The sequence below is a fragment of the Adiantum capillus-veneris genome, chromosome 23, assembly GCF_014529385.1.
Source record: "Adiantum capillus-veneris isolate H3 chromosome 23, ASM1452938v2, whole genome shotgun sequence".
Taxonomy (NCBI): Eukaryota; Viridiplantae; Streptophyta; class Polypodiopsida; order Polypodiales; family Pteridaceae; genus Adiantum; species Adiantum capillus-veneris.
The window spans coordinates 37381394-37453482 of NC_140953.1; the positions used below are offsets into that span (position 1 = coordinate 37381394).

General features: G+C 41.5%; 2 protein-coding genes and 1 pseudogene across 2 annotated transcripts; all 3 read left to right on the forward strand.

Moving 5' to 3' along the window:
* The first annotated feature begins 6760 nt into the window (after positions 1 to 6760).
* On the forward strand, positions 6761 to 9882 carry LOC147427653 (conserved oligomeric Golgi complex subunit 4). The gene is made up of 2 exons (XM_086497207.1): positions 6761 to 8532; positions 8972 to 9882. The coding sequence occupies exons 1-2, from the start codon at positions 6820 to 6822 to the stop codon at positions 9599 to 9601; spliced, it is 2343 nt and encodes a 780-aa protein (XP_086353333.1). The 5' UTR covers positions 6761 to 6819; the 3' UTR covers positions 9602 to 9882.
* Positions 9883 to 12843: 2961 nt separating this feature from the next.
* Positions 12844 to 22175, forward strand: LOC147427654 (uncharacterized). The gene is made up of 3 exons (XM_086496744.1): positions 12844 to 12879; positions 21156 to 21299; positions 21426 to 22175. The coding sequence occupies exons 1-3, from the start codon at positions 12844 to 12846 to the stop codon at positions 22125 to 22127; spliced, it is 882 nt and encodes a 293-aa protein (XP_086352870.1). The 3' UTR covers positions 22128 to 22175.
* A 23290-nt stretch (positions 22176 to 45465) lies between these two features.
* On the forward strand, positions 45466 to 49018 carry LOC147427655 (uncharacterized; annotated as a pseudogene).
* Positions 49019 to 72089: the final 23071 nt, after the last annotated feature.

Sequence of the window (72089 nt, forward strand, 5' to 3'; positions counted from 1 at the left end):
TCTTTCTCCTTGAATCATTAAATTATCCTCCAATTGGATTGCATTGGTGGTGACTGCTTCCCAAGTGGTGATACCCCTAATAACTAGGCCATTGTAGATATCCTCACATCGTAATCCCCTGATGAATCTATCAAGAAATTGGTTATTATTGAAGCGCTCATTTGGATAACAATGAGAATTTAAATGCTTCAAGTGACTAATAAAGTCTCTCACCGACTCTCCTTACTCTCGTTGGGCTTTCTGGAGCTGAGATGCTACACCCCAAAGCACTCCCTCTTGTATGTATTCTTTCAAGAAAAGTCTCCTAAGAGTAGGGTAAATCGTTTTTTCTTTCACCCTTAGGGTCCCCAGCCTTCCCACTTAAGGTTAGGCTTAAAGCATTACTCTTATGCAGGTCATCGTGTACTCCTAGAGAATCACATATTTGTTCAAACACTTCGATATGCTTCCTCATATCGTCATCTCCACTAAATTTTTGTTTGAGCTTGGCTATTTGTACTACATTACTTCTAGGCTCCCTATCAGGTGTGTTACGCATATTCTCAGCAATAGATCGACCGATAGCTTGAGCAAATGTTGCCAAGTCACCTAAGTGAGCAGGCACCGTGGGTGAAGGCGCCCCAAAGACTACATGTGGAGTAGGTATCTGCATTGTGCTTGGTGCATAGGAAGCCTTTGGGTTCCAAGTTTGGTACGATGTTGTGCCATGTGGTGGCCCAAAGTTCATATGTGTGGCCCTAGGCATAGCAGATGTCGAATGTGACATGCTAATGCTAGCCGGTATGGTCCCATTGAAATAAGAGCTTGGATGTTGTGGTTGTAGAGCATAGGTTGTTGAAACAATGGGAGGGGTAGGAGCTACATGAGTACGAGGACCCATAGGTTTATATGATTGGTACACACTTGTAGGTACTATTGCAGGCATTGAACTACCATATAGCGGTGCTTTACTAACAAAAGAGGTCCATGGCGTGTTTCTTGGCATGCCCTCACTGGGGTAGACATGGTAGCCGTGGTGTCATCAAGAGAAAGATGAGCTAGACTTGGAAAGGTAAAGCTATCACTTGTGGGCTCAGATTGCACTCAGACCCCTGGCGAAACAACATATGGAGGATCCATCAGACTTACTGAGAGAGTCTCCATTTGCGATAAAGTTGGTTGTTTAGCCTTCCTTGTATCCAAGAATCTCATGAGACCCATTGAAGGCATGTGGATCCCCTTGTTCTGTCTCTCTAGCTCAATAACCCTATGGATGACCTCACAAAATCTTTGTTGTTGATCCTCTACAATAGTAGCACCCATTGTAAATTATAGGACATCTAACCAACCCACGTGATAGGTGTGACATGTGTATAGGTCGGTTAAAGTCTCCGTTTGTAGTTCATACTCCCAGTTTTTGTTTAGAAACGCTCCATCTAGGATTGAGGTGCTAGGGGTGTCCTTTGAACTAGATGCAATGTGGCTCTCTATGGGTTGACCCTTAGTGGTCGCTAATTCAAGAGCACTCGATTGCTCGCCTGGCATGGATGTTGACATAGGGGCTTTCACTTTTAACTCTCTCCTTTATTCTATCCTACGTAAGCTCTTAATTTCCTTTTCCCTAGCCGCAATGATATACCGCTCAACCTCTTGCACTTTGGCAAGGCTTCTACCATCAGGGAATATAACCTCGGAGGGGGATAGCTCTAAAGAGTCAGGGGGTGCAATGAATGGAGTATTCCCATGCACACTCTCCAGGAGCATGGGGTCTACGTTGGTCATGAATGGCGAATTTACTTCCCCACCCCCCTTATTTACATCGTTAGCTCCATGTTCGGATCGAGTGGCTCTACTAAAGATTTCCTTCAAGCGGCTAAGCACGCTTGGCCCGGACCGTGGGCCCATGGCATACATGTCTTGGCTTGAGCTATCAGGATTAGGCATCGGGTAACCCTCCATGACGTCGTAGTCAGAGGAAGAGTCACTAGATGCAATGTGTGGGTCCTGAGTGGTACTACCTTGGGTTCCCGCCGAGGGTAGAGGAATAATGAGTGTCCGCGTAAATGGAGATACTCTCAATGTGCTCGTCCTCTAGCACACGACCAAAGCGTACGTGCATATGACCTCAACACTATAGAGGTGTTGGTGAGTGCCCTTGAAGGCTGCTCACCTAGTTTTTTAGGTGTTTACAAGCCAAAATTTTTGTATTTTTGGTCCAATTTTTTTAACCGAGCCACGAAATATGGCGTTTGATAGCTCAAACGAGCGTCTTGGCTAGGGAGACGTGTCGTGCTTTACAGTCCCCAATTCGGTTACGTACAGCTGTCGGAATCCTAAAACTAGTCTTTTCCTAGGTGGAGAGAGGGCTAGAATTAAGAAGTCCAAAGCGTGAGTGTGAAGGGGATGGTGGAGGACTTGAGAAACTTGTCCCACATGCCCTCCCTTCACTTGAGGTCCAAGTCTATATATAAAGTGGTGTGTATAGTATATCATAGGACTGAGGCCTGGGCTTGGGCTTGGGCTTGGGCAAAGATCTCGATCCCTTCCTTCTAAAATAGGGTTTTTTATTATTTTTGTTTTGAGTTTTCTTTTTAGTCCCAAATATGTGAGCATTTTTTTAAAAAAAAAAACAATTTTTTGTTTACATTTTTTTTTTTTTTGAGGATAATGTGGCCACTTTAACACTGAGCTTCCACAAGCGCAGCAGCTCCTAAGAGCTCTGTATAATCTCCTTGCAGCTAATTAATAACTAATTAACTATCTAACACAGAATTGCACGCTCACAGACAGTCAAGTCTACTGCTCACTGTCTACTCTACTTCTCACTGTCTACACCTGTACATTACAGATCTTGCAAAACTAACAAAAACCAGTAAAATGCAGCACTAACATAGCTTAGAACCACTAACAATATCTGACAAAAACATGCTAAAACCGCACATTACAGTCACTTAACAGAATCTAACAGAAACCTTCTAAGTCTGCCTATTGTAGACACTTAACAATTCTCACAGAACTCAACAAGAAACAGAAAATGAATGGAAGAAAAGCTTCCAGAGGTAGCACTGAGTGCTCCTCAAGCTTAATGCAAGGCATTCCCCAGCAGTGGCACCAAAAATGTACGCTTTGCCGTATGTGTCGAAGTTGGGAACTTGCCTGTGCGCTGTGTGTGAGCCTCGAAACGCTGCAAACACACAACTAGAAGAGCCTAGAAAGCTTAAAGGGGCAGGGGTGTGTCACTCATCGCTCAATGCTTCCATCGTGAAGGATCCTGTGCTGCAAAGAAGCCATCGTCGATGCCGCGCTCAACCGCCTCGCCGCCGCCGTCGCCGTCGATGCCGCCGCAATGCTCGATCACACACACTCTGTCTCTCTCTCTCTCTCTCTCTCTCTCTCTCTCTCTCAAGCATACACACACGCACACCTGTGAGCACACGAAGGAGAAGGAGATAAACATCGAGCAAGAGCACTTCTTAGCTTACACCTCAGAGAATGAGGATTTTTAGGTCAAATGGACCTTTTATAAGAGTTTGGCCCATTCACACATGGGTGCCCATAGTGGCCGGTCGTTGCAAAGCTACTGTCAAAATAAGATAAGTGGTGCGCCTCTCATCGGCAATCACCTACACAACTATTGGACCGATGGACCGGCCACTATGGGCACCCATTAAGCTTTGATGAGGTCTGAAAAGCCTTTCCATCATCCAATTAAAGGTAGCCGATGCATTGGTAAATCCAAAAGAGAGTATTAAGAATTCATACAGGCCAAAAGTTGTTTGAAAGGTCGTCTTATGAATATCTTCAGGCACTATCCTTATCTGGTGAGAGCCACTTCTGAGATCTATTCTACTAAAGTAGGTAGACCCTTGTAGCTTATTAAATAGATCTTCTATCTTGGGAACATGAGATCTATTCTTTATAGTTATCCGATTAAGTGCCCGATAGTACATACACATTCTATAAGTACCATCTTTCTTTTGTACAAGTAGAACAATGAGATAACTAGTTAGCAATTACCCTTGCTCTTTTATGGGCTTTTTCCCTTTTGGTCCCAAGCCTTGACCGGTTGGTCCATTAGCACTTAATCAATTTCACTTGTTCTCTTTTCATTTTCCCTGGACTTAAGTAGCCAATTTAAGTTAGAAAATACATTTAAAAGATTAGAAATTAATATTCATAACATATGACATCACATATAGAACCAAATCAGCCAAAGCAACTTGCCAAAATCGTATCCACACTTTTATGGGGGGTTTGGGTGGGCTATATGATCTCTAGGGTAATGCAGAAATGCCTCTCATGGGTCCACATATCGCTAGGGTAAATTTTTCATGCTCTCGCATGGTTTTAGCCACCTAAACTGCTCAGGAACCACCTAAACTTCCTAGTAGACAAGAGGTACATCATATGGGTGAAAACCATTGTGTTCCTAAGGAGAGGTTCACAAAGAAGGTCAGGATCATAGGACGAAGCCCATTCCCAACAGGTGTGGGTAACAGGAGAGAGGGCAGTTGTGCGCAACACGAGAGGGAGTGAGCACTGCGCAGGCCAACGCTACATGAACCTATCCTCGCCTACAAGTAGTGCCCTCTGCTTGGCTACTGTAGAGCTTTGCATGGTTGTTGTAGTGCTCACTAGTGCCTCCTACTGTGCTTCCACGAAACACTATTACCTCCTACAATGCTACCATGAAAATTCCATGCAAAGCACTAATACTGTAGAGCTCTGCATGGATATTGTAGTGCTCACTAGTACCTACTACTGTGCTACCACGAAACATTAATACCTCCTACAATGCTTCCACAAAAATTCCATGCAAACCACTTTCCAAAAAACAACTCCACTTCGTTGCACGCAATCTTATTCTCAACTTTCAACCAACCCTCGTATTCCCACCCTTCCACTAATGCTCGAGCTGGTTCCCTCTACAACCTTAAACACAAATCTATGAAGTAGGTGTGATTGGCCCCTTGCCACCATCCATGTTTCTGTTGCATCCAATTTATCACTCTTGGGGGAGAGTATACATTTGATCTATCAGTGCTGGTTTCTAGGCCCTTCTCTTCAATTTTGGGAGGAAACTTGCTATTACTCTACATACTGGCTCAAGAGATGTAGCGTTTGCCTAGACACACATGCGCATGCGCACACACACACACACAGATGCGCTTTTGTGGGCCTGCGGCCTTCCTCTTCCCTAGGCCCCACCTCATGCACGCAAGGCAGTGGGCACTTGCCAACAACCCTTGACTAAACTCTTCGCCAATGCCTACAATCTTCTACAAGACCATAATTGGCTTGTTTAGAGAGACAAAGGGCCACTGGATTGGCTACAACATCCTAACATTTTCTCTCTATTTTTTTTTTGGTTATTGTGGCACACATATTGGTTCTTTCACATACATAATACTTTCAAAGCCCTCCAGATTCTTTGATTCATCGTTATATAGGTATCTTATCTTATACTCACAATGTCACACTCCACATCAATCAACGACTATCTAAAAGCAATAGTAGGAATCGAACTCAAAACCAACGCTCACTTTGTTTTCAATCGTCCCCTGTAAACCAAGCAGTCAATTCAGTCACATGCATGCCACCACCAACCTTTAGTAACACCCCCCCCCCCCCCCCCCCCCCCCCCCCCCCCCCCCCCCCCCCCCCCCTTCCCCCGCACCCTCCATCTATGTGCAATGGCTTCCCTTGCAGGTCTTCGACATAGGCTACGGATTTCACGTGCTTCTGCGTCAAATTGCCACCTCCTTTGCTTCAATCTAGCCTCCTTGCGCCTCTACCCCTAGTGGCAGCGCCCTCATTCACACCTCATCCCTCCTTCCTCCTGCTCTAGCGCCTGCATGTCACACAAGTGGTGGACAATTGAGATAGTATCATAGTACTCTATTTGAAGAGAGATCAACGAATCACGCTAGCGCAACTGTAAAGGCATGAGCGAGTTGCGACCATGTCGAGGGTTCAAAGCCTACCAAATATTTTCGTGAGACATTTAATTCTGATGTCCGGACGAGGGGGTAACCATGACTGCGTTTTTGCTCTAGCGGACAACTTGCCGCACCAATAGAATGTTGCCAACTCAACGTCACACACGTCTGAGCAAGAAAGAAGAAGAAGAAGAGAATTTTAACGTCGTAGGAAACTATCCCAAGAGACTTTAAAGATCTATTTAACGAAGAGAGTTGAACTCAAGACCTGTTATTCAAGAGGGAAATGACATAACCAATCTAGGGTAGAGGGGCAAGTAAGAAGATGGGGCCCTCTTTTGAGACGGGCTTCCCCCCAGTAAAATATGCATTATGAATACCAAAAGAGAGGCATTTGAGCATGAGCGGCTGGCAGTGCACTGTTTATGTGTCGCTCTTTGATTGTTGGGGTGAAGGGCTTGATCCTTGCTGTCACCCTTGACTCAGTACTCGCCTCGGGTACCTTTCCCTACACGCCCACCATTTTGATACTTATGAATCTCAAGATGGCTACGACCTTTTGCCTGCAGACCATAAATTCCGCAACCGTCTTTTGCGCTCGATAGCCCAAGGCAATAGCTTCCATCTACGGCCTTTCGTGCTGAAAACAGTAAATCGATGTGCTAACTTGGCCCGTCCCAAGTTAGGTGTCTCTGTACTGCCCCTCTACCATTAGAAAGGTTATACCATTTTCCTCCTTACTAGCGCGCACACACACCCGAGAGAGAAGAGCTGCGCACTACTTAATTAAAGAGTTTATCTTTTTGAAGGGCGATTAAACGACAAGCCGATTAGGAAGAGCTTTAAGAAGAAGAAGAATTTTAACGTCGTAAGAAGAGAGAGAGAGAGCGCGAGCGGGGCAATGGCGAGCTTAGCAACGCGGACAGTGACCACCATCGCAGGCTCTCCTCGTCACCATCTTCAGCAACAGCAGCAGCAGCAGCAACAAGAGGTAATCGGCGTTTCACCCTCGCCAGCCGTTGATCAAGCTTCTCTGCATTTCGCCCCTGGCATGCTCGACCAGATTCGTGCACTCACAGATGCAGGAGCCATGACTCGGCTGCTGCATGAGACAGTTGCATTCCAGCGTGCCATCGAATCAGACCTAGAAACTCTCTTCACGCAGCGTCATGATTTGGAAAGAAAGCTTGCTGCTCTCCTCCTCAGATCTGGAGAGGTGCTTGAAATTGTGAAAGCTGACTCAGACCAGATGCTTTCCAGCGTTGCCTCCACTTGTGCACTCGCTGATCATGTCAGCGGCAAGGTACGAGAGCTTGATCATGCACAGTCTCGTGTACAAAGTACCCTTGCTCGCATAGATGCTATTGTGGAAAGGGCGAATTGTATTGATGGTGCCAAGCAGGCTCTTGATTCTCTTGATTTTGAGTCTGCTGCCAAGTTCATTGAAACGTTCTTGCATCTTGATGCCCAATACAGTGATTCCACCACAACAGATGATGGAAGACAGCAGACAAGTTCCGAACAGAGAACCCAGCTTCTTGAATACAAAGAGCAGCTTGAGAAACTGATAAGGCAGAACTTGGCTTCTGCTGTTGATGAAGGTGACCATCAAAGAGTGGTGCGCTTTGTGAAACTTTTCACTCCACTTGCTCTAGAGGAGGAGGGTTTACGTACATTCGTAGCTTATCTTAGGAAGGTGATTGTCTCTCGAGCCAGAGAGGAATTTGACTCCCTTGTAGATGCAGTAGAGCAGGCCATGTCAGGAGGGAAATCCCGTCCCACTCCTGAGTTTGTAGGGGCCCTCCGGTCCTTGTTTGCAGATATTGCAGTAGCAGTGCAAGAGAATGAAGAGATACTTCGCTTTCTTTGCAATGAAGATGGCATTGTGCATGCAGTCAAAGAGCTTCAAGAAGAGTGTGACTCTAGAGGTACTCTGATTTTGAAGAGGTATATGGATTTCCGTAAGCTTGGCAGGCTAGCTAAAGAGTGTAGCACTCAAACTAATAAAAATATAATTACAGTGGGAGCTGCTGAAGGTGCTGATCCTCGAGAAATTGGTATCTATCTTGAAGAAATTGTTTATCTTAGCCAGATTAGTGAAGACTATAGCCTGTTTATGATAACTAAAGTGAGAGAAGCAGAGTCTGCAGGTGCTCAAATGAGCCCACGTATAACAAATTTTCTACGCATGGGAACATTTAACAGGACAGTGCAAGAGTTGACTATGCATTACATTGTTTTGGAGGAGTATTTTATGGCGGAGAATGTGAGAAAGGCGATCAAAATTGATGAGTTTGTGACTGATGCACTGACGACATCCATGGTAGACGATGTGTTTTATGTTCTACAGGAATGTACAAGAAGAGCAATATCCACACTCAATTTGCAGTCTGTTCTTGCAACAGTCAATAGTGCAGTGAATTTGCTGAATAATGAATATAATGAATCCCTACGAGCAAAGCTGCGTGAACCAAATCTTGCAGCAAAATTGTTCTCTGCAGGTGTAGGTGTAGTCAAGGTGGGCACAGAGGTTGCCACGGCTTTGAATAATGTGGACATTAGTGCAGAGTATGTCATCAAATTGCGCCATGATCTAGAGGAACACTGCACCGAGGTAAGCTTAAAAATTTTCATTTTGCAATTTTTTTAACCAGGATGGATGCTGTCCATAGGTTTCATACATTTTCTTCATGCGTTTAATTGACAGCATCATTGCTGTTTTCAAAAGGCTTAGTTTGCTCGAGCATTAACTTGCCTGTGCCCCTTTTTCCTGTCCTTGGTGGCATCGTAGATGTTTTTGGTGGCCTGGTTTCCTCTGTGAAATTTTCCAAGTCTGGTAGGCTTATAGCTCAATGGCTATTGGAAATATAAAGGGCTTTATCATGGGGCAACCATGACTTACATGGCAGTATGAGTGCCATGATTTGATGTTTTTTAATGCATTTTGTGCTGTTTATAATCATATACATAACTATCAGCATTTTAAAGTGAAAAGTACTTGTATACATTTGCTTGCCGGTGTATTCTCTAAGGTTGCTTTTGCATTTGGACAGACTTTTGCAGCACCAGCAGACCGAGATAAGGCAAAATCTTGCTTGACAGACCTTGGTGAGACTGGTAATACTTTCAGACAGCTGCTCAGTCTAGGCCTTGAGCAACTGGCAAACAGTGTGACTCCAAAGTTGCGGCCAATTTTAGACTCGGTTGGAACAATCAGCTATGAGCTGACGGAGGCACAATATGCAGAGAATGAAGTGAATAACCCTTGGGTGCAGAAATTGCTTTATGCAGTCGACACAAATGTGACTTGGTTGCAGCCCATGATGACCACCAATACTTATGATTCTTTGGTGCACCTTATTATCGATTTCATTGTGAAGAGGCTTGAAGTTATAATTACCCAAAAGCGCTTCAATCAGCTGGGAGGCTTGCAACTTGACAGAGATGCAAGGAATTTAGTATCTCATTTTTCTAGCATGACACAGAGGACTGTGAGAGACAAGTTTGCGCGCCTTTCTCAGATGGCAACTATTCTCAATCTGGAAAAAGTTTCAGAAATACTGGACTACTGGGGTGAGAACTCTGGACCAATGACTTGGAGGCTTACACCAGCGGAAGCCCGTAGAATATTGGGCTTGAGAATAGACTTCAAGCCAGAAGCCATCCAAGCGTTGAGACTATAAAACTGGTAGAACTTTACTGAAAGTTTAATTAATGGTATATGTTCTCACCAAATTTGCATCATTGTTCACATGTGGGTGCCTAAGCATAAAAAGCAAAAGGTTACTTCCACAAATGAAAGACCTCAGTGAGATAGCATGCCATGATTTATGGGTTGCCATGTGGGAGACTGCATGTCTTGGATTTACACTGCGCTGGGTTTTGATTATACATTTTGAGATTACATGTATGACAAAACTTGATTTTTCCTATGTCGTGCATTTTGTCTCATTTTTTGTTGCTATCTTACAATTGTACATGTTTATATCTGTATCCTGCTTCTAGTGGATGGCAACGCAAGATCCCACACCAACCCCTATTAGTGAAAAATAAACATTTGAGTGTACACAATTGTCATTAATGTGTACTCTGAACAAGAGACTACTAAATGTGCTCGTTTTTGAAGTCATTTTTGAAAAGGCAAGTCTCACAGAGAGAGAGAGAGAGAGAGAGAGAGAGAGAGAGAGAGAGAGCTCTCTCGCGTGGTTCGGCCTTAGCCCAGTGGCTTACCATCTCCTGGCATTGTGCTATGGCTGGCCTACGTGCCGGGGCTCCACGCCCAGGTAGCTGTTTCTCTGGCATACTGCACTGTCAGGCTTGGCCCCTTCTTGGAGGCTTGTTCTGCACCATCGCTGCTAGCTTCTTCCAACGCAGCCCTGCTTCTCCGTTCTCTCTGCTCTGTAGCCTGTTGGAATTACCCCCCCCCCCCTTCCGCGATGGGTCCTCTTCTGTCTTGTTTTCTGGTTTTGTTTTTCGTTTTCTCCTTGGTTGCTGTTTCTTTTTGTTTTGGCCTGTATGCTGATTGGATGGGTGAGTGGGTATGTGTGGGGGTTTGGGGGGGTGAGTTTGTCATCATGTAGCTTGTGTTTGTGTTTGTGTTTTGGTTTTCTTCTTCTTTGTTTTCTAAGTTTCTTGTTTTCTTTCGTGTGCGGGCTGGGTGAGTGTTGGTGTGTGAGCAAATTTGGTGGTGGTCTCTCTTTCCCAGTGGGGTGGGTGCAGTGGGTTCTTCAGTGTGGGATTTTCCTCCCAACGATGGCTGCTTGATGGGTTTGGTCAGGATGAGAGCCTCCGCTCTCGTCTTTGAACTTATTATCTTCTTCACATTGTTGCTGCTCTTCTTTCAGTCATCCCTGCTGTTCACCCTTCGCTTTGTCGTTGTAAGTTTTGTTGGCTTTTGACGCAGACTTTGCTGGCTCCCTCTTGCGGTCTTGCTTGCTAGCGGCTACGTGGTGGTTGAACCTCAGTCTCCTCGGTTTCTTTAATGGGCACTTCACTGGTGGTGGTTCTTCATCCTGGATGGGCACCTTACTGTGGTAGCAATTTTGTTCATCCTCTTCAGCCTCCTCTCTCATATTCTTCACCCTTGTGCATTGGTTGCCCTCTGTGTCCGTCTTTTGATGAGGTCTAGGGCTTCTGAGTTACGCCGTGTACCTTCTTGGGTGGTTTCCTCTTCACAACAGGTTGGAGGTGCCTATCTTTTAGAAGCTTTGGCGGATAGCCTTTCTCTCTTCCCCCTTCCTTCTGCAATATGCCATGGCATTGATCCTCACCAAGAGGGGTTTAATCCCATGTCGTATTTTTAGTTTTTTATCTTTTGGCCATTGACCTTCATAATTGCCTACGGACATCTTATGTAATAGATCTGAGAGAGAGAGAGAGAGAGAGAGAGAGAGAGAGAGAGAGAGAGAGAGAGAGAGAGAGAGAGAGAGAGAGAGAGAGAGAGAGAGAGAGAGAGAGAGAGAGAGAGAGAGAGAGAGAGAGAGAGAGAGAGAGAGAGAGAGAGAGAGAGAGAGAAGAAGAAGAAGAGTATTTTAACGTCGTGGGAAATTATCCCAAGAGACCTTAAAGATCTACACGAGAGAGAGAGAGAGAGAGAGAGAGAGAGAGAGAGAGAGAGAGAGAGAGAGAGAGAGAGAGAGAGAGAGAGAGAGAGAGAGAGAGAGAGAGAGAGAGAGAGAGAGAGAAGAAGAAGAAGAGTATTTTAACGTCGTGGGAAATTATCCCAAGAGACCTTAAAGATCTATCCGAGAGAGAGAGAGAGAGAGAGAGAGAGAGAGAGAGAGAGAGAGAGAGAGAGAGAGAGAGAGAGAGAGAGAGAGAGAGAGAGAGAGAGAGAGAGAGAGAGAGAGAGAGAGAGAGAGTTTTTAACGTCTATAAAAGGCCGAAGTCGGCTTATGAGACAAATCAAAGTACATGAGGTGGGTGTCCTCTGTGTATCCGTAAGGATAAAAGGTACAAAAGTAAAAGTGGCTATCCTGTATGATGACTGGGGGAGGAAAGTGATACAAGGGTGGGGATGGAGCTCCAAAACTAGGGAAAAGATGTAATCCTATATACTGGGGTAGAATGTACAATCATAAGATGAAATGCTATCCTATCTCTAGCTCCATCTAGTACCATAATCCGGGTGTAGTACAGGATGCATGGGCGGGTAGGGTGTGAGCAGTCCTCGTAAGATGGCTGCTAGATCTGCAAAAGCCCGGAGGCATCTCTCCTCCAAGGATCTATAGTAGTGCTCCTGGATCTCCTGGATCTTGCTCTGGTGTAGGCGAGGTGCCTTGCGTCCATGGGTACGTGGGCGTCTGCAAGTTTGGACCTCCTCAGCCTGCTGTAGAGTCACTCCTCTCTGGATGGTCGGAGGTGGTGGAGCTGCTATGGTCCTTAGAAAAAAGTCTGTGAGCTGCGTTTGGCGCTCATCTCTCCTTGCTGATGCTACCTGGAGAAGGGAGTCCCGATGCTGCTTTATCTCGAGGAGAAAGCGGCCGAACTGTTGCTGGTCTCTTGACTCAAAAATCTGATGTAGAGTGGGTTGATCTACAAACAAGGTCCGGTATCTACTATCTGCCTCTGATCTCCTCATGTGCTCTACATCTGCAAACATAGTGCTCCTCGCTCTCAATCTCTGTTGTGCAAAGTCTGCATATCCTCTCTGCTCTGGGAACATGTGTAGCTCGTCTGCCTCAATCTCTAACTGGTGTGACGACACTCTGAGCTGTTCGATGGCGACCCATGCTCTATGTGGCATGTAGATATCTATGTATCTCGGTCTTTGGATGAACCCATCTGCTAGGATAGTCAGGAAGTGATCTCTGTAGTACTGCCTCTTCGTGGGGAGAGGCTCTCTGGGTGTGATCCATGTCTTCCTAATGTAGAGCTGCAGAGGTCTTGTCTGAGAACACGATTCCTCTCAGTGTGTGAGGCGTATATGAGGAGAGTCAGGATCATACTGAAAAGGAGGCAGGTATGTGATGTCCAAACCATGGGATGTAAACCACTCTGTGACCTGTGAGTACCATGCTCTCGTGTCACCCTCTTGATGCAGCTGTATCGATGCCTCAAAAGCTCTACGGGTGAGTCTGTTTGGTGGGAGCTCTGGCATGCGCTAAATGAAACAGATCGTCTGAAAAAGGGCCTCTACTAGCATCGATGGTGTGGCTAGCGCTGCTATGATGATGTCGTGTGGTATTGAGGGTTTGCTATGGAGCAAACGAGAGATCAGATCATAATGATCTATGGGCGCTCTATCTATGTCCATAGAGGTGTTGAGAGTCCTGGTGCCCATATTGCCGCGGCATACATCATGGCAAGTGTGACTAGTGTCAAAGAGCCACCCTTTGGTGCGGGGCTCCTAGAAGTGGGCCTGATGGCATCTGCGCTCTAGGGTGGCCAACGCTGCATATCCCCGTGTAATCCGGTCTCGGGCTGCCTGGGCCATGGTAAATTTGCCAGTGGTGCCAGTAAAAGTCACCCCCAAGTAAACATATGAGTCAACCCCCAAGTAAACACTAACTGACGACGTTAGTGGGGATGTCGTGGTATTTAGTCAATACTATGTATGATGGAGCTGATGGTTATATTGTCTTGTGGGTGACTACCATGGGTCTATACCTTGCACTTTCCTTCAAGGGTGAATCTGGGCTTATCCTGGATTCATCTAGGTATATATATATGAGTCAACCACCTTGACCTGTCTGCCTGCTGTTGTAAGTACTGCTCTACTACGAATTGTCCTGGAGGTATGGAAGATCATGACCTTGGTCTTGCCAAGGTTCACCGTGAGCCCTCTGTTTGTGCAGAAATCATCTTAAGGCTCATAGGTGGCTATGTAATCCCTCCTGTGTCTCAGAAACAAGGATGATATCATCAGCATAGAGCATAATGTGGAGCGGTATACCTGCCAAGTTTGAGCCCGCCGCCTGCTCGTAGGATGTAATCTGAAATCTCGTTGATGTAGAGACCAAATAGAGTCGGGGAGAGAGGGCATCCTTGCTTCACACCGATGGTGCTAGCAATGGGATCCGATAGTCCACCAAGGCATCGCACTCTACCAGTGACCTGTGCATATAAAGAATGAATGGCCCATATCATGTCAGAGGGTATCTGTAGCTCCTGAAGGCGCTGAAAGAGTTTGGGGATGGTGTCAAATGCCTTGCGGAAGTCCACAAAGCAGCAGTAGAGTCTCCTGCTCCGCGCCTTCGCTCCGTCTATGAGACACCGAAGCACGAAAATGTGATCGATAGTCAAGAAAGTGCGTCTGAAACCTGCCTGTCCTGGTGCTCGTATCCCTGATGCCTCTGCATGTGTGCTAAGCTCTGCCTCAAGAACTGCCCCGTATAGTTTGGTCAGTGTGGCCAATCATGATAGTCCTGTAGTTCCCTGGATCTAGGGTGTCGCCAGATTTGTGGATAGGCACAATGGTGTAGGGTAATCCAAGATGTGGGGACAGCCAGACTCAACTGTCTGTGCTGTGAAGGTCCTCTGAGAAGAGGAAAGGCCATACCAATCTGTCTTCGCCATCTTGCCTGTATCTCCTGCCTCCAATCCTTCGGTGTCAACCAAAACAGAATCCGCGCCAACGCCGCCACCAAACCGCTTCTTGGAGTGGCATGCTGGGATTTCCTACCAACTATATCAAAGGTTCTTGCAAAAGCACACGGCTTGGAATCAACTAGTCCTTCTCTTGTAATCTCTTACAAGTAATCTAAGTTATCTTGCTTAATATATCGACAACGATTCTTGCTTTTGTAAGTCTTCCTATTGTTTACATGGCATTGCATCTACAGTCCAGTACCAGTTCAAGATATCAACCAGTTCAAGATATCAACCATGTAAAAGGAAAACATAAAAGGAAAACTTGACGACACGAAAGACAATCAATGGAGATTCAAGATGAAGATTATCTTAAGTGCTTATTGTTGGGTTAAAGGCCCAAATGACCCCTTTTATGTACATTTTTAAAGTTACTAACCTTTGGCCAAGTTCACATTGAACTTGGCCACTAACTTAAAAATGGTCCTATACTTTAATAAAGGGAATGTGAGCCCAATTTGCTCACTTACTTATTCCCCTTCACAAAACGTGTAGCGCTCTCTCTCTCTCTCTCTCTCTCTCTCTCTCTCTCTCTCTCTCTCTCTCTCTCTCCCTCCTCCTTCGTTTTCTAACGTCCCCTTCTCTGCAGGCCATCGCCACCTCTCCAAGCCTCAAGCCCTGCACTTCTCCTCGTGCTCTATCACTTGCACACACTGCTGCGCACTCATCAACTGGTATCAGAGCCAAATTAGGGTTTTCTTCCAAACCTGCAAGCACTGATTTTCAGCCAAGGAGGTCAACTTTCACGCGAGATTTTGCAATTTTATCGCCAAAGGATTCGTCCCTGGACACTAGAGGGCTCCCGGCTAATCAAATTGACCTAAAACAGGCTGAAATTATGTCAAAATCAGCAAATTACAGGTTATGATGTTAGGTGCAGTGGAATGAATGTTGTATTTTCTCAAGATTAGTGATCTTTATTGCTCAAGGTTCCTTTTAGTTCTTAGGGAAAGAGAGAGCTTTCCGTCTTGTAGAGTGCTGTGGTCACCAACAAAGTGAGTGGATATTGTGCGTGCAAGTGAATGAGACTGAGATGAGAGAAGAGATACGACACCGAGAGGTTGTAAAACCCTCCTCCGAAGGCCCCACTCTTGTCGGCGAGAGTGGTCTACTTGATTGCACAAAGGTGTACAATGCGAATGCAATGGATTGATGCAATGGGACTATGCCGATGGCGACGACGGTGATGACAACGACGACTTGATGGCTGAAATCTGGGATCTTCTAATCGCTGAATTCGGGAACTGTTTTGGTGGCTGAAAATGACTGTTTTGGCTGCGTTTTTATGGTTGAAAATGAGGGAACATTTGCAACCAACTTGGGATGAAATCTGCTAGGCTGAAAACTGCGTGGATCTGATGTGGTTTAGGCTGAGAATCAAAAACGCTGGCTGGATTTGTGTTTGCCAAAAACACTAATGGCTGAAATATCAAAACGCTAATGCTGATCTGCAGCAGTCCCTAGCGTTAGTGAAAACGCTGATTGGGGCTGATGTTTGGTGAGCAAAAACGCCATATAAGGGAGCTTGATGGCGAGGATCTACTGTGAGTGGAAACGCCAGAGCTGCTAACTTGGGTTTGCTTATATATTAACTTAGCAAAATTGCCCTACCTACTTTTGTTGGAAAGTCACTTAAAAATACTAAGTGAAAATAACCAATAAATAGGAAAATAGGCTAAATGCACTGGAAAATTCCCCTAACTGATGCTAATGGATTCTGATGGGAATTCCGATGATCATGCTGTGTGCAACTAGAGGATATGCATCTATGCTAAGTGACTGGGCATGCACGGTCTACGAATAGACTCACAAAAGTGTCAGATCACTGTTAATATAAACCGACTTGACTGACTAGAACCCTGCTATGGTGTAGCTTGTCCACGGACACACAGGGTTGGGATGTGTCACGTGACATCCTCTCCTTTTCAAAGTGAGGTACTGGTACGGAACTGTATGGCGTCGAGGGAGATCGCCAACAGCATCTGGAATCCTGGAAGGGACTCTTCGCCGGCCCACTCTGCTGTGTGGGTCGTGCGGTACTTGAACTTCATAAAGGTCTGCAACGCTTGCTTCTTTGGGCCACGTCGAAAGCGACACAAAGTCGTTTGAATCTCCTTTCTTGCTTAATTTCGTTTAGAGTCCTGCTTCTTTCGTCTTCAAGAATCTCCATGGCTGAAAATTCCTGAAACCATCTCCAACACAAAACCATGAACATACCCATTCCATGTAAAGTGAAGGAAAAAAATATTGTCTTCTCTAAAGACTGTGTATGCAATGTCGATGAACATAGAGACGGAATGACAAACCGTTCATCAAACACATGCAAACAATGAGGTCGAATCTTTTCTGTTTGATCGAAATCAATCAACCGTGGCAAATCACAATGGAAATGCCCATGCTTGGTGCTCATACAGTATACTATCATGTGCTCGTTCGGAAACTGTGTCCTGCCAAGGAAGAGACATAAGAATGTGACTTCTTGACATACAAACTTTTCAACTTTTCATGAACAATCCGCATACATTCGTGCTCTCATGGAAAAGGGATCACATAACGATGCTGACTAAAATACAGGAAACCTTCACGAATGAAATACTTGAACAATGGTGCGTATCAATCATACGAACACATAATACTTCCTGTGATGGTTCCTTGGACCAAGGCTCGAGAGCCAAGATCGCTTCTTCGGGATCTATCGAATCGTCTTGTGGGGGATCTGTGGACCTCGACTCGAAAGCCAAGATCTATTCTTGGTGATTGATCGAATCTGCAACGAGGTTAGCTTCGCTAGAAAAAGCATCCACTAACACCTCATCCTGGTGAACAATCACATCTTCTTCATGCAATGCATCATGCTTGTCTATTTCATCCAAATCATCATGTAAATCATTATCATTCAAATCATCATGCTTCTTATAATCATGCAAGTTCTGTGTGTCATGCTGTGGAGAAAAAGAGACTGAAAGAGTCTCCTTATCTTGAATCCTTTCAACCTTGTCCTGCATATTAGCAATGAGAGATGGAGAAGGAGCAGTGTCCACTCCATGAAAGACAGTAGGAGAATCACTTTTGGCATTGAGAGTTAAAGTGCTAGCCTCCCAATCAACGAGAGGGTTTATTTCACGAAACCATTGCATGCCTAAAATCATATCACATCCTGAGAGAGGAGAAACAACAAATCTTCTAGTGAAGGCAGTCTGTTGAATTGTAAACAACACATCAAGGCGCTCCTTCGTGATGAGAGCATCCATACCAGGACGAAAGCCAGAGACCTCGATAGGGGATCTCGGACTAACTTCGAGGCGGGCTCTCTCAACAAGAGAGGGGCTGATCACATCATGCATACTTCTCGGGTCAAACAATATGACAAAACGGTGCCCCGACGAACGACCATAACATTTAATGACAGAATTGTGTTATCATTCATTGCATTGACAGATGTAGTGGGTGCTGTGGGTTCTTTAGATTCATTTGATTCAAGCTTAGGACATGTTCGTTTTATGTGACCCTTAATGTGACAATGAAAACAAAGACCTGCCTTAGAATAAGTGCTTTGTTCTTCCGAAGTGATGTAATCTCCTACAATTCCTTGTGCTACCTTTTCATATGGAGTAAGCTTAGGTTTAGCAGTTGTGTTAGCCTTACCCTTAGATTCATTGGAAGAATTCTTTGATGAGATACTGTTGGTAGATTGGTTAGAAGAGTTATCATTCTTACCATTCTTACCGTTCTTACCGTTCTGAGAAGTCTGCGAGGTACTTGTGGAAGTCTTGTTCTCCTTAGGCTTTCCTTTGTTGTGCTTCATCTCGTGGGTGAGAGCAATTGCTACCGCTTTATTGAGATCGATTGGATACAGTACCTCGACATCATATTTGATATACTCGTCCAATCCGTAAAGAAATGCCTCCTTGCGCTTCGCATCCGATTTGTGTAATTGAGTGCAAAGCTACAAAACACGATTAGAGAAAGACATAACCGGCATACTGTTTTGCTTGAGAGCTCGCCAATCGTCCTTCAATCGTGCAAGGTACTGAGGTGGCATAAACCGCGCCTTGAGCTTGTCTTGGAAATCAGCCCAACTAAAAGAGAGGCGTGAAATCGTCGGCTGCCTCTAGGTGCGCGGCTAGCTGTGCCTCTTGCCATGCCTGGTACCAATTAATGGCATCACCGGCAAGGTACATAGTTGCCGTCAAAACTTTGCTATTGTCTGTTTTCTTAGTTGTCGCAAAGTAAGCATTAAATTGATGCAACCAAGAATGAATAACAGTAGCATCCATCTTACCGTCATACTTACTGAAAGTCAACTACTCTGTGACTGGATTGTGTGAATCCGCATCGTGGCTTGCGCCACTAGACGAACTCCCACGATCTTTGGGTGGTTCGGTCTTCGAGGCTAGGACTTGGGAAATAAATTCTTGATTACGAATCTCCCTTTGAGCTTATTGCTCGACGTCCCTTTCTGCTTTGCGTTCTTTTCGTTAAGCGCGCTAGCGTTCGAGAGCAAGTCGATTTTCTTCTTGTTGTGCGGCCAATCTTGCGTTTCTTTCGTCGCGCTCGCGTTCTAAAGCAAGGCGCTTGTCTTCCTGTCTATCCATCATGGCCATCATTTGCTTCATCATTGGCTCCATAGGGTCTGGTGTAGATGGCGAAGGGGGAGGGTTGAAGAAATCATCTCCGGGTGGGGACGAGTCTCCGTCGCCTCTCTCATGCTCATCACCTGTATGCGAAGTATCCATTCCGCTTCGGGTGACGACCATGCACTATGATCTTGGGGTCTTAAGCTCGCAAGGAACTTGGGTTCTTGAGGGTCTTGAGGTTCTTGAGGTCCTTGATTCGTGAGAATCTTGGGTTCTTGAGGTTCTTGAGTCTTGAGTCTTGAGGGTCGTGGGTTCTTGGGGTTCTTGAGGTTTTCTTTCGCTTGCAAAATCGCGTTGAGAAGGATCTTCTCTTCACCCGAGTTCTACCCTTTTCTGCGGACGGGCGCACCCCTTGGCGGCCTTGCGCTCACACCAAGGTTGCTTTTTCCCACCTCAGGTCGATTGGCCGGCCGCTAAGTGCACGGTCCGCTCTCAATGAGTGAAAAGAGACACAAGGGGAGGCTGGACAAGCCCTTCTTTCATGGGATTCCTGTCACTCTTCAACAAAACACGATTAGAAATCGCGACGCCCAAGTAAACTTGGGTTCTACTTGATTGCACAAAGGTGTACAATGCGAATGCAATAGGACTATGCCAATGCCGACGACAACGACTTGATGGCTGAAATCTGGGATCTTCTAATCGCTGAATTCGGGGACTGTTTTGGTGGCTGAAAATGACTGTTTTGGCTGCGTTTTTATGGCTGAAAATGAGGGAACATCTACAACCAACTTGGGATGAAATCTGCTTCTGTGTCTAGGCTGAAAATTGCATGGATCTGATGTGGTTTAGGCTGAGAATCAAAAACTCTGGCTGGATCTGTCTTTGCCAAAAACGCTAATGGCTGAAATATCAAAACGCTAATGTTGATCTGTAGCAGTCCCTAGCGTTAGTGAAAACGCTGATTGGGGTTGATGTTTGGTGAGTAAAAACGCCAGATAAGGGAGCTTGATGGTGAGGATCTGCTGTGAGTGGAAACGCCAGAGTTGTTAACTTGGGTTTGCTTATATATTAACTTAGCAAAATTGCCCTACCTACTTTTGTTGGAAAGTCACTTAAAAATAATAAGTGAAAATAACCAATAAATAGGAAAATAGGCTAAATGCACTAGAAAATTCCCCTAACTGATGCTAATGGATTCTGATGGGAATTCCGATGATCATGCTGTGCGCAACCGGAGGATATGCATCTATGCTAAGTGACTGGGCATACACGGTCTACGAATAGACTCACAAAAGTGCCAGATCACTGCTAATCTAAACTGACTTGATTGACGGGAACCCTGCTATTGTGTAGCTTGCCGACGGACACATAGGGTTGGGATGTGTTACGTGACATATGACAGCAAAATACAGGTTTTGCAAATCATGTATTAAGGTGTGGGAACATCTCTACTAGGTCCCCGCTACCCGAAAACAAAGAAATTGCATAAAAACAGGTCCCAAAACAGGTGTTTTTAGCAAATTTCAGATTTACTTAGGTTTTTGCAAGTGTATTTTCAATGCGTCTACATTGAGGAAAGTGCAAATTGATGCAATTTATGCTATGCATGACCATTTGTGGCTCAATTTTTTGCAATTTGATGCTACAAATTGGGGCTTTTGCTCATACATGCTTCTAAAGGCTGTGCATTAGCCTTATGTATGTTCTGTGAGGCTAAAAATGACTAAAATTGTTGTTTTTGAGCACAAATTCACTCGCTGAAATTTCCTGTGCGTAAATTTCAGAATTTTTTTTTTGTGCTTAAATTGACCCATTTTGCCCCAAATTGCTCCTGTGACCATTTGGAGCTGTAGTGCACACTTCTGTGAGGCTATACTCCGGTATTGGTGCATTTTGTCCAAAAATTCAACGTATTAGCCCTCTTATTCGTGCAACTATGGCCTCATCTTCTTCGGATGTGAAGAATCTCTTCGAGATTAGGAGGTTCGATGGAACAGGTTTCGACCTTTGGAAAGACATGATCCAAGGAATCCTATTTCTTAAGGATTGTGAAGGGGCACTTGAACAGGTAAAGCCGCAGAATATGATGGATGAAGCATGGGTGAGCGTGAACAGGAAGGCAGTTACATACATCAAAATGGCCATGACCGGTGAGACAGTCATTGATTTGAAAGGTCTCACAAATGCTTTTGACGTGTGGGAGAAGTTAAAGGCGATGTATGAGAATACAAAGCCTGTCAACCAAGTGCATTTGATGCGAAAACTTGTTGGCATGCAGCTAGATGAGTCCAAGAGCGCTGCAGAGCACTTGTCGTTGTTTACAGGTATCTTGTCGTAGTTACAGGATTCAGGTTTGCCTCTTTTTGATGATACGTTGAAAGCTGTTTTCTTGCTCATGACCTTACCTGATTCATGGGAAACATTGGTGGTTTCATTGTCGAATAACCCCAATTTGACCTTTGATGGTGTTAGGGGTTCTATCTTGAATGAGGAAATTAGGAGGAAAGCAGGTGGAGAGGGAGGTAGCTCTGCCAACATGGTTAGAGGTAGGACAGAGAAGAAGAATGTCTATGCACAAAGGAGTAAGAGTAAGAGTAAGGAAAGGGGAAATGTAAGCAAAGACAAGGGTGATGTGACTTGCTATCAGTGTGGCAAGAAAGGTCACAAGAAACCCGATTGCAGGTACTACAAAGCCGAGTTAGAACGGAAAAAGAATGGCGGAGACAAAAAGAAAGAGAAAAAGGAAGTCAAGACGGATGCACAGGATAGCTCAAAGGACAAAGAGAAGGCCAATGTGGCTTCTAGTGTTGTGATTGAGGAGCTGTCAGATGTAGAGGACATATTGTGTGTCACTTTGTCAGATGGTGATGCTTATGACCTTGATGCCTCTCTTAATGTTCATTCACAGGACATGCAGATCACTAAGAGTGATCTTATTGATGCTTTGTTTTGCATGGAAAGGCCGTGTTGGGCAAGTTTATGGCATTGGGTGAAATTAACTCTCACATGGAGTTATGGCACAAGAGGCTTGGCCATATGAGCCAAAAGGGCCTTTCTAAGCTTTGTACTTTGAACAAGCTTGATGCCAAAGACACAAAGCTTGATTTTTTTAATCAATGTCAATATGGCAAGCAAGTAAAGCGTTCTTATTACTCAGGTGTCTCGTAAATCTCGTGTGCTTGATCTTGTACATTCTGATGTATGTAGCATACCTACTAAGTCTATGGGAGGTGCATGCTATTTTGTCTCCTTTGTTGATGATCATTCTAGGAAAATTTGGGTTTATTTGCTTAAATCTAAGGATGAAGCCTTTGCTGCGTTTAAAAAATTTCATGCATTTGTGACCACCCAAACATGTAGAAAGTTGAAATGCTTGCGTATGGACAATGGGGGGGAGTTGACAAGTGCTGAATTTAACAAATTTTGTGAAAATTTGGGCATTAAGAGGGAGCTTACTGTGCCATACAGTCCCTCTTCTAATGGTGTGGCTGAAAGATTCAATAGGACACTTTGTGAGAGGGTGAGATGCATGTTGTCCACAACTAATCTCTCTCATGGATTTTGGGGAGAGGCTTTGAAAATTGCAATCGATATATGCAATCGATCTCCTTACATGTCTTTGAAAGGTGACATCCCTGAAGAGGTTTGGTCTGGCAAGCCTGCTTCATATGATCACTTACGCATTTTTGGTTACGAAGCTTTTGTGCATATTAGACCTGAGTTGAGAAGCAAACTAGATGCCAAGTCCATTAAAGGCCTCTTCATGGGATATGGTGAAGAAGGCGAAATGGGTTACAAGATTTGGTTACCTCAGCTCAAAAGGGTTGTACGCAGCCGGGATGTTGTTTTTAATGAGGCAAAGCTGCTTCAAAACAATTGTGCCTCAAAGCATGACCATAAAAGGGTCAAATTTCAGCATGACCGGCCACCTATTAGGCTTATTATTGACCCTCAGGATGCACCACATATGGCTGAAAATGTAGATAATCCAGTGGTGTTTGAGCCAGAAGATGTTGGGCAGCAAATTGAGGCTCCTGAAGGGCATTTGCAGCCACGAAACAATGCTGAAAATGGTGCTGAAAATGATGTACAACAACTCATTGTTGATGATTTTATCATGCCACTTGATGTAGACCCATTACTGGATAATGCGGATCATTGGGTGAGGCGGTCTACTCGTCCAAGATGGACTGTGAGTAGATATGATCCCTCTTTGCATTACATTATGTTGACAGATGAGGGAGAGCCTCTTACGTACAAAGAGGCAAAGACATGTGAGCACAACGACAAGTGGGAGCTTGCTATGCAGGAGGAGATTAAAGCTTTGCATGCTAATCATACTTGGGATTTGGTGGAATTGCCCAAAGGTAGGAAGGCTATTCCTAACAAATGGGTGTATAAAATCAAGACAGTTGATGCAAAACCCAAGTATAAGGCAAGGCTGGTTGCAAAGGGACATGTTCAGACCAAGGGCATAGACTTTCAGGAAGTGTTCTCTTCTGTAGTGAAGATGACCACTTTGCGTGTATTGTTTGCCATAGTGGCTGCCCTTGATTTGGAAATGGACCAAATGGATGTACATACCGCTTTCTTGCATGGTGATGTGGAGGAAGAGCTTTACATGAAGCAACCCGAGGGTTTTGTTATTCCTGGCAAGGAACATTTGGTATGTATGCTCAATAGAAGCTTGTATGGGTTGAAACAATCATGTAGACAATGGTACAAGAAGTTTGACCGCTTCATGCTCAAACATGGTTACAAAAGAAGCCATGCAGACCATTGTTTGTATACCAAACGTAATGAGGATGGCAGCCCTATCATTCTTGTGCTCTATGTGAATGATATGTTGATAGCTGCAAAGAAAAGAAGCACTGTTGATGCTCTTAAAGGGCAACTGAAATCTGCATTTTCAATGAAAGACCTTGGGACAACTGAACATATACTTGGAGTGAGGGTTAGAAGGCAAAGGGACCAGTGCATATTGTATTTGTCGCAAGAAAAGTACATTGAAAAGATGCTGGACAGATTTAACATGGCTGAAGCAAAGCCTCTTTGCGTGCCATTACAACCATATGTCAAAATTTCCAAGGATGATTGCCCCAAGTCAAAGGAAGAAGCCAATGATATGCAAAGTGTGCCTTACGCTTCAGCTTGTGGCTCACTTATGTATGCTATGGTTGCTACTAGGCCTGACATAGCCCATGCAGTGGGAGTTGTGAGCCGGTTTATGGCTAATCCAGGCAGGTTGCATTGGGATGCAGTGAAGTCCATTATGAGGTACTTGAAAGGGACTAAAAACAAATGCCTCTGCTATGGTAAAGGACCATTGGAGTTGAAGGGATTTTGTGACTCGGATATGGTTGGTGATGTGGATACACGGAAATCCACAAGTAGTTATGTGTTTACTCTTGCAGGAGGTGCTGTTTCATGGTGTTCTAGAGTGCAAAAGATTGTTGCATTGTCTACTATAGAGGCTGAATATATTTCAGCCACTGAGGCTTCTAAAGAAGCCATTTGGTTAGCACGTTTATGCAGCGAGTTTAGTTTGCCTAACAAGGCACCTATGCTTGGTTGTGATAGCCAGAGTGCCATATGTCTGGCAAAGAATGCCATGTTTCATGCACGCACAAAGCATATTGATGTGCAGTATCACTTCATTCGAGAAGTGCTTGAGGATGGCCTTATCACATCGGTTAAGGTTCATACATCACAAAATCCAGCAGATGCTCTCACTAAGTGCTTACCCAAAGCACAACATCAGCTATGCATACAGATGGTGGGAGTCACGTAGCTTAAAGGCGTCATTTATGCCTTTAAGTGGGAGGTTGTTGGGTTAAAGGCCCAAATGACCCCTTTTATGTACATTTTTAAAGGTTACTAACCTTTGGCCAAGTTCACATTGAACTTGGCCACTAACTTAAAAATGGTCCTATAATAAAGGGAATGTGAGCCCACTTTGCTCACTTACTTATTCCCCTTCATAAAACGTGTAGCGCTCTCTCTCTCTCCCTCCTTCTTTGTTTTCTCAGGCCCCCTTCTCTGCAGGCCATCGCCACCTCTCCAAGCCTCAAGCCCTGCACTTCTCCTCGTGCTCTATCACTTGCACACACTGCTGCGTACTCATCACTTATGAGCTTTGGGATGCTGCAAGGTGTGAAAACAAAGCTCCGACCATAGTGTGGCACCCCAACAATCGTGTTATAACCATACAACGTGATCTAGCTATTGTATTGGCTTGGTGGAGAAAAGATGCAGACACCATACTTCATATGGTAAGACTCCATTTTAAAATTGATACTACATGTTATGGTTGTAGAATCATGGGCAATTAGAAGATTTTCATATAAGTAAAAAGTATTTCAGTTAAATGCAAACAAGTTTAGACAATACCCAAAAAGGTTTAAACAGGGCCAAGCAAGGTCAGCCGAGTTTAAACAATTCCCAAATAACTCAAAGTCTCAAGCAAGGGCAAACAAACGGTTTCTCTCATCCCAAAAGGGTAGAAAATGTTTGGCTTCTCGATTTCATCTACTGGATTTCATATCAAGAAAGCTATGGAGAAGTAACTTATGTTTGAAATTGCATATGGACTTTATATTTGGAGAAATTTTCATTGATCATGTTCGGATTTAATATCCAAATTTTATTAGCCCTGAAGACATGTTCCAAATTCTCCATAAAGAAGGTCACGGAATCATGGTGAAGAACCATATGTCAACGATGATGTTTCTTGAGCTTTATGATAAGGTAAAAAATCTTATGTCTTTATGTTGTACAGAGTTTAAATACTACCCATGCATGAGCATGAGGTAAGAGCACCATATCAATCTTGAGCTTTATGATAAGGTCAAAAATCTTATGTCTTTATGTTGTACAGGTTTTAAATACTACCCATGCATGAGCATGAGGTAAGAGCACCATATCAATCTATCTATGTCTTGTCCCTGGGTCATGTTGTTGAGAGTGTCTTTATGCATGATGTTTCTTGAGCTTTATGATAAGGTTAAAAATCTTATGTCTTTATGTTGTACAGGTTTTAAATACTACCCATGCATGAGCATGAGGTAAGAGCACCATATCAATCTATCTATATCTTGTCCCTGGGTCATGTTGTTGAGAGTGTCTTGTTTTTCTGTTAACTCATCCTTATGTTTGTGAACTCAATGTTGTCCCACTGTGCCTACAAAGAGAAGTACACACATTCTATATTGTTGTCCAAGGGGGGACTTCTACTCTTGTGCCATGTGGTTTTTTGTTAGATGTCTTGTTAGATGTCAGATATCAATTTTACAGGGGGCATTGTCAGGAATAAAACCTCCTTGATGAAACCTTTCCCCACACATTACTTGCATACAAAAAACACACATTCTACTAGTAGGGGGGTTGCTTGTGAGACTGGTTGCGAATTACATTATGGATATGGCAATTGTGGCGCATCCCTTGTTTATACACTTTCTACTCCGACTAAATGGTTTTTGGGCTTAGTCACTAATGATGTTCTGCTAATTGTGTATTGGTATTAATACTGTTTGTGAACTATAATATACTAGATCGAAGCTACTTGGGTACGGGTACTATAGACACTCGTGTACTAGCATTGAAATGTTACTGGTAGTGGTACTGTAATATACACACTAGTACTGGTACATGTACTAATACTTTATTATACTGAATTGATAATGCTGCCACTTGTGTGATATACTACTTGTGTGATATACTGGTCCTAGGATTGAACTGTTTGTGTACAATAGTATACTGAACTAATAGTGGGGCTACTTATGAAACTGGTACTGGTGCTAATTGTGTGTTGGTAATGAATATGTTATGGTACTTAGATTGTTTTTTTACTATAAAAGACTAAGACTGACGCTATTTTGTGTACTGGTACTGGTGCCACTTGTGTACTAGTGCTGTATTGGTATTGGTACCGATTTATACTGAATTGGTACTGATGCTACTTGGGTACTGGGGATATTGGTACTGGTGTAAAAATGGGTGGACTTGTTACCTGGCTAGGATAGTATAAGGATAGTGTGTAAATGTCCTTGGGCATTATTTATTGGGGCGAGTTGCCCTAGGGAGTCCTTGGTGTCTTATAGTAACTAGTACGGTAACTGGTGCTGTTTGGGTACAATATTATAATGTGGACTGGTATTGGTGCTACTTGTAAAATTGGTACTGGTATTGTATTGTAATGAACTTTAACACACACACACACACACACACACACACACACACACATTGCTAGGGATAGTGTTAATTGACACTGGTGCTACTGAGATTGGAGTCAGGTATGGTACTGATGCTACTTGTGGGTTGGTCTTGATACTGGGACTATATTATACTAGATTGATACTACTACTATATTATACTAGACTGATACTGGTGTTACATATGTACTGGTGCTGATGCTACGTGTGTATATACTCTACTGACACTGGAATTGGTTTGTACTGAACTGGTACAACTGCTACTAGTGTGATATACTGGTACTGTAACTGGTGAGGTTTTATACGGGACTGGTGCTACTGTTATTGGTACTTCTTGTGTACGGGCATTGCATTTGTAATGGTCCTAGTGATAATATATTGGACTAGTGCTACTGTACTGGTACTGGTGCTACTTGTGGACTGTTACTACAATGGTCCGGTACTGGTGATATTGGAACTGGTGAAAAAATAGGTTGACCCTTACCCGGCTAATGGCAACTTCCACTGTATCACTTGCTACGGGGAGGTTTTTTTGCACCTTACGGGTTTAAGAAAGGCTTTCAGTTTGTGATTAACTTATCAGTGGCATATATATGTGCATCCTTCTGTTTGGGCTGTGAAATTTTGTTTGAGGTTAATGAGTATGTGCAATAAATAGCTACGGGCTTTTTCATTTGCATAGTTTTGGAATACTTTTAAAGGTGGTATCCTCTTACATAACACAAGATAAATGTTGCGCGGAGTTATTGTTTTTTTCTTAAACATAATGACAAAAGCTCTTGTGAATGGCCCTTTATGATAGGATTGACTGAGGGGTTAACATACGACCTGGTATACTCTGTTATGGCTGGTGTGGCTGGTATGATATTGATGCTGTACCTTTGAGTGTTGTCGAGCTACCATTACCACTCGGTTTCGTTCTATATTGATCTAATGTTATGGATTTAGAACTTTAACATCTGATCTCTTAGCCATGAATGGATGATGTGTATAGGGTTTTGATTGATTGTGGGCACAATGGTTATTAGACTGATGTGTGCTTGTGGGGTTGGTACCGAGCTTACCATTCTTGCTTAGATATGAACTAGGCCGACGTAGTGGTAGTATATTGATCCTTTGTAAAAGTGCTCATCTTGGTCGAATATAGTTATTAATGTTGTGAACAGGTTGTGGCCGAGTATGGTAAGATAATGGTTATGAAAGGCTGTGGATTATGGTAAATACGATTGTAAATGGGCTCCTCGTAAACCTGTAAATGGTTGTTTATTGGATCAAAATTATGGACCATGGAGTCTCCCCCGAAGACTTGGACATCGGTGTTCTAAGGGGGCATTGTTAGTAATAAAACCTCCTTTGATGAAACCTTTCCCCACACATTACTTGCATACAAAAAACACCCATTCCTTCCTTTTTATAATCTCTCTCTCTCTCTCTCTCTCTCTCTCTCTCTCACACACACACACACACACACACACACACACACACACACACACACGTGTAGACCCCAACTCCTCACACACAAAGCTAAAGAATAAAGCAAAATATGGAAGACAATCTAGTAGAGTCTATTGCACACACTCAAATCGATACAAAATGCATAGCCCCAAAATGTTTGACTCAACCTTGGAACCATATTGGGGTTGAATATTTAATACATGGGATCTAAGTATCTCATCTTGAAATGGCCTATCTGCTCGAAGGCCTAAAGCTACTTAAGTGAGTGATGCATATTATGACCATAGTAAATTCATATGGTGAAAAGCTAAGTGAGATGGTGCATATGATGACCAAATATAATTGAGATGTAGGATGCCATCTCTTAAGAATGACATTAGGCATAATTTTCAAACGCACTTGTGAGAGAAGGTATTTTTTTGGTCTTAAGTTTCTAAAGCAAGTGAAAGTGGACAAGCGCGAATATGGTGCCAAGTGCCCAAAATCAGCAATTTCTCATAAAAATGTTTTAGCATGTTTTTTCTATAAAGAATGTTTTATAATGCACAATTTTCTTTCGAGATCGATAATGACCCTTATTGAAGTGCGTGGTTTCCTTATGCTTAAGCTTTCAATCATGTGTCTATAGTTTGCACATATAGGTGTTCAGAGTCCCAAAAAAAAGACCATGAATAGTATGGTGAGGACTTGGCACATTCTCCCCAAAGTTGTATAATCACAAGGGAACTAGTCTTGCTTGGTGGGCCTCGCCATATAACGTCTATAGAATATACCAGGACATATGCAAAGTAACATTTAGCTTCACACACTGAAGGGAACAAGAGCATGACTAATTTGGTAAGGGCGGCACTGCATGGAAGGGATATACATTTGAAAAATGCTATAATGTTTATGGGAGAAAGTGCATCAATTATTAGAGATTATAGGGACGGTTACAATTGAGATTATATCCATTGAGGTTGTACTACTATGTCTATGGATGAATGTTTTTTCTAGTATACCTGCTACATGTAATTTCTTCCAAACGGAAAGTATTTCAAAAAGAAAATTTCCATCGAATGGTTGGTAGCTTAGAACGCCAGTTCGCATTTTTGAAGGTGGATGTCGAGTGTGTTTTGTCTTTCGTCTTTTGTAGTTATTTGTGTTTTACCTTTCTTCTTTTGTAGTTATCCTCAGTACAATGAATGAGAACAATTATTAATGTATCCCCAGTACAATGAATGAGAATAATTATTAATGTAACTTATGGCATCGACAATGTATGTTGCACTGATTGTCATGTCGATGTTTTCAGTGATCATGCAACGCATGCCAATTGCGATCGAATCTAGCTCATTGAACTTAGAGTCTAGGATCCACTGCTGAAGGGCATTTATGTTACCCGCGTTGATCTTCATTTCAACTTTTGTAATGTTAGTTTGATTGTACAACTTATTCAAGGCAAGGTTGTTATAGTGTTGGACGTCTGATTTGTCAGTACAAATTATCATAGTATCGTTGTTGATGTTCATGCACATGCACTTCATCTATAATACATGCACCCAAGGTACAATTGATCTCATCTACGACTGGTTTTGTTTCACGAATAATGGTCAAGAACTGAAGCAATTTAGGTTTCGTTGCATGTCTTACAGAGCATGACATCTTGTACAAAGTTGCATGTAGCCAGTGGACCGAGCTTATGATATGGCATGTGTTACAAAGCTCACGTGCATGATTACAAACTGGGGTAGTTGGGCAAGATCACCGAGCAAGAGAACAATGTTGAAGGGACTGCCAATGTACTGCTTGTTACATTGACATGTTGTCTTACGATAAATATTGCTCATGGGTCTCATGAATAGAGAGGGGATATTGTTGATTCGTGGTTGGTATCTTAAACTGGTATTGGACTGTAGATGCAATGTTGCTAAGTCTTGTTGCTTCCGCTCCGATGCCAAAGCGCCCAACAATAATACAAAAGTGAGAGCAGTAGGAGTGTCTATTTCATTTGTCTGTCGACCTCGTTTATCGCTATATATGTGAGGTATGATGCCGTACTACAGGAGGGCCATATTTCTAGATTGTGAGCAAAGATCTCACATTGCATGCTGCAATCTTTATACAATGCAGTACTTTCAAACCATGACCTAACATATGGGATAAGCTAGTTTCAAGTTGGTTGCAGTTTGCTCCCTAGCTTATTGACGCCTGGACTGTAATCTTCTAGGTCTTGAGAACTTCATACTGACACCTAGTACGAGAGAAACGAGGACAGATATAGTATGGTATCAATTATTTAGACACTTAGTATGGTATCAATTATTTAGAGCTAAAGTAAAGATGCACAAGGTGAATTCACTACTGCGATACACCACATGCATTCATTACTTATGTATTTAGTATTGTAATACATCATATTCATTGACTAGCAGCTGTATGCAAAGAGTTACGTGTGTAGCTAACATGTGCAGATGTTGATCCACATCGAGTGTATAGTTCTGAAAACGAGATCCAAATAGACCGAAGCAAAGGAAGTAATGCGGAAAATTTTAAAACGAGCAAATAGATAAAGCATGAATGAACTACAATAATAGACGAGGTGCTTTACTGACCTGCAATGTTGTATTGTTACTTTTTGATTGTCCAATCTACAGGCCAATATTTGAGTCAAGCTACAAAAAAGCAATGTGAATAGTTAAATATATCTTCTTGCAATGAAACGTCACAGACTGAAAGTGCAAAGTATACAGTGCATGTCAAACAGAGGTGCCATACAAAAGTATAGTGAAGAGATGGCACTGTGGTCTCTTCAAAAAATTATAAGAAATGGAAGCCGTGCCTTGCTTCATAGCGTTTATGTGTTGCGCCAAGCAAACGCATGCACATGGAAAATTGGATGCAGATAACGGACCTTGCAGTGTTGTCGAGGTGGAGTCGCGCTTGTGCGCAATTGGAACATGCAGTGTTGTGAATATATGTCTTCCTTGCCATACATAAAACACGCAGATGTAACTTTATGTAATATGTCCTCAAATCAATCTCTCTCTCTCTCTCTCTCTCTCTCTCTCTCTCTCTCTCAAGCTACTTTGGTCAACAATTATTTCTTCTTGCCTCCTTGCTGAGACTAACCCACGTTATGTATCGTGCTTCCAATCTACACATGATAATGGGCATCTTGAGGTCAACGTCTCCATAGCAGAAGGCACTATATTCAGCCCGCTCATCAATAATCCAAACACACATCTAGCGAACTACTATTACGTGATGCTCATGGGATTTAGTACGGGTGGTGTTCTGCTCGATACCATTCACCTTCAAAATAAAGCCAAAAAGTGGCGGGACATTGTCATATGTAGCAGTTATGAAGCCCATACTACCTTGCATTCAACTGCCTACTAGGCACTGTGGCAAGCTATGACCAACTAGAACTTGTAAATGCCCCACGTTATACTTCTCAACACATCAACCTATTGTTCAAGGTAACACGACGCCAAATTTGTCAGTTCGTTTGACGTATGTTATTTCCAAGGGGTTTTAATTAGGGTCTCAATCAAGTAGCAAATCTTTTCAACACCGCCCGAAAGTGAGGGTGTAAGGAGTGGCCATAGAGATGGTATACTCAAGCTCATCATTAACAAATGTAAAAGATCTATTGATGCCGTTGACAACGATCTCACTTTCAAGAGCAATAGATTTGTTTTTTGCATTGAGCGTCCGCTTCTGAACGTCCGTGAGTCGTGTGCTTTGAATAGTAATGAGCAAAAAACAACTTTAGATCCATCAGTTTTGGCTCTCCAATAACCACTTTCTGCGTGCAGGGGGACGCAATAGTCATCCATTAAAAACTAATATCTCTAGCCAAAAGATGCAACTTGAAGGTTATCAAGGTGCGATCTCTCCAAAAGATGTAGAATCTAGTGCTTACGAGAGAGGTACTCGTAGTTTTGTTAATGATGCAATTGAGGTGGCGGCATGAAGCTTGCGAAAAATCTAGCCCTTTTTTACATACAACCAGATTCCATATGTTTAGTTCAATCGATGTCGCCGCCACCACCCCATGCGGCCAAATCTCCTTTTCAAGCCCTGACGACAGCCATCCCCTCTGTCCAGACAACCTCCTTGAATTTTTGTTGATGTGATGGATCTTATATGCGAAGCCAATAAGAGATGCAAAGAAAGCTGACTCATTTCTATAAGAAAACCGAGATAAGATGCAGCATCATGGGGAATGTATTTGCACAACAAGAGGGTGCTTGGCACCCAACATATATGATATATTGAGTGTATAACTAAATAAAATAATTTCTGAATCTTGAGGTTGCAAAATGCATTCAGCAATAGACAAATTCTATCCTCTTGATGTTGAAATTGGTTCCTCACTCAGAGAATATATTAATAGAAGCATGCCCTGCGCTATGGAATGTTAAGCCACTGTTGGCGATAATTGCACTCGGCTTGTTCGGCATACTATAGCTACTATATGGAGTTTCTACCTCAATCGCATGCTGCACAAAAGACCTTTGAGGAGATGTGAATAGACATTCATTGCCCGCCCTGGAGTAGCTTTCCTAAGGAAAAATGAGGGTTTGTGTTGGCTACAATACCAAACTGATGTCTGTCATCTGCAGCCATCTGAGCTTGATCCGATAGCTGCTGTGTACATGGACCTTTGCTCATAAGATCCGCCACCAAATTATGGTTATTGGCAAGAAGGGAACTCCGAAGCAGTAACTGTTGTGCGTTCAAATCCAGACCACCAGCATTGCCAGCTTCATATGCGGTTGCTGAAGAGCAATGCTGAGTATACTGTTGTTGCTAATCTCAACTGCACCCACATTCGCTGTCGCCTACACGTGGTTTAGCAAGAGAAGCTCTTTACAGGCCACAATATTGGCCATATTGTCTGTAAAGTTTCTGCTATCCCACCCAGTTGTTGAACGGCCAGTACTTAACTGCTGCTGGAGGCTAATAGGTGGTGACATATTAGTATGCATGTCTCCAAAATTGCCATTACTTCGCAGTCCGTGTTCTTTGGCTTCTCCATCATCAAATCTCTTTGTGTGGAAAAAAGAATTAGCTTTTGCTTCTGCTCTTTGACTATCCTTTTGATCCAGGTCGGCAGCGTAGGCACGTGCATGATTGACTACTTGACTTCTGATGCAATGTGCTGCATCTCCTTGGCGCTAGACATTAAACAACTCCCGCGAACACCATATTCTGCGTTGAATTGTTCATGAGAGATGTTTTTGTTTGTCTCCATATCGTTCGGAAATGCTTGCCTCATCAAATTTTCAGATAGGCTATCAACAGAGCTGAACGAGGAGTGCGACGGCTGAAGCCAACGACTTGCACTAGTGGCAATATTCCCCAAATCCTTTCCCTCAACATTGAGCTGTCTGCCACTAATTCCCTCACACTCTCTGCTAAAAGCGCAAGCAGCTAGCACTGAAGTCGTTGGCTTAATTACTTGAGGATAACCATGATAACCTTCAGTGTGATTGATCCTGATAAGCTTTTTTGCCCTCATGTCCACTTCGATGTTTACTCTTTCCAATTCTTTGGCCTCTGCCGTCTACATCGCCAACAACCTCATAGCATCATTAGAAAAATGTGCTGAACGGGCCTATGAAGGCAATGAGATTTGGTAATTCGACTCTAGATTAGGCCAACTGATCATCGATTGAAATTTGATATCTTCTGTTTCAGTAGCACTAGAACAAACCTCCGCCATGGATTGATCGCACAAAATATCTGATCTTTGAGAGTGCTCATCACATCGGCAAGCATCCGAAGTACCCTCTAGCTTGATGATCTGCGAATAGCCAGGGTTTGAAAGATCTCCGATACTCTTTTTTGGTTTTGCTCGGATTGCTACTGCACGGGCAAACTACGTGGAAAAGAATTGGTGTGAATCTTGAGAATTAGACATGGGGACCTGCTGCATATCATTTCCATGAACATTGAAATGGCTGAGGGCGCAGGGTTGTTGAATCTGCATGAGCTATACTTGGAGCGGCATAATGATGGCCATAAATAGCTGCGCCTGCGAAAACGAGCTGAGTAAGGTAGTTGAAGTTGGACATACTGTTCAACTGGTCACAGGGTCTTGTTTCACACAAAGCTACTATGATCGCTACGCGGGGAAGGCGCATGTAGGCTTATAATTAGGTTGTTATAAATTCTAATATCTAACCAACCCAAATGATTTTCTCATATTAAACTGATCATTTAATGTGGGAGAATAAATGAGGACAAGGGTTAGAATATAGACATGTGCTTATGAATCTATCTCAATACGGCGCCAACGTTAAAGGGGTCTAAATGAGATACGATCTATCAAATAGAAATGCTTGCATAATGGAGCTTGGAAGACCTTAGGGTTAGCTTTATTAAAGACCTCCAGTGGTTAGTGTAAAAGTCCTTAGACCTTACGTTAAGCGAGGCCTATGCTTGAGGTGCTTAATGATTAAAATGCATGTGATGCTTGATAACTAAGGTGCATACTTAAGCTAGGCATGAGCAATCAATCCCTAAAAGGAGGGGGCGAGACCTTGAACCTAGGGGTATGAGTGAGAGAGAGCTCATACTCTTACTAAGCTTGCAATTGATGACCAAGGTGCTTAAGAAGCGTCCCATGCTTGAGGGGGTAAGGTGCTTGAGGAGTTTGAGTCAAAAAGTGCCTAAAAAGGAGGGGGCGAGCCACAAAGCTAGGGGAATTATTTGACCAACCCCCCCACTCACCCAAATGACACCCCTTCCTCAAGGGGCACAAGGACACATGTCAAGCTCTCCCTATGCTTAGCCACATGGGGTTCCTGAATCCTATTGGCTAGGCTAAAGAGGGGTCCAATGAGCATTTAGTTATTTATTTAATTTTCTAAAGCATTTTCCAAGCCCTCTCTCTCAACCCTCTTCTCAAAGGGGAAAGGAGGAGACTTGTCCCAAGGCTAGCATGCTTGCTCGATATGCACTTTGCATGTGATTGACTAGACTTGAAGGGGTCCAATGAGCTTCCACCATGAGCTAGAAGAGGATGTCAACCAAAGCAAGGAGGGGGACTAGCTTGGGGGTATACCCCCCCCCCCCCCCCCCCGCCCAATACACACACACTCATGGTGTGAGGTGCAAAGTGCAACAGCTCCATCTCCTTCTCCAAGCTTGTGGAGAAGTTGAGAGCCTACACCAACACTCTTGGCTATGGAATGCAAATCCAACCAAGAGCCATGCTTCAATGCTTAAGCTTTCCATCTTCTTCATCGTCATCATTATGTTGTTATGCTATGCTAAGCAAGAAGAGTGATCATAAGTGAGGAACTATTTCTTTCTGCTAGGAATGTTTCTTCTTCCTCTTCCCTACCCTCATTCCCTGCTAGCTCTCTCCACCTTTGAAGGTGTTTGAGGCCTTGGGACTGAGGCCGGGGATGGTTAATGCCTTTACAAAGTTTATGTTATGCTGGTGATGCATGAAGCTTCCATCTTCATTGCATCACCTAGGTCACAAGAAACAGAAAGATTATATTGTACCAAGTCTCTCTTGATGGGAGAAGCTATAATACAAAAGCCTATTGGGGGGGGGGGGGGACCGGCTCCACATAAATCCGACCCTCAACTGTTGTCATGTTCTCTAATTCTCGCTCTTGCAATAGTATTGTTCATGCCAAGTTAATTAAGTATAATGGTTATGTTGCTACCATTGATTAAGTTCACCCCTTATGTTCTCAAAGTAGTCTCACAAAAATGCTCACTCTAATTTTCTTAATTCCTCTATTCTCAAAGTTCAATGGCCATCACCATTATATTTGTAGCAGAGCTATTGGTTTCTCTTTTCTTGCTTAAGAAGAGAGGTCCTTAAGTTTTCCATGAAAGGTTGGACCTGTTCATTGCAATAGGGTAAGTGAGACATGGATCTATTATCTTGGTTGAGAAGGACTTAGTTCGAGGTACATCGTTGGGAACTATAGTCTTAATAATGGAGCCTCTCGGGGCTTGCCTTTGGCTTAACCATTATTGAGCTACGAGCAAGCTCAAAAGGAACCATAATTAACCGAGTAATGTTAGACCCTCTCCACTAGTCTTTGCAGGCAACATTGTCTAAACCACGGGTGTGGCTGATTAAAAACTAATTTTCAAAGGTAAAGAAGAGTAGAGACCAAGGTTTTTGAGGGTACCAAAGCACAAAGTAATTATATACATAAGTTTTAATTAGCATGGATTACAATAACCAAGAGAGTAGAATGAATATTGAAGACTTTGATTTTGCATATGAAGGTTCTAATGATGATGCCCCCATGTTTGTTAATTACCTTAATACTAGGTTGCAGCAAGCTATGGGCAACCATGCTTTGCAAGCCGAAGTTACTCAACAACTTTGTGCTTATGGGATTTCCTTTCCTCTCCAAGAGGAGAGATAGCTTAGGAGACCTCTTGATGACACTCCCAAAAGACTCTCTCCCATAAGAGAGGAGGAATCCAAAGAACGAGAAAGAAGCAAATCCTTAAGTTCCTCTGAAGATGTGGCTCCACGAAGACGGCGGTCTATACGGTCGCCAACTCCTCCCAAGAGGAAATGGTCAAGCCATAGTCCTTCTCCTTGTCACTCAAAAAGGGAAGAGAGGAGACAAAGGAAGGAAAGGGTAAGAAATAGGTCACCCTCTTCTCCTTCTTCTTCACCTTCCTTCTCTTCCTATGAAAGCAATAGCTATTCTCCTAGAGAATACAAGAGGAGAGGACATTGCAAATCTTAGCCTGCATGGCAAAGGTCCCAAAAGCTCAAAAAGCTCAAAGAGGGAGGAAAGAGTATCTCTTTTCTCACTTATGATGGCACCTTTGTTGCTACCAACAAAGTATTGGCCTTCATCCAGCAATTTGATGCGGCCTTTGGAGACGAGGGCTTCACGGAGTCCTCCAAGCTATGACATGTAGCTATGCACTTCTAGAAGTTGGTTCGTGAATGGTGGGCTAACCTTCATGACAACGGCGAGGCCCCAAAGACATGGTAAACTCTAGGAGTTTCCATCATGAAGCAATTCCTTGCAAGCGATGCAAAGAAAAAAGTGCTTACCGAATGGAGGAGTTTGAAGCTGCTCTCCAATGAGTCTATCCAGAATATGTGGACATGTTTTGGAATTTACATCTCAAGGCTATTGTCTTTCAAAATATAGACTTCACCTAGCAAAAGCAACAATGTTGTGCAGGATTACATGAAGAGATGGCCGAGTATGTTAACTCCTAAAGGCCTGTTTCTATCACTGAAGTAATCCACCATACTATGGTTTCTTCACGTATCAATTTCCAACAAGGGGCTAGAAGGAATCCCAAGCCCATGGAAAGCAAAGACAAAAGTGATGCAAAGGGGAAAAACAATGCCCAAAATTCTTCCCAAGGCAATTCCAACAACAACCACCACAACAACAACAACGATCGGTCCAAGGAGAAGGGAGTTTACAAAGGTAAAAATAAACTCTCTCCTGAAGAGCTTGAAGCTTTTCGTAAGGACCACAAATGTTTTAAGTGTGGGGATCAAGGACATGGTTACCGTGCTTGCCCCAAGAGAAATGCCCGCAATGAGACTCCTAGAGATTCCACGATCGAAGTTCCAAAAGAGGATGCTCATTGCAAAGGATCACCTCTCTCTTATGCTTGGGGCAATGTAAGGGAGCATGATGCCTTCAACTTGTTTGACCCTGGATCTACTCACAACTTCATATCAACGGAGTTGGCCACTAAGTTGGGCATTCAAGCTTTCGAGATAGGAGATACGGTAACTGCCAATGGAGCTTTCAAGGGACAACAAGCCTCCGTTACTCCCTTGATTGGGAAGTTGAGGCTCAATGTCCAAAGCTATGTCGACAAAGAAGACTTTTTCATCTCTCCTCTCCAACATGAGGATGTTATCCTAGGGGCACCATGGTTCAACCGCATGGCTGCCAACATGAAGTTCCCTGAAAGGAGAATTTACTTCACCTACAGGGAAAAGAGCATGTATATAGATGCTAGTGAGTTCGGTTGTACTATACCACTTATAAATTCACTTGCTTTTGATAAGTCAATGAAAAGGTTAGTTTTTGCGTACATGATTTTTGTCAAACAATCTCTAAATGACGCTAATGTTTTAACAAAGCGAAGTGTTAGGAATGGAGGAAGAATTAGAATTGTCTAATTTTCTAAATGGATTCCAAGATGTGTTCATTAATGATATCCCTATGGACATACCTCCAAAATGAGGGGATAATTACCATCCAATTGAACTCCTACCAGGAAGCTCACTGCTTAGCAAGCGTGATTATCGAGTTTCCCAAGCTTAACAGGAGGAGATCACGAGCAAGTACAAGAATTCGTAGACAAAGGGATGATGAGGCCTATCTCCTTTCCCTTTTGTTCTCCAGTCCTTTAAGTGCAAAAGAAAGAACCTACATACCGCATGTGTGTGGATTATCGAGCGCTAAACCATATCACTATCAAAACAAATTTCTCGTAGCGTGGGTAGAAGATCTGTTTGATAAAAGATCTGTTTGATAAGCTACAAGGTTTGACCTACTTCAGTAGGATTGACCTTAAAAGTGGGTATCATCAAATAAGGATAGTGAATGAAGATATCCTAAAGACCGTGTTTCGTACAACGTTTGCTCTTTATAAATACCTAGTCATGCCTTTTGGATTGACTAATGGACCGGCCACATTCAATCGTTTGATGGAGAAAATATTAAGACCCTACCGCAAGTTCAATGGAGTGTTGTTTGATGATATCATCATCTACTCCAAATCCTTGGAGGAACACAAGCAACATCTCCACGTAATTTTTCAAGCTTTAAGGGAGAACAAGCTTTTTATCAATCAAAAGAAGAGCAAATTGTTCCTTCAAGAGATTCAATACTTATGTCATATTAGAGGTAATAAAAGCATATGAATCTGAGAGATACTTGGTATGTGTGCATACTATAGACGCTTCATAGCAAAATTCTCTCAAATAGCAGGACCATTACATGACTTAACAAAGAAGAATGTTAAGTACTCGTGGGCTGCTAAAGAGAAAATTCTTTTGACAAGCTCAAGAGAAGCTTACCTCCTAACCCGTCCTTATGCTTCCGGATCTCTTAAATCCATTTGAGGTCCAATGTGATGCTTGTGGTGATTGACTTGGAGCAATCTTGCTTCAAGAAGGGCATGCCATAGCATATGAGAGCCGAAGGCTCAATGCCGATCAACGGGTCTTGGACATATATGAAAAAGAGCTTTTAGTTGTTCTACATGCCCTAGACACATGGAAGCACTATTTATTGGGGACTCCATGTATTTTGCGAATGGACCACCAAAGTCTCAAGTACTTCATGACGCAAACCAAGCTTTCCAACAAACAAATGAGGTAGGAAAATTTTATTTCGCAATTTTATTTTTATATTGCTCACATTGCTAGTAAGCACAATCAAGTGGCCGATGCACTTTCACACGTGTCTATAGCAACTCACAATGATCTATCTTCTATGATAGATAAGTATGCTACTGACCTTGACTTTAAAGATATAATGTAAGCCCTTGCCTTCTGGAAGAAAGAGGAACCATTCACCTTGCAGGATGGTTATCTTCTCCATGGAAACTGGCTATGTGTTACTCACTCCCTTCGTGAGAAAGTTATGTGTAAATCCCATGCTCCTCCATATGCAGGGCATCAAGGGATTCAACCTACTCTTCGTTGAGTAGAAACATACTTCTATTGACCTACCATGAAAGTGGACATACAAGAGTATGTATCCAAATGTGTGGTATGCCAAAAGACCAAGTATGATAGAGGAAGGCAACCTAGATTTCTCCAACCATTGCCAATCCCTAATTCACCATGGGAGAGTATATCTATGGATTTTATCTTTGGATTACCCAAGTCTATCCATGGGAATACGAGAATATGGACAATAGTCGACAGGTTTAGCAAGCAAGCACACTTTATTCCATCAAAAAGACTATTAAAGCACACCAAATGGCAACTCTCTTCATATCTCAGATTTTCAAACACCATGGATTGCCAACATCCATCGTGTCAAATAGAGTTCCTAGAATGACCAATAATTTTTGGAAAGGTCTCTTTGAAAATGTAGGTACAAGATTGAATTTCTCTTCGGTCTATCACCCACAAACGGATGGCCAAAGTGAGATAGCCAATTGTACGATTCTTGATCTACTAAAGACTTATGTTACAGAATTAGATCAACGCTCACAATGGGAGAAGTACTTACCCCTTTTAGAGTATGCGTACAATAATATTGTCCGTACCACTACGGGAAAGGCACCTTTTGAGATCATAGAGGGAAGACCTAAAAGTCCCTTGCTACTTAAAGTACATGGGAATATCTTCGTTGCTGATGAGTATAGCCGAGACCTACAAGAATTTTTCCAAAAGATTAAGGAGGCTATATCCATCTCTCAACAACGGCAAAGGGTTGCTGGTGATAAGCACAGAAGGGCCTTAACATTCAAAGAAAATTATTGGGTTTTACTTAGGTTTCCCAAGGCTCGATTAAGGTAAACGATGGGCAAAAATCCTACGGGCTATCAAAAGTATTATGCTAAACTAGCAAAAAGATACTATGGTCCTTTTGCAAATCTTGAAGCCAATTAATGACATAGCTTATCAACTCAAGTTGCCTAACCATTGGCTCATACACAATGCTTTTCATGTGAGCCTACTTAAGCACTACAAAGGAGAGCCACCAAGAGAACCAATTATTGAAGACCCTCCAAAAAAATCAAAGACCAAGAAGAGGTGCTACAACCCTGAAGCTATTCTTTGGCATGAAGACAAGGTACTACAACATGGTAAGATTATCCGATGGTATCTTATTAAGTTCAAAAATTATCCTTTTGAAGATGCTAGATGGATGCAAGGAATACAGCCTTAAGAATAATATGAACCTTGTCAATGCTTACAATGCTACATTAGAGTAAGCAAATGTACATGTTTCTTTTAAAAAGATCAATGTTTTTGTCTTATAAGATTAATTCTCTTTTATTGTGCACAAATTTAAGTAGTATGCATGCTTAGAATCATGTTGTGATGACGGCGTCTCTCTCAAACACCAAGTAGACTTTGGCACTCTACTTTCGAAAGATGAAATGTACTCAAGAGCAGACATGCTTGTGGTAGCGAAGTCTCCCAAGCCCCAAATGGATTAGTCATCCATTTTGATATGAGGTCGTAGGGTAAAAAGGGATCCTCTATCCGCTAAGAAACATCGACTATAGCTAAGGTTTTCTCTCTTCTACCTCATAGTCGAGGACGACTATGATTTCAAAAGAGAGGTAATGTCATAAAATCTAATATCTAACCGACCCAAATGATTTTGTCATGTTAAATTGATCATTTAATGTGGGAGAATAAACGGAGACAAGGGTTAGAATATAGACATGTGCTTATGGATCTATCTCAACACGGGGCCAAGGTTAAAGGGGTCCAAATAAGAGATGGTCTATCAAAGAGAAATGCTTGCATAATGGAGCTTGGAAGACCTTAGGGTTAGCTTCATTAAAGACCTCCAATGGTTAGTGTAAAAGTCCTTAGACCTTAGGTTAAGCTAGGCCTATGCTTGAGGTGATTAAAATGCATGTGATGCTTGATAACTCAGGTGCATGCTTAAGCTAGGCATGAGCTTGAAAAGTCAAATCAAGTGAGATTGATTGCTACAAGGCTAGACTTATTGCAAAAGGTTATGCATAGAAAAAAGGCATTGATTATGAAGAGACCTTTGCTCCCACTTGTCGTATGACTACTATGTGCATTGGCAGATCATTTTTGATGGAACGTACATCAATCAAACATTGTTACTACTTTCTTGAATGGTGATATATTTGAGGAAGTTTATATGATGCAGCCTCGTGGTTTTGCTAAGAAAGGACAAGTGTGCAAATGTAAGAAAGCCATGTATGGGTTGAAACAATATCCTCATGCTTTGTATGAGAAATCTGACACTCATTTAATTAAACAAGGATTTCACAACAGCTCAACTGAAAGCACTTTGTATGTCAAGTATGAGGGTGATGTATTTCTCATTGTCGTTGTATATATAGATGATTTGCTGATTATTGGTTTGAATGAGACACACATTGTTGAATTCAAGGCTGATTTAAATGCTACTTCCATGATGAAAGGCTTGGGGTTTTTGCATCAGTACTTGGGGATACGATTTAAGTAGTGTGATGGAGGTATTGCCTTCTACTGAATAAGCTACATAGAGATGTTACTATGTAACTTTGGACGAGGATTTCAAAACTATTGCTACTCCCATAAAAACCATTTGAAATTAAATCTTCATGATGCTGGTGATCTTTCCTGTCTCACTTTTTATCAGACTACTATTGGATGCCTTATTTATGTATGCAATAGGAGACCAAATATTTAGTTTGTAGTCTCACAGGTCAACAAATTTATGCATAGCAAAAGGTCTAAGCATTGTTAGAGTGTGAAAAGGATCTTTCACTACTTGAGTGGAACTTTACATCTTGGGTTGTTTTATCCCAAGGAGGGGTCATTTTCACTAGATTTGCATGTTTTTTTAGACTCACATTGGGTTGGTTGTTATGACACAGGAGAGTCCCAAGTGGTTTTTATTTCATGCTCGACAGTTCATGCATATCATGGTTGAGTAAGAAGCAACCTACTATGGCCACTTCTAGTTGTGAAGCTAGTAAAGGGTAGTCTTCACAGCTACAATTGAGTATGTATGGCTGGACATTGCCAACATCAGCTACAATAACGGTCAGAGCGCATTAACAGTTGTGAGGGACCTAGTTTTTCATGCTCGCGCAAAGCATATTGAGGTGCATTATCACTATGTCAGAGAGAGACTCTCAGCAGGAGATTCAACTTGGCTTATTTGCCGACACATAACAATCTTGCAAATCTATTCATGAAGGCATTGCCTCATGAGAAGTTCAAAGCTTTCCGCAAAGTTTTGGGCTTGCTTCCCTTTGTGGATTCATCATGTCCTCAGGGCATGGCACTTCCCTATACAGACATGACCAAGAAAATGGTTTTTCTTGAGCATTCCTATCAGTATAAATATAATGTGAACCATATTAACACGTTGTCCAAATTGTGACGTGGCATGAATGCAGTCTTATTTTTTCAACTAGATAGCTTGGAGAAGGATAAGAGAGTTCAAACTCAAAGATCTTGCCGGTTTTGCCGAAAGAGCCTCAACCTCTTATCTCGCCAATTGTTGCATCACTTCCAAGGGGGGATTTATAAATGGTAGTGATGTGTGTGAATACACTTAGAACTATTGGGGCAATTTTCCCTCACTAGGAGGTTTCCCCCCGCATGCATTGTATATACACCCATCTTTCTAGGGCTAAATTATCTTCCTATTGTGTACTAAGCAATGCACTCTCTATTGTGTGCCTTGAGCTTCTTCATCTTCTCCACGCTTTGTGTGTTTCCTTGCAACCCTAACTCCAACAGTCAAGAAATACACCAATGTCCTCCTACAATAGCCATCAATCAACATCATAAAGTGAGTGGAACCACCCAAAAGCTATCGTCTTAATAAATCTTTCCATAAAGAAGGATTAGGATTAATATCCACCTTTATTATTCAAGAAACATACCCATGTCCTCTTGCAGTAGCCACTAATCAACATCATAAAGTAGATGGAACCATTTAGCACACCTTCAATGTGCAAGCATAAGTGATTGCATTGGGACAATTGGAAAGAGGCCTTCTCATGCTTTTGTGAGTCTGCTTGATGTCTTTCACGAGTATTGATTCTTCCCTAGAGTTGTTAGTGGATTTGTTGCCTTTCTGTGGACATTGTAAGTGCACCACATTTGCCATACATATAAAGAAAAGCCCTGCTAAGAACAACCTATTTCTGAACAGCTTGTGACTGACTAGCACTCTCATCATAAATTCTCTCACCCATGTCAGCATATTACGAAGTCTTTCAAGGTGCTAGCATAGGTGCTTGCTTCCATAGATGATTGCATTGGAGAAAGGCCTTCGCCTTGCATATGCTTAGAACAGCCTTGAGAGCTTCCTTGCCAACATCCTGCATTGATTTGAAGTGATTACCCATCTTGTAGTTTTTTTGTGAAGGTACCAAGAAAGAACAAAGGAAGCCGATCTCCTGTTTTCACTGAAAGGCTGTAATTTTGATGATTTCTCAGTTTGCGATGGGAAAGACGTCAGAGGGTCGAAACTATAGTTTAGAGCAACAATAGCTGAATAGCTGCACGTCTTGACAAGTCGACTGATGAAGGTCATAAAAAAAGCGAGCAAGCACTTGCTGTTGGATGGTCGATGGCACGTGGATGAAGGATTCTTGCTTTGCATCCGCTGAAAACAACCTAGGGCTTTCTGGCCCTGCTCTTGTTGCGCAGATCTCGAATCAGCACATTCCAAGAGATGACATTCTAGATAGGAAGCTCCTCAACCACATTTTATACATATCGACCAAGACAATACTGCCAAGCACGACATCTTTCTTCAATAGCCTCCGACTCACAATATACTTCTGAGTTTTTGTGCCCATATGAGCATCTTGTGTAGAGCCACATGCCTTCAAGGTACGTGCAAAGGTAATTGCATATAGAGAGAGGCCTTCGATTCGCAATTGATGACTTTCCAAAAAGAACATTAGACACCACAACATTATGGTGAAGAGAGAGAGAGAGAGAATGTGGGGATGAGCCGCCGCTCGTAATAAGCACCAAAAATTATCCCAACATAGCAGCGAGGTCTCTTTATGACTGCTAATGTAGCTTTGATAAGGAAACCACACAATCTTTTTTTACAAAGGAAGCATGCAGCAAGGTGGGTGCAATGCAAGGAAGCCAAGAAACTTGCAGTTGGCCATTACCTTGCAGGTATTGATGAGAATAGTGAAGATGCTGCAAACGAGGTGGGCAGGCCATGGACTGCCAAGCGCTGCCTGCGATTAAAAAAGCGTGCACTCATTCAGGCTGCCGAGTGTTGCTTGCGATTAAAAAAGCGTGCGTTGGTTTGATATGTCTTCAATTAATAAAGCGAGCATGAGCCGTTAGAAAATCTCTTCCACGTGGGTTAACGAGATTACCCTGTAGGTATTAACGAGAATAATGAAGATGTTGCAAACGACGTGGGCAGGCCATGGACTGCCAAGCGCTGCCTGCGATTAAAAAAGCGAATGAGTGCTACTTGCGATTAAAAAAGCATGCGCTGCTTTGATCTATTTGCGATTAATAAAGCCAGCATGAGCTGTTAGAAAAGATCTTCCACGTGGTTTAACCAGAGGCTACGGATTTGAAATAGGCTCCTACGCTAATGAAGTGACTAGGAGAGAGAGGGAGAGAGAGAGTTCAAGATAAAATCACGCAGAGCCGACGCCAACTGCCTTAATAGGTGGAGCACCCATCACTTTTCTCTTGTTGTTGTCTCCTTACTTTTTGCTTCCTCAAAATAATCGCATCTCACCATGATCACATCTCTTGACAATTTATCAATAATCGATATATTTATGTTCGGTCACCCGTGCTATGTTCAAATGTAGCAGTTGACAAGGATCTGCATGTTCCACAACATAAAATTTTAACAAATGAACACAAGACAACATGGTAACGGAGGACGGAGTACCTTTTTTCGGTTACAATGCGGTTAAACACCATCCATGAAGTATTGTAGACTATTGAACTTTGCCGGCTATTTTATATCGCCATGGAAAAATCTAATTTGGTTTTGCTTTAATGTTTATGTATGCCTCTGGAGTGAGATTGGTTCTCTCATTGTGAAAATCTTGGTGTTGCCATTCCAAATTTATGATGCCATTCAAAAAGAGAACCTGATGGAGAAAGTGCTGCAGGTCTCGATGAAGATTCATAATGAGTCTAAAGAGAGTAAGGGGGTTAGTGTGTGAATTGGAGCAAGTTTTGGATGAATGTGCTGTAATGGAATTTGCCTATTCAATTTGAGAGTAGCGGAATTTAATGAGAGTACTTTCAAGAAATGATTTTGTGAGTATAGCGGGTAGACATAATTGAAGATAGCAACATAATTATAGCAATTAGTTAACTTGGCATGGACAATACTTTTGCAAGAGAGAGAATTTAGAGAACATGACAACAGTTGAGGACCGGATTTATGTGGAGCCGGTCCCCCCTCCAATAGGCATTTGTATTATGATTTCTCCCATAAAGAGAGACTTGTTACAATACATTCTTTGTGTTCCTTGTGTTCCTTGTGACCTAGGTGAAGCAATGAAGATGGAAAGCTTCATGCATCACCAACATAACATAACTTGAAGAAAGCTTTAACTATCCCAAGCCTTAGTCCCAAGACCTCAAACACCTTCGAAGGTGGAGAGAGCTAGCAGGGAATGAGGGTAGGGAAGAGGAAGAAGAAACATTTCGTAGGAGAAAGAATTAGTTCCTCACCTATCATACTCTTGTTGCTAGCATACATAATAGCATAGTAATGAAGAAGAAGGAAATGGAAAGCTTAAGCATTGAAGCATGGCTCTTGGTTGGATTTTCACTCCATAGCCAAGAGTGTTGGTGTAGGCTCTCAACCTTTACTTGCTTGGAGAGGGAGCTCTTCCACTTTGCATAGCACACAATGGGAGTGCTTGTGAGTGTGTCTGGGTGAGTATACCCCCTAAGCACCCCCCTAGCTTGCTTGGGTCGACCCCCCTTGTAGCTCATGCTTGAAGCTCATTGGACCCCTCCAGGCCTAGCCAATCACAAGCAGAAGCCATTACAAGCAACATGGATAGCCTTGGGACAAGTGTCCCCCTTTCCCCTTTGAGAGAGAGGACTTGATAAATGTAAAAACAATTAGATAATTCAAGTAATTTATCATTGGACCCCTTTGAAGCCTAGCCAATAGGCTTCAAGCAACACATGAAGGTAACATGGGTAGGGACCTGACATGTGTCCTTGCTGCCTCTTCAAGCTGGGGCTTCCCTTGTGAGTGTGAGTGTGTGTTCTCTCTCTAATCCCTAGGAAAAGGGCTCGCCCCCCCTCTTGTAGGGATGCTTTTGACTTTAGGAGCCCAAGCACCTTAGTCATCAAGCATGACAAAGCACTTGGACTAGGGGGTATTCCCACAAGCATCTCAGGCAAGCATGTCAAGGCACCTCAAGCACCTTAATCAATCGGCAAGTCAAGCACCTCAAGCATGGAGTAAGTCAAGCACCTCAAGCATGGAGTAAGTCAAGCACCTCAAGCACCTTAATCAAGCACCTCAAGTAGGACAAACACCTCGAGCTTGGGCCGGGTTCCCACCTCAAGCTCAGCCCTAGCTTACCTAAGGTCAAAGGACTTTTACACACATTATTGGAGGTCTTCAATGAAGCTAACCCTAAGGTCTTATGCTCCATTGGTTAGCCTTGCTCTTGATAGACCATCTCCCATTTGGGCCCCTTTACTATTGGCCCTGTGTTGAGATAGATCTATAAGCACATATCTATATCTTAACACTTGTTCCCGTTTATTCTCCCACATTAAGTGATCAATTTAATATGAGAAAATCATTTGGGTTGGTTAGATATTAGATTTTATGACATGTTCCAACATAAGGATCTTTCTGAGAAGCTTGAAGGTGAAAAAAGAGCCATTTTGAAAAAGTTCCAGGTGCTTGAATTGCAAATGATGCATTTAGAAGAGGAAAACCATATACTTGAATCGTGAGAGGAGAGAGCTTTAAAAGGTACCCATGATAGAAACATTTTGGTTATAGAATAGAAAAACCTATAATACAACAGGTTTGTTATGAAGTCTCTGGAGAAAGTGTGCAACATGAAGAGAGACCACAACAAGGACAAATTCTACCCGCATACCAAGTATCCAAGGACACCGGACTTAATACACATTACTAGAAAGACACCCTTACACCTTGATCACAAGTACGATGGTGCTACTAGCAGCACCAATAAGTGCATAGCAAGTCATACAATGAGATATGAGGCTTGGGAAGCTACAATAGTCTCAAGGCTATTTAGAATTTTCTTGACTTCACTCATCAAAGCAATTGCATGGGAAGTGCAAGACCCATGCATCCCTCTTGTAGGGGATGTGTTTATGGTGGTGTCTATGTCTTCGAAGATAGTGGAATAATTTCAACTATCCATATGCAATGGACCTAAATTTGATACTGTTGCACTTCTAAGATTCAACTGGTTTATTTTAGGAACTCTATCATATCTAGGATTGCCCTTAATAGCTTCAATTGTAGCCCCTCATAGAATGAGCTTTGGGCAGTGTTTTTTGATGGTAATAGGGTGGGTGACTTACCTTACTAACTAGCTTAAAAGTGAATTTTTATAAGTTTTCTTATGCATGCATTAAGGAATTTAAAAAGTGAGTAGAACCTTGAGAGAGAGAGAGAGAGAGAGAGAGAGAGAGAGAGAGAGAGAGAGAGAGAGAGAGAGGGAGAGAGAAGCGGAGTGAGAGAGAGGAGATAGAGAGAGGGGAGAGGAGGAGAGAGAGAGGGAGAGAACAAAAAGCTCACTCTAGAAGCTCTGTTTGGAGCAAGCTTTTTTAATGGATTTGGTTAGTAGAGAAAAAAAAAAAAAAAGCTCACTCCAAATCTTTCTTTAAAAGCTCCCTCCAAACCTCTACTCTTGAAGGGGGAGTCATTAACCATCTCTAGTTATTGACTTGTATCTAAGAGCAAGAAGGGGGCATGGAGTAGAAAGATTGAGGAACTATCCAAGCAGATCTCTGAGATCTCTAGGGCCAAACCTCCGGTTGAGAAAGTAGAGACCTAGTGTACAAAATGTAAATCCACCAAAAAACATCGGTCTGATGAATTCCATGATAGCTCTGACAAATCCAGAGCCAGTTAAATAGGAGAAGGTACGTGAAAACATCAACAATGGAACCAATTTATGCAATATGACTGAAAGAGAAAGATACCATAATTTATTTGGTCAAGGCATAGGTAGAGTAACTTTACCATACGTAGTTTCAACTGCTCCATGTGTGGGAATTACGAACACTTTGCAATGCAATGTCCTAACAATTCAAAAGCTATAATGGCCACAGGAAAGCTGGCAGATCGAGTACAAGTGTTTGTGATTACTAAGAGCATTTTCATTGAAGACATACTACAGTGAGCCAATTAATGGAACAAAGCAAAGTGAAGAGGCTCAGAATTGGTAGAAACAAAGAGCCATTTCGAAACCAAAGGGAAAGGCCAAGGAAGTGGATGAGTGGCAAGAGTAGAGGGTGCTGGCAACTCATATCAGTTAGAATCTGGACCATTGGAAGCCAGAGAGCCCAGAATGCTCAGAGGCCAAAACCATCCAAAGGCTTTTGCCTATAGCTTCAAAAGCTCCAAGAGTGGAAATCCCAACTTTTGAGCCCTGGTAAGAAGAGTGCTGAAGAGGTAGATTTGAGAAACTAGCAAAAGGGTTCGAGGAGAACGCCAAAAAGGAAGTGTAGCTGCAAGTTAAGATTGACCTAGCCAAAGCTAATAAAAAGGATTTGGGTTCAAAAAATGTATGGAACGAATAATTTGATTACGCACTCAAGGATCCATCGACAAGAAAACATAGAAGGCAAGTAGAGGCATGACACTATGATGATAGTTTTCCAGAGGGAAGGTCATCAAGCTCATATATAGCAGTTCTAGAAACGAGCAAGACAAAATATATATAAAAACTGTGAGAGGATGAAGAGGCTGACCATTGAACTAGATGACATCAGCAGAACACTACCTAAAGCAGCTAAGCTCATAAGGAAGTAGAGATAGAAGGAATTTGAAGTGATGGTAGAAGCATGGTCCGATATTAAGGATGATGAGTTATTGATCATGTAGATTGACTACAAGGCGAAAAAATAGCATGCAACCATTGTCAAGAGTCATTCGGAATGGGTTGTTGGAGCCAATATACTTAGCAAACATCCATACAAAAATAGGGATAATTGAAATGAATTATGCACCTTTCTAAATAAGAATGGCGTATCAAAGGACGTAATTTTTTGGCAAGCATTTTCCGGCAAGTGCTTTTTTGGAATTCGACTAGCAAATTCCAAAAAGATTCTCTCTCTCTCTCTCTCTCTCTCTCTCTATATATATATATATATATATATATATATATATATATATATATATATATATATATGTATATATATATATATATATATATATATATATATATATATATATATATATATATATATATATATATATATATATATATATCTTCTCTCTCCCTCTCTCTTCCTCTCAAGTGTGTGTGACACTGTGCTATGTCGGTGGGTATATGTGTGCTAAAAAAAAGAGGAAAATGGTATAACCTTTCTATCACCCAAGTGTGGTAGATTGGTTATGCCATTTCCCTCTTAAATAATCGGTCTAGAGGTCAACTCTCCTCGTCGGATAGATCTTTTTAAAGTCTCTTGTGATAGTTTCCTACATCGTTAAAATTCTCCTCCCTCTTCTTCTTCTTCTTCTTCTCTCTCTCTCTCTCTCTCTCTCTCACACACACACACACACACACACACACACACACACACACACACACACACACACACACACACACACAAAAGACCTCATGCACAAAAATACATGTGTGCACTCATGCACATGCACATATATGATATCTTCCTTGGCCTTCTTTGCATAGTTTGGGCTCATCCTATACATTTATAGTCTAGCTAGTCGAGCATTGGGTTTTAGCGATATTCTATGTCGGCAAAATTTAGGGATAAATCCCTTAAAAGAAGTGTGTTCCCAAGAAAAAACATTTCAATACTTTTGAAAAATCTGTCTGCCTTTTTGTTTGACTTCTAGCTTCAGATGTTTATTGATCTTTATATTTTTTGGATGTGATTCCTTGCCCAAGTTCCACTCCTCCACTTCTAGATAATTTGGTAACAACTAGTTGGGGTGTCCCTTGGCCCTTCTTTCTTTCCAAAGATTCAATGCCCTTCTCTGTCCTAATCCCAATTTCATATTCATCGTAGGGGTTTCTCAATCAGCTGGTACCTAATGTCCTTCAACTACTGTCTGACCACCACCTTCTGGTGTCTATGCATTCTGATTCTCTAACTCGATGTCAACACTATCTAGTGTAGCCATACCTTGTGTGGCTCAATATGAAGGTGTAGCAGCGTCTGAACTAACCATCCCACATGTTTGGTTTGCTGATTCCTCTAAAGCTCTTCCATTTAGATTTACGTGTCGTTACCCTTCGTTTAATTTGGTAAAGTTCTCAAGGTACTAATGTTGCTGCACTAAAGAACTTTTTTTCTCTCTAAAAGGACTGCGTTCAAGTCAATGTTAACTATGGGGAATATATTCATGGAGGCTAGCATCCTTTCTATCTTCTTTCTGCCATTCTTTTGGCATACCTCTTTAGGTCGCATTGCTTTCTTCCATGTTTTGGTATTATTTGTCTGGACCTAAACTCTCCTATTTTACCCCTATATAGTGAGTGTTTGGGAAACATAATCGTGTACAATCCCTCACTCCTTAGCTATACTGTAAGAACCTTGTATGTCCATTGCCAAAAAGCTTGTCAAAAACCTTTTAGAACCAACCTTGATCTAGAGATTCTCCACCAAGCGGCCAGCTTGCACAATTTGCTGATTTGCCATTCTAATTGTGAATGGTATAGGTTTCATCTCATTAATCCCTAGTTTTTGTCTAAGGTTTCTCCAAGTATGTTTACACCAGCACCTTCATCCAAAATTACTTTGGATAGCGATTCCCACTATTTTTGGATTTTGTAGTAGTCAATTAGAATGATATATACTTCATCGTCCTTTATATTCAACCATTCTATTGCAATGGCTTTGAACTCTCTTTACCTTTGTTTCCTGATGAGCTATACTGTAAGAACCTTGTATGTCCACTGCGAAAAAGCTTGTCAAAAACCCTTTAGAACCAACCTTGATCTAGAGATTCTCCACCAAGCCACTAGCTTGCACAATTTGCTGATTTTCCATTCTAATTGTGAATGGCATAGGCTTCATCTCATTAATCCCTAGTTTTTGTCTAAGCTGTTCTCCACGTATGTTTACACCAGCACCTTCATCCAAATTACTTCGAATAGCGGTTTTGGACTTTGTAGTCAATCAGGATGATATGTACTTCATCTCCGGGGGATTCACTATTAGTAATGGGGGGATTTCACCTGTGTGCATCAAAATTAGAGAAACCCCCCTATGTACGATTTCTTACTTACTAACCTATCCCCCTACATACGGACAAGATACTGACGTTCTCGTAATGAGCCATCCCCCTCATACGGATTTCGTATGAAATGTAATGACCCAGTATTTTATGTATACTAGTAACATAACAATTTTAGAAGCACATGCTTTTGCAAAAATACATATTGAACTGCAAATGAACAAAAGTGTACATTGTAGTGTGTTTTCATTTGCAATAGATGTTAAAAGAACAAACCATGAAAAGCAACAAATATAATGAATACTAAATTAAAACAAACCAATCGTTTCAATGTAATTTGTCAAAAAACAAATAGCATTTACCTTGTAAACTGATTCAAATCTCAATTCTAAAACATATGATACTACCCACATACTTAGTAGGCTTCCCACATGGGATTTAAGGCACACATATAAAATGGATTGTTCTCTAAGTAAAAAATAATGCATACTCTTAAACAACTATGAAAAACTTCACTCATCAAATCAAAACACATTACAAAACAACCCATTAAAAGATTAATCTTTTTGAACAAAAACAATTATATGTGATATGAATGCACGTCTATGCTTAAGCAAATGCAACTTTTAAAAAAGCACCATCTGTATTTAATTTTGAGTTTGTACATAAAATATAAATCTTAAAAATTTCACCAAAGTCTCCTTTGTACGGAGACCTCTTTCTAAAAAAAAATCAGTATACCCTTTTCTTGGCCTCCCACATGGGATTTTCATCACATAATTTCTTTTTCCAAAAAAACTGTCCACGTCATCTTGGGCTCCCACGTGGGATTTAAGGATTATCTTACACATTAAAATCAAACACATTTTCAATAGAGTCAAAGTAATTTAACTTCAAAGTGGTTATATGACCTGCATATCATAATACATAGGAAACCTCCAATCACATAGTCTAATCACACGATTACCAAAAGGCCATGTCCACATCGATACACGATCATGTACAAAACAAACACAAAATGAAAACATAAAAGTAGCCTACCAAATCAACTTAAGAACCCTTAAAACCAAACGACATTCCAAGTGCTAGTATGTCATGCTTCTCATACTACACAATCAACAAATTGGCATGTCCATGTCATATGGCTGCCGCGTACATAAAATACATAAATCAAAACGTCAAAATGAAATGTTTGAAGAGAGTTTCCTAAACCAAATGCGCACCCCTTAATCAAAATTTCACTAGTCCACATGCCATGTCGGACAAACATCTTTCATACGGCACATCGTCTTTTTATGCAAATACTCCTATCTAGGCACTGAGCACAAATTTAAGTCAATATTTTCAAAGCGTAGTCATCCCTCATCTTTGCCACTTGCATCCAACATAAGTGTCAACCTGTAAGATTCAAAATAGTTACGCTTAGAATTAGGAAATAAATATAGCTCTTTATTGCACAAACCAATCCTATGAACTTTTCTCTTGAACATGCTTGAACCTAATTTACAAATGAAGTCAATTTAACTTTCACATACTCATTGAAGACCTTGTAGTCCTTAGCATCAAGCTGGTATTTCTTAGTCTCCAAATCATACGTCAAGTTTGCAAGTGAAATTATAGACTCCAAGGATACACATTGATTGTCCACAAGATCGTATGTATAGCTCCTTGCATCCTTAGATTTTTGATACCATGCAAGATTTATCTCTACATTTGCAGGTTGGTCAAGAAGATCAAAAGGACCCCTGGTTTCTTTCATAATAGCTCCCACTTTTCTTCTCATACACACAACTCTTCCAAGATACCATGTACCTTTATCTGCACCTTGGCTAGTGCTACAGATATTTCCTTTCCTCTTGCACCTTGTGTTATCTTTGGAAGACAAACCCTCAAATAAAACAACACAATCTGAGCCTACTATAAGAGAAGTTCCTGTTTGAAACCTGATCTTTTTATCCATTGAAGAATAAATCCCACTTTTCACCCTTGTTAGTCTGTCCTTAGACAGAGTTGGATTTCCATTTAGCTGACTCACAAGAGTACTCTTACATATTTTCTTGCCATCTATCTTTACAAAAGAACAAAATTGGCTTTGAACTTTCTCCTCTTCATCAACTATCTCATCAAACAAATGGCGTAACTCACATTCTGCGACTATCACGTCATCTTTGGCACATGTGCTCAACTCATTTGCACCCTCCTTTATCTCAAGAGGAAGGTCATCAACAACTCCATAATCCAAAATTTGGTCATCTGCATTAGCAACCATTATATCTTCAAGATCTCTCTCTTGCGATGTGTCATGGCACCAAGAGATATCGTGAATGCCTAGTACTTTGCACACACCCTTCGCTTCACAAAAGCCCTCTCTTAAAGCTCGACTATGGCCCCATCACAAGATACGGACATGTAGTCACCAAGATTGGAAAATGGAACGCCAGGTACATGATTCATTACAGTCCATATGCTTTCTTGCTTAGAGTGTGCTGCTGGAAAAACAAGCATGGAGCTTGATTGAATCTCGGTGATCCTATTTAGCACACCAGCATTGCTTAACAAATCAACTCCATCATAACTCCTCTCATTTCTAACCATACCGCCAACTTTGCTAAAGAAATTTTCACAAGTGTCTGACCCCGTTGCAGACAAAGGAAATTCTAGACGTGTATACTTTTCTCTGAATAGCTTGACTAGAAGAACTATAAAGTGGCAAGAGAGCTGAATATCAAGGAATGCTTCTTTGCTTATGAAATTATCCTTGAGAGTGTATATCGCTTGTTTCATGATCCAAATGTGCCACATCCTGTGAAAACAACGTTATATATTTCTTACAAAATGAATAACTATTGTCTTATTTTAATGGCAGACATAAAGAATGACACCTTGTCTAAACAGTGAGTACCTGAAAAAGAAGGAAACCTTGCCGGAAGCTTTCACTCTCTCAAATAATGAGAGAGTTGGAGACAAAAAAATATCAATATATAAAGCTACTATTGAAAGATACATTTCTGTTCCAAGTGTTCTTTCTTGTTGAAATTGATTTCCAATGTGCAAATCCTTCACACATGCTTGCACCTTACGTCCTGCCAATCTTTGGGCTGATCTCCAGTTTTGCCTGTCCTTTCTCTCCACATCACCCTCTTGCAATCCATGCTCATCAACCTTAAAATGTTGATATACAAGAGCAACATGATTCAATGTAGCGATATCCTTGCCAAGGACAAGTCTTCTAGAAGCATTATCTAGAGGGTTAACCAACTTTTTCCCATTATGAATGAAGTTCGAGTCATACAATCCCAAGATACTTCCATCATAATCTATGCTCGCTGTTAATGGCCACCTCTCCAAGGAATAGAGAATCGAATACCCACTTGAGAAGTGTAGTCATCTCTCATGAGTTTCCTTTTTCGAGCATCCCCATCAGAAGCATGACCAATCAAAGGAACTACAACGTTTTTAAGATGCCGACTCCAAAGCAATGCTACTGCATCCCATTGCGCTTTGATAAAATTCGAATTAAATCGATTACATGTCAGCTGGACCACCAGGACCAAAGCACCAGGACAAGCTTTGGTAGACAATGAATAAGTGGATTTGCAATAAGAACCCGTGCATAGTGAGCAATAATATTAGTGTGGAACACCTCAACAACGTTGTTGTACCCGGATTCACCAGAACCAACGAGCACCACAAAATCTGGTACACAATCGTGTTCTTGTTTCCTTCCACAAAAGCCGACAAGTTCATCATCCCTTTCATTCCACCTGACCATCCTCTTTATAATAGTCTCATCTTCGGCAATAATAACAGGAACACTGCCCATCGGGCTGTTATTTCTACCCATTTGATGCTTATAAACCTCAGCCACATGTTGAAATATATCCTCCCTGACCGCTGTTTTATAACATATGGACTTTCTTGTTGCCCTCATAGTGGTTGAAATATGAGGTCCCCCAAGGTTCAAAGAGAGAAAGTTGTGCATTCTTGTACCTCCCCACAATTTAACAGCTTCAAAGAGACTCTTTGTTGTGTCAGAGTATCTCTTTCCTCGGGGATCTCTTCCAATGTTTTGCGAGATATCCATGAGAAATCTCCACAATGCTTGCTTTCCGTCAAACAAACTGAGGTTGTGCGCATTGATTATATTCATGCAAAACTTTTTCACATCTGCTCTTCCCAAAGCTTTAGAGACAGTATCATGAAGGTTCCCGACTCTTACACTTAATGCTGCAACTTTGGTTTTTGTGAACCACATTTTCTTCTTAAGTCTTTGAACTAGGATACACCTAAATCGTGCTATGCCAAGAATATCTGAGTTAGTCATGTAATCGAGTCTTCTGCCAAAACCTGTATCTCTAAGCCCTCGACTATGTGTTTCTTGGGATCGGCGATAGACTCTCATCCAAAAATCTCGTTCCTTGGGAATGGAGGCACAATTTGAACACATTAGCCCATCAAATGGCATTCTCAGTATGCTTACTCTGCTGCAATTTTTGTGACAAAAAGTTCCAGATATGTCGATGACGCATTGATCCTTATATAATGTTGCTATGGTGTTTGGTTCACAAAACCAATTTGGCCCCCCTCTACTATCATCTAAAAATGTTTTTAGGTCAATTGTGTTTCCTCCAAATGTAAATGATTTTTGCCAAAATTCCCAACATAGTGTTGAATATATCTTTTCTTCTATTTGGAAAAAAAGGAAAACAAAGAACAACAAAAGTCTTTTTATCAAAAATTGCTTCAAAAGTGGTACAAGAAAAAGATAGAGAGGTACTTAGAATGGCATACCTTCACCTTCATTTCTTTTTGGTGCACTCGATGACTTCCCGGAACATACTAGCAAGGACAACACACATTCATCAAGCTTGTCAACAAAAGATCTACGATACTAATAAAAATGTCAATAATGCAATTTACCTGAGATTGGTTTGAAAAATCCAGTCAACTCCTTCTGATGGTCATCAGGTACCGGGAACTTACTTGGACGACCAACCTTCTTTGTCCCTTCGTGCGAACTTGGACCACTAGCCTGAATATGCACCTTTGACTTTGTGTGCTCTATCATGCATTGTTTGATAGACCCTATCTTTGGAAATAGGAGGATCCATTTTCCATCAACATTGCACTTTATAAATACTTTAGAGGTAGACTTATAGTCATCCATTGTATCAAGCACCAATTCAAATTCTGATTTCCTCTCTTCTGCAAATGCATTGACCTCCTCCATTGCCTCAACCACCTTCTCTTTGTTTCTAGTAATAATTTGATCCTCTAGGCTTGCAGTGTGGGAGTCCGACCTTTTTGCTTCATGGAGACCCATGGATCGCATGTGACTTATGGTCTTTAAGTGTGAATTCATAAAATTGTATATGGTATCTGGACCTCCCCGTCCATATGGGATCTTGCATTCTTTGCACTAGATTTGAAACAAAGCCCTCCCATCTTTATCCTTTGACATTAGAGTAAACCTGTCAGAGTGCCCTTTGAATCGCAACTTCTATTTGGCAGTCTTCACATCTCGTTCCCACTTCTTGACTTGGGAGCGTGTAGCAAGAATGCTGTTCATACGAACTTATCCTTCTCTCTCTTCCACAGAAGCATCGAGCGAGGAACTAAAGGGACATGTCTCACTTGTTGCTGCCGGACACGTTGAGGATCTCCCATCCACCTCATTGGATGCACCACCAGAATCTACCCTAGGGTGCTTTGCAGGGGATGCAACACCAATTTTGTACTCTATTGTCACCTCATCACTGGTCACCTTCCATATCTCCTCTTGTTTTTCACTTATTGGTAACATGCGTGAGCCTCCCAGAAATCTATAGTCATTTGAAGCTAAACCACCAGAGTCAATCTCTTCTCTAATCTCCCTATATGTAGCTCCCTCTCTCCCCATAACAAAACCAAGTGTGTTTGTTTGTCTTGTCCCTTCATTGAGGTTAATCACAATCTCTTTGATGGCCATACCCGAGTTTGCTTATTTGTAAAGACAAGCCCCATTCATAAACAAGAATACTTGCAAACAACTACATATTTGTAACTATATCTGCACTCACAATGTCCATCTCTGCTACTTCAAAAAAACTTGAAAAGAAAGGAATCTTTGAGTCTTTGAAAGAAAACCTATGGCTTAAGACTTAATGTAAATTTGTTATTGAGTTGATACAACACCACCACTCAAAATTTTGAGTATAACGCAAAAAAAAGGATTGAAGCATATAAAACTCTTTGAGACTTGAGCATATAAAACACTTTAAGCATATAAAACAAAGGGTTTACAAGCTCCAATAGAGGGCGTTTTCCAAATTTCTACAGAATCTTAGCTAGATTTTGAGCTTGCCTTGAAAAAGAATCAACAAAGATTAGTGTAATTACCGACAAAAGAAATACACATCTTCTTTGATGACCAACCATAGGAAAGTTACACTTTTGATGGCTAACATCTTGCTACAAGGCAAAAGAGTTTAACTCAATAAAAGGCTAGCATCATCTCTACCAATGGCCGCAGACATTTATTCCCATCCAAGTGCATGTGGGTTAAATCTGCATACAATTCTTCAAATGATTTTCTATTCTTTTCTTGTAGAAGATACCCAGCTTTTACAATCTCTTGAATATGGTATGCTTCACTTGCTGAACGAGATGCTAGCCAATTGGTATTGTATTCCATAGACAACTCTCTACAAAACTTGACCATTTGATTAATAAGCCATGCTAATGCATAGACATCAACCTCTCTGGTATACACATGGTCATTATGTGTGTCCTTCAATAGCTTTGGAGCAATCCAAGGTTTAGGCTTATGGGCTTTGCTTTGACAACAATTGAGTGAGTGTCGTCTCTCTGATGTAGGCCTCATTGCTAATCCCCAATCAATGATGCCAAATTGAGGATCTGAATTCCTAGTAAAATCCAGCATAACATTGAAAGGATGCAGGTCACAATGAACAACACCCAATTGATGGGTATAGGCCATTGTGTGTGCTAAGGTAACTATAATATTTGGTAGATTGTTCACAAGGGCCATGACTCGAGTTAATTTTCGTTGATTCAACTTAGTTACCTTACCTTTACTTGAACCTGTGCCATCTTTCTCTTTCTTCTTCACAATTCGGCTAAAGGTACCTTTCTCAAAAGGTAGACTGTGCATCATTTTCCCCAATGCTTCCTCCATTGAAGTAAGGAAAAATGGCTATCAAAGGCTCATTGCATGTATGTGCAATACTACGCACAATCCCCCTGTGTCAAAGATCAAAGTCGACCTCATCCTTGAAGGACTTTTTGTCTAGGCATTCCTCGATACTGCTTCGCTGCATACGTATTTTCGCTTGGAAGATACAAAGTACCATCAATTCTTACTTGGAAGCATGTACCAATAGAGACGACACCCAAGTTCTGTAAGTAGGCGATAGTATCATGTGGTATGCCAAGTGTTAAAGTACACTCCAAGTTTCTCGTAGACATTTGCAGAGAGTTTACATTTGGATGTCCATGGAATTCTATCTCTGACACCGTCTTCTCTTGGGCATGTTTGACTTGCTCCCTTCGTAGCTTTTTAGATACACATACTTTGTACCTATATCTTTGGCACGCTTACTCTTCTCTCTTTCTGCACGCCAAGCCAAATCCCAAGCCTTGAGATTTATCAACTGGACACCTTCGGGAAGAGCTTCATATAAATCATGGGCGCACTTTTCCATGTTACCAATGATACTATAAGCAGACTAGCGAGCTTTGTCTTTGCTTATAACAAAGGTTTCCTTGGAGACCGCACTTATGATTGATTTTTCAAGCATTTTGTCTATGAGTGTCTCATTTTGCACAATACTTTGCACCTGCTTCTCTGGTAATTCACTAATCACCTTGCAGAGAGTTGACCTTAGAGACTGAAGAAATGCCTTCTTCTTACCCTCTGCCATAATGACTATAATGATATCCTATTAAAAAAAAGAAGCATTCAAGTCAACCTACATATATATATATATATTTGATTCTATTTCAAACTATTACATCAAGGCTCGTGCATTATCCAAATGTGACACATTGATATACCATATTTCACTTTGAAAGCTAAAAGAGCTGAAGGTGAAAATCGATAGCTCAAGATGGCACACCCGGTCAAGCCATATGACCATGTGACAAATTGAGACTATATTTGTAACTATATACAAAATGAAGACATTGTGTATGTGTGACACATAGACCCAAGGTATGCTAGACATGTCTTGGCAAGATTCTACAGCTCAAGATAACACACTTGATCAAGCCATATGACCATGTGGGAAATTGAGACTATAGAATTTGTAACTACATGTAAAAGAAACTAACGATCTCAAAATCTTTAACGCTTTTTATAATAAAAATAGGCACAACTACACATTTGGTAAGAATGGATAGCTCAAGAGACCCGGTCAAGCCATATGGATAGCTAGAAGAACTGAAGGTAAAAATCCATAGCTCAAGATGGCACACCCGGTCAAGCCATACGACCATGTGACAAATTGAGACTATATTTGTAACTATATACAAAATGAAGACATTGTGTATGTGTGACACATAGACCCAAGGTATGCTAGACGTGTCTTGGCAAGAAACTATAGCTCAAGATAACACACCCGGTCAAGCCATATGACCGTGTGGGAAATTGAGACTATAGAATTTGTAACTACATGTAAAAGAAACTAATGATCTTAAAATCTTTAATGCTTTTTATAGTAAAAACAGGCACAACTACACATTTTGGTAAGAATGGATAGCTCAAGAGACCCGGTCAAGCCATATGGATAGCTAGAAGAACTGAAGGTAAAAATCGATAGCTCAAGATGGCACACCCGATCAAGCCATATGACCATGTGACAAATTGAGACTATATTTGTAACTATATACAAAATGAAGACATTGTGCATGTGTGACACATAGACCCAAGGTATACTAGACGTGTCTTGGCAAGAAACTATAGCTCAAGATAACACACCCGGTCAAGCCATATGACCATGTGGGAAATTGAGACTATAGAATTTGTAACTACATGTAAAAGAAACTAACGATCTTAAAATATTTAACACTTTTTATAGTAAAAATAGGTTCAACTACACATTTGGTAAGAATGGATAGCTCAAGAGACCTGGTCAAGCCATATGGATAGCTAGAAGAACTGAAGGTTAAAATCGATAGCTCAAGATGGCACACCCGGTCAAGCCATATGACCATGTGACAAATCGAGACTATATTTGTAACTATAAACAAAATGAAGACATTGTGTATGTGTGACACATAGACCCAAGGTATGCTAGACGTGTCTTAGCAAGAAACTATAGCTCAAGATAACACACCCGATCAAGCCATATGACCATGTGACAAATCGAGACTATATTTGTAACTATAAACAAAATGAAGACATTGTGTATGTGTGACACATAGACCCAAGGTATGCTAGACGTGTCTTAGCAAGAAACTATAGCTCAAGATAACACACCCGGTCAAGCCATATGACCATGTGGGAAATTGAGACTATAGAATTTGTATCTACATGTAAAAGAAACTAATGATCTTAAAATTTTTAACGCTTTTTATAGTAGAAACAGGCACAACTACACATTTGGTAAGAATGGATAGGTCAAGAGACCCAGTCAAGCCATATGGATAACTAGAAGAACTGAAGGTAAAAATCGATAGCTCAAGGTGGCACACCCGGTCAAGTCATATGACCATGTGACAAATCGAGACTATATTTGTAACTATATACAAAATGAAGACATTGTGTATGTGTGACACATAGACCCAAGGTATGCTAGACGTGTCTTGGCAAGAAACTATAGCTCAAGATAACACACGTAGTCAAGCCATATGACCATGTGGGAAATTGAGACTATAGAATTTGTAACTACATGTAAAAGAAACTAACGATCTTAAAATATTTAATGGTATGATGTCACATCCAAATTGAGATTAAGTACATTCTTTATTGAATTAATACAACACTACCACCCAAAATTGTGAGTGGCCAAAACAATAAAGATTGCGGTGTATTAAACTCTTTAAGACTGAAGCACATAAAATACTTTACCCATATAAAACATGAGGTTTAAAAGCTCCGACACAAGGCATTTTCCAAGTTTCCAAGTATTTTTTTATTGAACACCTTTCACTATGGTAGATGGAATCGTTATTTAACAAAAAAACAAATATACTTTATGTATACATAGTCTGCATTTTTAAGTGGAGAGTTGCACTCTTTAATGGACATTCAAAACTGAAATAATGTATTCTAATTTTCATAGGTTATCACTAACTTGCAAAATCTAGGCTAGATTTCGAGCTTACCTTGAAAAAATTTGACAAAATGTGACTACACTTTGAAGAAATGCACCTCAAAATGCACTCGAGCTCTCCCCACAAGATAACCTAGATAGAACCCCCAACTCCTGTCTTTAATTCTCGGAGCTCTCAATTGTTACCTTCTTACAGAGTGCACCATCATGCCCGTAAGGATTCCTTTGACCCATAACCATAAGAAATATGACCTTTAGTTCATCATCTGTAACTAGGCAAGCTGTGATGATCAACTGCTCCAAACTGTCAACCCATGTTATTAAAAAAATCTTGCAAGTCTACCTCTCTGCACCGTCCTCCTCAGTTGCCCATCGCCCTCACTCCCTGCACGTCCTATGCTGGTCTCCTTGCACTTCCTTGCTTGGGTACCCACCACCTTGCGCGAGAAACCTCCTGTTTGATTGCTGCATTGTCCATTACCTGACACCATATCTCATTTTATTCTTTGTAATTTTTTATTTAATGTGATTGGGTCCTGCCTACTGAGAAAAAAATATAGAACACGTGACTGCTCCTCACCACTCTTCCCAGATTTTTATGTATTGAACCCCTTCTGGCCAACAAATCATCTTAATCTGAGGTCTGGGTTTGTTGGCAAGACAGAAACGCAAGGCCAACCTAAGAGGGCTCGATGCTAAAGCTTGCTATCACGGTAACTCACCTGGCAAGCAGGAAACAACTTGTAGTGTTTAGCAGACAACAAAAGAAAAGACAAAACTATGTAAGCTTGTAATGGGCAAGGTGTCACAGGCGAGGCTATGTTAGGTAATCAAAGCCGCACACATGAAACCATGAAACCTTAAACATACAAAACATGTGATTGCTCATGCTCACCATGAAGCCGCACATGAAACCATGAAAACCTCAAACACACAGAGCACGTGATTGCTCATCCTCACCAATTTCCCTTCTAGCTTTCAATCCGATTTCTCGAGGTCTAGGGCTTCTGGCAGTCAGGAAAAGCAAGGCCAACCTCAGAGGGCTCCCCATCCCCTCCCCATTGCTAAAGTTTGGTAATGCCTAGATTCCAATAATTACTTTCTGGATTTGGCGCTTCTCATTGGGTTCAGCCTTTTTCAACCAGTTAATAATTTTTCAAAAAATCACTGACATGCTGACTGTGGAAAAATTCGTTAATACCTTCACTTCAGGTCGGAGGCCCGTCGGAGGCTCTGAGGGAGGGGAGAGATGCCGCTTGCAGGGTGCTACTGCCGCTGAGAGGGTGCAACAATACCGCACGCAGTGTGCAAGACACCAAGCACGTGTGGGAGCTTACAGAGAGCTTGGCCAGGGGGCGGGAGAGGCCCAACACCTCGTCTGCAAAGGGTCTGCGACTCGCGGGGGAGAGAAAGAGGGTAGGAAGCACCTCGTCGCTGATGCCCAAATTCAATGAAGAGCAGACAATGCTTGTTAAAAAACCTAGGTTTACTGTAGTCCCACAAGGTTCAAATTTACCACTAAATTTGATATTTGAAGGTGAGAAAACCCAAAGCCCTATCTGCAAGCATCTCTCCCTCTCTCTCATACCATTTTCCTCTTGAATAAAAGGTCTTGAGTTCAACTCTCCTCGTCGAATAGATCTTTGAGATCTCTAGGAATAGTTTCCTACAACTTTCTTCTTCTTCTTCTCTCTCTCTCTCTCTCTCTCTCTCTCTCTCTCTCTCTCTCTCTCTGATCGAGACTCAACAATCAATGATATATTGAATATTTCCCTCATATTTAAGGATTTGTCACACAAACAGAGTTTGGTGGATTGCATAAAGCAAGGGGTAGGTCATGTACAAAGGGAATTTAAGGGTAATTCATGTGCATAAATCAGTAAAGAAGTAAATTGTGTGGAAGCAACAAATTCTGTACAAGGCATAGCAGGGAAAGACTTAGAGGAGTGGGCTAATGCTTGTGTAAAGAAGAGAGCAGGAGAGATTAAAGGACATTTGGTTTTCTTCATGCTCTCTTGGCAAAAGGGCTCAAATTTTCTTACTTTCGCTCTCGACTAACGGATGGCAGCATAAGAGTGCTTTCACTCATCACAATTAAGCAAAAGTTAACTACATATTATCTTTGGTTGTAATTAAAGATCGCATTCTAATTTGGTGTAAAAACCTTCAAATTTTGTCAATTTACCTCTGTTGTTTCACATATACAGGTTTGCCAAGTTTTTGGAAAAAAGTTTATTTACAAGGATTCTGCAAGCGAGGATTAATTGGGCTCTCCTTCTGCCACTTTTGTCTGCCCATATGCAATCATCCATCGAGAAAAATGTGTCTCGACTTAATATCGTGCCACTTTAAATTTCAAAATTGCCGGTTGATATAGAAAGGAGAAAAGGAGAAATTCCGTCCCAAAATAGAGAAAAATAGTGTAACAACCTGAAAAATAAATATAATTTTCTAAAATTTCCTCTTGGCAAATTCAAGAAAAGGAATTTTGTAGGTTTGACTAAATGTTTTTTCCCGAACACTAATGCAATCACTTGCCAAGAGCGTCACACACAAGGCCGCAGTCCAGAAAAAACCCCACGGCACCCATGAACCCTCTCTCTCTCTCTCTCTCTCTCTCTCTCTCTCTAACCCGTTGCAAGTGCTTGCGAGCATGTCTCTGTGCAAGTGCTTGTCCAGGCTATGTGTGAAGTTGCGCTCTCTCTAGTGCCCACTTCGCTAACCGTCCAATAGCAGCCTGTGACACTGCGTGTGTGTGTGTGTGTAAATAATGCTCTCTACTCGTACAAAGCCTCTTCATTGTCTGCACTTGAGAGATGCTTGGATCAATCTTGTGCTGCCCCCATATTCAAACGGCAGTGATAGAAAGGATCGATTTCATGCATTCCCTCTCTCTCTCTAGCCAATGTGAGGCAGGACTGAAAGGAATTAGGATGTATTCTTGTTCTTCAATGATTGACATTTCATTGATGACTATAGTTATGTGTTATCTTTGTGGACATAATCGCTTGTTTTGTGAGGTAATATGTGACAAATTACATGATAACCACTGAAAATGCATCTCAATTGTCAAAAAGGAATAAAAAATAGAAAAGCTTGATCAATCCAATCAAAATAGATACATGGGTACTTTGGGAATTTTAAAAATTTGAAGGCTATTTTGGGAATTTTGACAAATTAGAGGGTTTGAGCTTGGCTACAAGGAAATTTACATAAGTTTTAGTGTAATTACCGACAAAAGCTTCTAATTTTGACCAAGAAAACGAGAGAATTTCAAGTTTGCCCTTACTTTCACACGCCATGAAAGTATTCATCAATGCAGAGAGAGAGAGAGAGAGAGAGAGAGAGAGAGAGAGAGAGAGAGAGAGAGAGAGAGAGAGAGAGAGGCATACTAATGTATTTAAGGTGGCTCAGGTAGTTGAATGTAGCCCCAATGTAACCACCCTCCCCCCCCCCCCTCCCTTTTGTGTACGGTATGAGTATGAGATAATGAGGGGCTACCCCTATTGTATACGCTTATGTACAAAATCTAAAACCCCCCTATTGTACACTCACGTGGTACCGTACAGAAAAACACAGTGAATCCCCCGGGACTTCATCGTCCTTAATATTTAACCATTCTACTGCAATGGCTTTGAACTCTCTTTGCCTTTGTTTCCTGACGAATTACACTGGATATCAATTCCCATTGTTTCTAGACTTTGTAGTCAATTTAGAAGACCAATACTTTATCATCCTTAATATTCAACCAGTCTCTTGCCATGGCTCTGGCCTTTCTTTACCTTTGCTTCTTGATGAATTTGGCTAGTTCAGATAGAGTTGTTTTTATGTCCTCTAGTCCTATTGTGAGCCTTTGAATTCCTTTGAATTCTTTCACATACTTGAATTTCATTCAGCTCATTTTCAAAACTTGAACCTCAACTGGACAATCTTCCTTTTGGGTAGCTGTACTCGCAATGCCATGCTTGTGGTATTCTTCTCTGCTTCCTTGCTGAAAGATCCTTTGTTGGAAAATTAGCTTGTTCTTTTTGAACATTTTCTATTTCAAGATCTCGTTATCAGTATTCTCCAAGTCAGCTTTGACTTGCAAAAATTCCTTCTTGGGATTCTTTATATCATTGTAATGGAAATGGCCTATGAACTTTGAGAATAGCGGAATTAAGAGAATTAGAGTGAGCATTTTTGTGAGATACTTTGAGAACATAGAGGGTGAACTTAATTGATGGTAGCAACATAAACATAGTACTTAATTAACTTGGAATGAACAATACTTTTGCGAGAGAGAGAGAGAGAGAGAGAGAGAGAGAGAGAGAGAGAGAGAGAGAGAGAGAGAGAGAGAGAATGACAATAGTTGAGGATCGGATTTACTTGGAACTGGTTCCCCCTCCAAAAGAGATTTGTATTATAGATTTTCCCATCAAGAAAGACTTGGTACAATACAATTTTTGTGTTCCTTGTGACCTTGGTGATGCTATGAAGATGGAAAGCTTCATGTATCACGAGCATAACATAAACTTTGCAAAAAGCATTAACTATCCCAAGCCTCAGCCCCAAGGCCTCAAACACTTTCAAAGGTGGAGAGAGCTAGCGGGGAATGAGGGTAGGGAAGAGGAAGAAGAATCATCCATAGGAGAAAGAAATAGTTCCTCACTTATCATCACTCTTCTTGCTTAGCATAGCATAATAGCATAGTAATGAAGATGAAGAATATGACGAGCTTAAGCATTGAAGCATGGCTCTTGGTTGGATTTCCATTCCATAGCCAAGATTGTTGGTGTAGGCTCTCCACTTCTCAACAAGCTTGGAGAAGGAGATGGAGCTCTTGTACTTTGCACTTCACACAATGAGAGAGTGTGTGTGTGTGTGTGGGAGAGTATACCCCCTCTCATGCTTGGTCCACACCTCTCTCTCTCTCTCCTCCTCTCTCTCTTGTATTATTTAATTATATCATTTGGACATGTGTCCTCTTTTTCCTCTTTGAGAGAAAGAACTTAATTATATATTTTGTGCATTTAAATTCTCATTGGACCCCTTTAAAGCCTATCCAATAGGATTCTAGCACAGCATGAGGGCCACATGTGGAGGATTTTGACATGTGTCTTTTATGCTTGTTAAGTCATTTGATTTGAATTGAACACTTCAAGAATTTAGTCAATTAAGCATGGAAACAATTTATGCCTCTTCCGAGTTTATCTTTGAATTGAACACTTCAAGAACCTTAGTCATTTAAACATAAAAATCACCTCAAGCTTTGGGCAAGGTTCCCACAAACACTTTAAGCACATTAGTTAGCCAACAAGGACCTCATGCTTGGGTAGGATTCCCACCTCAAGGTCAGCCCTAGCTTGCCTAAGGTCAAAGGCCTTTTTAACACTATCTTTTGGAGATCTCTAATGAAGCTAACCCTAAGATATTTTAAGCTCCATTAGATGCACATTTCTCTTTGATAGACTACCTCCTTTTGGACCCCTATTGAAATGTAACCATCTCTGCTCTTGGTCTCTTGAGATGAGGTAAATCTAGAAGCACTTATTGCACATTTCTCTTTAGTAGACCGCCTTCTTTTGGACCCCTATTGAGATGCAACCATTTCTCCTTTTGGTTCCCTGTTGAGGTAGGTCTAGAAGCACATATCTATATCCTAACTCTTGTTCCCCTTTTATCTTCCCATATAAAATGATCAGTTTAATATGAGAAAATCATTTGGTAAAGTTAGATATTATATTTTATGACATTACCTCTCTCTTGAAATCATTGTCGTCCTCGACTATGAGGTAGAGAAGATAAAGCCTAGTCATTAGTCTATGTTTCTTAGAGGGTAGATGATACTTTTTTACCCTAAGACAACATTCCAGAATGAATGACTAATCCATTTGGTGCTTGAGAGACTTAGTTGCTGCAAGCATGTCTTCACTTTAGTCCGTATCATACTTCCAAAGTAGAGTGACAAGTTCTACTTGGTGTTTGGAAGACGTCATCATCACAAACATGATCCTAAGTAATCATACTTCTTAAATTTTGTGCACAATAAAAGAAAGAGAATGAGTCTTATAAGACAAAAACATTGTTCATTTAAAATGCATTTTCATTTGCGTACTCTAGTGTAGCATTTAAGCATTGACAAGGTTCATATTATCCTTAAGCTAGGTTCCTTTCATCCATCTAGCATCTTTAAAAGGATAATTCTTAACAAGATATCATTATTGGTATACTTGCAATATCCACCTCTCTCAGTTTTGCCACCACAATATACTACTTCACAGTTTGTAAGGCCCCACATGAGGAGAAGCCAATGGTGCACATATATTTGGTGGATTCTAGCTTTGCACGCTGATGAGATCTCTATTTGTGATCGTGGAGGTACGAAGTCAATTCAGGGCCTAATTTGGAATATTCAATGAAATATTCCTTTTTGTCAAAATATTTTGGTCGAACGACGATCGGAAGACAATCGACATCTAGTGGCCGGTGGCCGGTTGTCCATGGTCTTTGGCCGGTGGCTAGATTTTCTTGGCCGGTGGCCGAGTTCTAGGAGGACTTGTCTACCCAAAATCGGCTACACATGGGCGCATGGAGAGTCCTACTTGGACTTGGCTATCTAAGGGCAACTGCACATCCACGTTTAAAGGCTCCCTTACATCTATATAAGGAGGCCATCTCATGAGTAATTTGGTATAATGGTGTGCACACTTGACGCACACAACACATCCTTGTGTAAGGATTGTTGGTCCCTTGTATTTCTACTTGCTCTAGTTGTCTAAATCGCCATCTAAGATCTACCTTGAGAGTGCATGGGTGGATGACGCTATCACATTGTAATAGTGTGCTAATTTAAAGTTTTTGATTTGCCACTAATCTACTTTGCATCGTATCTCTCTCTACTCTCCTTGCTACCAGATCCTTATTGTATTCCGCATTTTTGACAATCATTGGATGATCTTACAGTTTCTTAGTACCTTGTCTTCATGTCAAAGAATCGATTTGGGCTGCAACACATCTTCTTGATCTTCGATTATTGGTTCTTTGGTGGCTCTCCTTTGTAAGGCTTGAGTAGGCTCACCTAGCTAACATTGTGAATGAGCCAATGGTTGAGCAACTTTAACTTATAAGCCATCTCATTGATTGGCTTAAGTATTTTAAAAGAAAGGACCATAGTATCTTTTTGCTAGTTTAGCATAATACTCTTGGTGGCCCGTAGGATTCTTGCCCGTACTATGCCTTGGATGAGCCTTGAGAAACTTTAGCATGACCTAATCATTTTCCATTAAGGCTAAGGCTCTTATCTGCTTATTAGCAGCAACCCTTTTTGCCTTTTCTATGAGATGGATACAACCTATTAATCTTTGGAAAAGATTCTTGTAAGTCTTGGCTATATTCATCAGCAACAACGAAGATCTTCCCATCTAATTTAAGTAGTAAGGGACTTTTGGATCTTCCCTTTTTAACCTTCAAAGGTGCTTTCCCCATATAAGTATGTACAATGTCATTGTACGCATACTCTATAAGAGGTAGGTACTTCTCTCATTGAGAACGTTGATCTACTTCCATGACATAGGCTTTTAGTAGATTCAAGACTCGTTAGATTAGTTATTTCACTTTGGTCATCCATTTGTGGATGATAGGCTGAAAGAGAAATTTAATTACATCCTAGATTCTCAAAGAGACCCCTCTAGAAATTACTAGTCATTTTAGGATTTTTGTCCGACACTACGGAAGTTGGCAAGCCATGATACTTGAAAATTCGAGATCTAAAGAGGGTTGCTATTTGATGTGCCTTAATAGTCTTTTTAACATGCATAGAGTGTGTTTTCTTACTAAGCCTGTCGACTGAAAAAATCCAAGTTGGTTCCCTCAATCAAATTTCCATTTTTGGTATACCACGCATTTTGAAACATACTCTTGCATGTTTACTTTTCATGGTAGACCACCAGAAATACATTTCTACTCCTCAAAGAGTAGATTATGGAAACTTCTTTGCCCCGCATAGGGAGAAGCATGGGATTCATACATGACTTTCTTATTGTATGGGTGAGTAAGACATAGCCTATTGTCATTTGGAAGGTAACCATCCTTCAAGGTGAATGGTTCTTTTTTTCTTCCCTAATGCAAGGCTGTAATTATCTACTTAAAGTTTTGGTTAGTAGCATACTCATCTATCATAAAAGATAGATCATTGTGAGTTGCTATAGACACCACATTTACCCTTGGCCGTTGTGAAAGTGCATCGACCACATGATTGTGCTTGCCAGCAATGTGAGAAATATGAAATTTAAATTGGGAAAGAAAAATTTTCCACCTCATTTGTTTGTTGGAGAGCTTGGTTTGCATCATGAAGTTCTTGAGGCTTTGTGATCCATTTGTAGGATGAATGGAGCCCCCAAGAGATAGTACTTCCATGTGTTTAGGGCATGTAGAATAGCTAAAAGATCTTTCTTGTATATGCCCAAGACCCATTCATCGGCATTGAGCCTTCGGCTCTCATATGCTATGGCATGCCCTTCTTGAAGCAAACCTGCTCCAAGGTAATCACCACAAGCATCACATTGGACCTCAAATGGCTTTGAGAGATCCGAAAGCATGAGGACTGGTTGAGAGGTAAGCTTCTCTTTGAGCTTGTCAAAAGCATTTTGCTCCTTAGTAGTCCATGAATACTTAAGGTTCTTCTTTGTTAAGTCATATAATGGTCCTGCTATTTGAGAAAATTTTGCTATGAAGCATCTATAGTATGCACACATACCAATAAAGCTTTTTAGCTCATGTAGATTCCTTGGATTAGGCCATGCTTTTATTACCTCCAATTGTGATGGATCCATACGGGTACCATCTTGAGAGATAATGTGACCTGAATATTGAATCGCTTGTTGAAAAAATTCACTTTTCTTTTGATTACTGAAAAGCTTATTCTCTCTCACAACTTGAAAGATTACTTGGAGGTGTCACTTGTACTCCTCAAGAGAATTTGAGTGGCCTAAAGATTTTT

Bases quoted from the DNA above. Each gene is read 5' to 3' on its own strand.
- LOC147427653 (XM_086497207.1), top strand. From the start codon at position 6,820: ATGGCGAGCTTAGCAACGCGGACAGTGACCACCATCGCAGGCTCTCCT. The intron at 8,533-8,971 runs GTAAGCTTAAAA...GCATTTGGACAG, and splicing joins TAGAGGAACACTGCACCGAG to ACTTTTGCAGCACCAGCAGA.
- LOC147427654 (XM_086496744.1), top strand. From the start codon at position 12,844: ATGAGGAGAGTCAGGATCATACTGAAAAGGAGGCAG. The intron at 12,880-21,155 runs GTATGTGATGTC...GCACTTGAACAG, and splicing joins TCATACTGAAAAGGAGGCAG to GTAAAGCCGCAGAATATGAT. The intron at 21,300-21,425 runs GCGATGTATGAG...ATCTTGTCGTAG, and splicing joins ACGTGTGGGAGAAGTTAAAG to TTACAGGATTCAGGTTTGCC.